Source organism: Nicotiana tabacum, chromosome 1 (genome assembly GCF_000715075.1).
Source record: "Nicotiana tabacum cultivar K326 chromosome 1, ASM71507v2, whole genome shotgun sequence".
Classification (NCBI taxonomy): domain Eukaryota; kingdom Viridiplantae; phylum Streptophyta; class Magnoliopsida; order Solanales; family Solanaceae; genus Nicotiana; species Nicotiana tabacum.
This window is the reverse complement of record NC_134080.1, coordinates 9,731,413-9,800,138: the sequence shown is the minus strand read 5'-3', so window position 1 is coordinate 9,800,138 and position 68,726 is coordinate 9,731,413. Positions and strand designations below refer to the sequence as shown.

The following is a 68,726-nucleotide window of genomic DNA, read 5'->3' as shown; positions in this document are numbered from 1 at the left end:
AATTCAATGAAATGAAATCAATATTTCATCGTTTATCTCTCTTCATTCTTTCTGATTTTTGTTATTTTTCTCTCTTATTCCTTCTTTTAGTTCTAATAATGCGGCTTTAAATAACATTACATGCTTGCAGACTTCATGCCCAGATCCAAACACACTGTCTAATTGTGAAATAATAAACCAAGAACCGGAATATGATGAAGAAGAGGCTTTTAGGGAAATAAATCAAGACTTGGAATAATTTGAGAATAAACCTAAGACAAACTTAATTGATACCGAGCCGATTAATTTGGGTAGTTCTGAAGAAGTCAAAGAAACCAAGATAAGCATTCACACAGATGAAAAAATCCGGGAAGCATTGATCCAACTTTTGTTTGAATTCAAAGATGTGTTTGCTTGGTCATACGATGACATGCCAGGACTAAGTGTCGATTTGGTGGTTCACAAGTTGCCAACCTACCCCGATTATCCCCCGTCCAGCAAAAGCAAAGAAAGTTCAAAACCGATATCAGTGATAAGATTAAAGAAGAAATCACAAAACAGTTGAAAGCGGAGGTGATCCGAGTGATTCGATACACCACATAGTTAGCCAATGTAGCTCTAGTGCCAAAGAAAGACGGGAAACTCGAGTGTATGTGGACTACAGAGATCTGAACAAAGCAAGCCCCAGGGATAATTTCCCTTTGCCGAGCATCCACATCCTTGTTGATAACTGCGCAAATCATGAAATAAAGTCCTTCGTGGATTGTTATGTCACACCTCCTTTTTTCACTACACCCCCAAGAAGGAGTGTAAGTGGAGTTTTTTCAATTAAAGGATAATCGAAACGGGATTCGTTTATTTAAAGATTCAGAATCGCCACTTGGGATAATTTATGGTGTCCCAAGTCACCGGTTCGAATCCCAAATCGAGGAAAAGATTGACTCTGTATTGTAGCCTGCGAACCGGAAATCCGGGTAAGGAATTTTGTTAACCCGGGAGAAGGTGTTAGGCACTCCCGAATTCTGTGGTTCTAGCACGGTCGCTTAACAATTTATACTTGGCCTAATTATCTGACTTATTACACGTTTTAAACTTGTTGTGTATTTTTAGCTTTTATCACCGCTTTTAGCTTAATTATTTGTAATTATAGAATTGTCTTGAAACGAATCACGCGTACGTATATTCGTTTTAGTTTTGCATTATACATTGTTAATAACACTTTTGGCGCGTTAAAATCATGTCATGCGAACGTGTCCTCGATTAATAACGCTTTTGTCGATTTATTAAGAAGTATTTTGTTGAAGTTGCGCGAACGCATCCCTCAAGTCACTTTTTAGAATCAAATTTTGCCATCATGTTACGCGAAACGTATACGTAATTACAATACTAGTCTAAATCGAGCCTAAAGCAAACTACGAGTGTTCATTTTTTAGAAATTGTAATCGTGTCGCGCGAATGTGTACACAATTGAATTAATAACATTTTTATTATAAAAATGAATTTGGCCAAAGTTGCGCGTGCTTAAAACAAACTACGAACATTTGTCATTTTTGTATGATTAAATGGTAGGCGGCGTGCCTCGGACTATATGAGCTAATTTAATTTAATAACCTTCGAAAACCCATTTTTATTGAGAAGATTTGTTCGAAGTTGCACGAACGCATACTCCGAATTGTCTTTAGAATTGTAATCATGTCACGCGAACGTGTCCACAACCATGACAGTATATTAAACGTGCCTAAAGCAACTAACGCGTTATCAACTTTGCGAGGGCCCTGAAAATTAGCTAAATGGCACGCCTCAAATTTTAAGTATTTTTTAAAAGAAATAATTATATGAGGGCCACGCATTTGTCATTTTTATTTGGCACGGCGCATCCCGACTTTAATTAAAAGGACGTGACTAGTTCATCAAAGAACGTAAGGGGATTCCTACTTATGTTATGCCAAAGCTTAAACTAATAATTTAATAAAAAATGAACTGGTAGCAGACCACCCACATTTGATTGTGGAAAGGCCGAGTTAGTCAAAAACCCACGTCTGGTTGCACATTACTGCAGGCTCAGAGTGTGAAATAACTGGGCTCAACTTGAAGCCCAGTTTGGCAGCCTGATTGTGGAAGGGGAAGACCATCGAAATTAGGCCAATGATGGCAACCCAATACACGACCCAACAAGTATGTTTGAAGCAAATTGCATCATTCAAGAAATTCTGGGATTGAACAAATACTGATAATCTCTGAATCAAATGCAAAGCACATTTTTATGCTAACATAGGTTCCAAAATAAAGATACAATCCTAGTTGCAACAACAGACCTTTACACAAATTATTCATCAATTAACAAAACTCAAAGGTCCCTTCCCCCTAATTTATATTAAATTCTGATTCAAGCATAACATATTTAAACATACCACATGTCATGGAAACTTGCCAAAGAAAAACTAAATATGAAAGGTTAATCTGAATCTGAAAATTTCAAGTCAAAAACCAAGCTCAAACCCCATTCAAAAACCATTTTAAGATAAAAAAAAGTGCTCATACATGAGCAACAACAGAACTGAAGGACAACTCTAAAACCATTGTGCTGTATTTCAAGCTATATAGGAACAAATCTAAAATGGACAGTAGGAAATAAATCCAAACCAAGCTTACTAGACCAACCACATGAAGGGTCTAAACTTGTAATTTGAACCACAGCCATGAAATGTACATCCAAATCATTCAATCTTAACTAATTAATTAAGGATCATAATCTTCAATTAACACATGATTATACGAGGTTTACAGCATTCCTGAATCACCTATATTCAAACAAAGTTCACCCAACATTTAAATCAAATATACATCTAGGAATGAAATATCCAAAATAAACTAGACTGAAAGCATGAACAATAAAATGACAGCATCGAGCAGAAATTACAACAAGAACTTAATGTTTTTCCTTTAAACTCCAGCTCGGTTCACAGATCTTTACACAAATTTAATCAGGCTTCATTTCCAACATAGTTTCAAGAGAATACCTGGTATGTAGAACAGAAAAATGGGGTAAGCAATCAGCAACAGCAAACAGCAAAATACAGCAACAGAAAGCTCAACACAGTAGCTTCAACACCTAAATCCAGAAATCCCAGCAACACGGAGAAAATCAGTAAAAATGGAGAAGAAAAATAGTCCGAAAATCTCTCTTTGTTTTCTCTTTCTAGCTTTGAACTCTCTGTGGTGTTCTTCCGATCTCAATATTTCAGAAAATTTGGTTCTATCTTTTTTACTCTCTCCAAAATGAATTCTGCCCCCGTATATCCAGTGTATTCAGAGTGTATATCGAGTGTATACCGCTCTCTCCGTCCCCTTGAATCTGATTTTCAGCCCTTAAATGGGCATTCAATTAGTGCATTTTCCACTACCAATTCAACTTTTCATTTCTTTAATCATCCACTTAATTGTCCACTCAATTAGTGCTTTTAGTTAATTTGATAATGCAAATACTACCCTACCACTATTAGGAGCTTCTCAATTAGTAACCACTTGCATAAAATTATACTAATCAGTGTATTATTATACACATTCAACCAAATTATTGAACTAATCCCAGTTATTCTGCCTAAGTGATTAAACGAGATACCATTTTAAAGTTTTCTGATATCCTAATTATTAATTAATTCCAAAAAATGTAAAATCAAATCTTAAATGCCAATGCTATATTTTTGTATTTTTAATGCATTAATAAAATTAAACATGCCCACAAATATAAGCAAACAATCAGAAAAATCACGCAATAATTCCTAAAAATAACAAATAATCAAGGCCAAAACCTAATTTTGGGAATTATTTTGGAGTAATTCGTATGAGGCAAAAATCACGTGCTCACATGTTACGAAGGATATCACCAAGTATTGATGGATGAAGAGAATGCAGAAAAGACAGCTTTCACCCCACCCTGGGGCACCTACTGTTACAGGGTCATGCCTTTTGGTCTGAAAAACGCCGTGGCAACCTATATGAGGGCCATGACTGCCATTTTTCATGACATGATGCACCAAGAGATAGAGGTGTATGTGGACGATGTGATCATCAAATCTAGGACCCAGGACGACCATGTCCGAGACTTGAGGAAATTATTTGAGCGGCTACGTAAATATGATCTGAAGCTAAACCCAGCCAAATGTGCATTTGGGGTTCCGTCTGGCAAACTTTTGGGATTTATAGTCAGTCAGAGGGGCATCGAGTTAGACCCAACAAAGATAAAGTCTATTCGAGATTTGCCTCCTCTAAGGACCAAGAAAGAGGTTATGAGCCTGCTGGGAAGGTTGAACTATATTAGCCGATTCATTACTCAGTTGACTTCTACATGTGAACCCATCTTCAAGCTGTTAAAGAAAGATGCAGCAATTAAATGGACAGATGAGTGCCAGGAGGCCTTTGAGAAAATCAAAGAATATCTGTCGAACCCACCAGTCTTGGTCCTACCTGAACCTGGGAGGCCTTTGTTTCTGTATTTGACAGTCTTGGAGAATTCTTTTGGATGTGTTCTCGGACAACATGACATGACCGGGAAAAGAGAGCAGGTGATCTACTATTTGAGCAAAAAGTTCACAAGTTATGAAGCTAAATATACCTTATTGGAAAGGACTTGATGCGCCCTGACTTGGGTCGCTCAGAAGCTTAGGCATTACTTGTTGGCCTACACTACTTACCTCATCACCATGATTCATACACCGCCTACAGAACTACATCCCATGTCAGCACCTTGGCCATTTGTTGCTTGGGGCATGGATGTTATTGGGCCGATCGAGCCTAAAGCTTCAAATTGGCATAGGTTTATACTGGTCGCTATCGACTACTTCACAAAGTGGGTTGAAGCAATTACTCTCAAATCTGTCACCAAGAAAGCTGTAGCAGACTTCGTGCACTCCAACCTCATCTGCCGTTTTGGTATTCCTGCAACTATCATTACGGATAATGCTGTAAATTTGAATAGTAATTTGATGAGGGAGATATGTGAACAATTCAAGATAACGCATCGGAACTCTATTCCTTATCATCCCAAAGCCAATGGTGTCGTCGAAGCAGCAAACAAGAACATCAAAAAGATTTTGAGAAAGATGATTCAAAGTTCCAGGCAGTGGCATGAAAAGTTGTCGTTTGCATTGTTGGGGCATCGCACTACTGTGCGCACATCGGTCGGAGCAACCCCGTACCTTTTGGTTTACGGCACTGAAGCCGTAATACCCACAAAAGTTGAAATACCTTCTCTCCGGATCATTGTTGAAGCTGAAATTGAAGACAGGTAGTGGGTCAAAACCCGTCTGGAACAGTTAACCTTGATCGATGAAAAGCGAATGGCCGTAGTCTGCCATAGGAAGTTGTATCAACAAAGAATGCCCGTGCCTACAACAGGAAAGTGCAGCCTAGAAACTTTGAAGTGGGGCAAATCGTTTTAAGGTGTATTCTCCCCCGTCATCAGGAAGCAAAAGGAAAGCTTGCTCCGAACTGGAAAGGCCCATACATTATCAGAAAATTGTTGCCAAAAGGGGCATTATATCTGGGAGACATTGAGGGAAACGACCCTGAAACAGTTGTAAATGCAGATGCAGTCAAAAGGTACTATGTCTAATCCTTCTGCAACAATAACATTATCCGATTGGGATGACGAAGGCTTTCATTCTCGCTACCCTAAACACTCCAATCCTTTGCTAAACCTTTGAGTCGGTTTACCCTCCTTTCACTACCCTCTTTGGAACTCGAAGATGTTTGCTAAAAAGAAAAAAAAAAGAAAAAAAAAACAACAAAAAAACAAAAAACAAAATGTTCCCCTGAACTACGTTCGACTTGATTCCGAAAGGATACGTAGGCAGCCTCTCTCTGGGGTTCAGTCACACCAAAACAAAAATCCAATTTCCCCCCCCAAAATGAAACTGGGGCAGATGTTATAATGGTTCGGCGATGATCCCGCCTGAACGGTTCCAAAGTTGTAATTCGATCCAATTTCTTTTTACCCAAACCTTGTTCAAGTACTTCTGATCAATCGGCGAAAGGTTTTCAAAATCGGAGAACGCAGTTGTTTGGATCCGATGCAATCAAAATGAGAGAAATAAAATGAGAGAGTCTTATTGGTGAAAACTCACGGGCACCATAAGTTGACGTTGAGCAGAGAAATTGAAAATGAGAGTCTTGTTAGTGAAAACTCGTAAAAGAGCACAATAAGGCGATGGTGAGAAGAGAAATGAGAGAGGTCAATTGGCAAAAACCCACAAAGGGCGTCGTTGATCGAAAAGAAGAAACCCCTCACCATCATTGGTATTGAAAGAGTCCTGGCAAGGTTTCTCGGTTTTTAAAACACGGGTCGCAATGGGTTTATGAGAAGTTGGATAGTTGTGCAGATCAGGTATCCAGTCCAAGAAGCATGTCATGTCTATTGAAGTCTGCATGCACCTCAGATAAATCCTTCTTTCATCCCCTAAAGGGACACTTCTCCTTAAATTCACGTTCTTGTCTTTTGTTTACAATTCTTTGAATCCCATTCGGTCTAATTCTGTTCCGAAACTAATGCAAAGAAAAGGTGGCAAGATTGGTTTTACAGGGTTCTGCTTAATAAAAGCCAAGTCCAAAGAAAAGTACTCAGCCTCAACGGATGCGTCAAGTCGATCCCGACTGGCTATGAGGGCCGATGCTCTGAAATCAAAGTAATTGAAAATAAATAAAATCCAAAGTCAAAAGTCCCTAGAGTCAGAATAAGGAGAAAGGACCAAATCCCTACACGGGTGAAATGTCATTTGGAAAGTTTGGAAAGTTGAGTTCCTCGAATTTAAGAGAGAGATCAATCTTCAAAAAAACTAGCAAGCAGCAGAGGTCCTCACCAAAAGAGTTGGGCCGAGATCAAACGATCAAAGACAATCAAGGCCATGAAACCAACCACCGTTTCAAACTAATAATTGTTTTTTGAAAATTTGAAACAGGTGCAATCTAAGGCCACCGTGCAAGAAGCAGGTGCAACCAAAAAGGAAAAGAAGTGCACAAGTGCTAGAAATAGCTTTGCAGCAACAATCCATAAAAAAGGAAGTCCCCTCCAAGTTTTTTCCCGCATTTACTCATTCCGTGAAATATAAAAAAGAAAGGAAAAGGAAATAAAAAAAAGAGAGATAAGAAGAAAATCCAAAAAATGGTAGTTCAGAATCCCCAATCTCAATCTTTTACGCTTTTCCAACATAGGGCTCCAATCCGTAGTTGAGAATTTTAGACATAGGGCCTCCATTCCCCAGTCGCCTTTTTGCAAACATAGGCTCCAATCCCTAGTTGAGAATTTTTAGACATAGGGCCTCTATTTCCTAGTCGCCTTTTGCCAACATAGGGCTCCAATTCCTAGTTGAGATTTTTAGACAAAAGGCCTCCATTCCCTAGACGCATTTTGCCAACATAGGGCTCCAATCCCTAGTTGAGATTTTTAGACATATGACCTCCATTCCCTAGTTGCCTTTTTGCCAATATAGGGCTCCAATCCCTAGTTGAGAATTTTAGACATAGGGCCTCCATTCCCTAGTCGCCTTTTTGCCAACATAGGGCTCTAATCCCTAGTTGAGAATTTTTAGACATAGGGCATCCATTACCTAGTTGCCTTTTGCCAACATAGGGCTTCAATTCCTAGTTGAGATTTTTAGACATAGGGCCTCCATTCCCTAGTCGCCTTTTTACCAACATAGGGCTCCAATCCCTAGTTGAGATTTTAAGACATAGGGTCTCCATTCCCCAGTCGCCTTTTTGCCAACATAGGGCTTCAATCCCTAGTTGAGAATTTTTAGACATAGGGCCTCCATTCCCTAGTCGCTTTTTGCCAACATGGGGCTCCAATCCCTAGTTGAAATTTTTCAGACATATGGCCTCCATTCCCTAGTCGCCTTTTGCCAACATAGAGCTCCAATCCCTAGTTGAGATTTTTAGACATAGGGCGTCTATTCCCTAGTCGCTTTTTTGCCAACATAGGGCTCCAATCCCTAGTTGAGATTTTTAGACATAGGGCCTCCATTCCCTATTCGCCTTTTTGCCAACATAGGGCTTGATCACGCACAACTATGCCTTATAAAAAGGACCCTGCGGACGTTGCAAATATAACCTGAGTATTCTGCCCAGAGTCGAATCCACAGAGAGTTAACCTATCAATCACTATCTTTAGACCCACTAAACTCTTGAGAGCCAATTTCCCCAAACGTTTGAATCGCAGTTGATGGTGTCTTTAATAACTAAAATTGCAAGTAAATAAACAGTTGTAAACTAAGGATGCTAAGGTTGTAAACAATAATGAGAAAACGCTAAGGTAATGACTTCCCCTATTGATGGAATCCCTTCTATTTATGCTTCATACAAATTGACCAACACCTCTCTATCAACCATGAACGCTCATCTTACCGTAAATCTCTCCCGAGTAATCACAGTAATATACTCAATGCACTCTCCCGAGATACACTAGCTAGCTCTAATTAACACGGTTCACTTTAGATTGCACTCAAGGCTTCGTTATCCCTAATCCCATCTTTAAACCCGCAGTTATAGATCTCTCTTATACTTTGGGAGTGGTGTTGTTCAACAATAACCTAAATATGCACTCTCTCCCGAGTTATGCACACTAAATAGGCACAGCTAATTGAGGATCCTGTCAATTACTACAACATACACAAAGTTGAACAAATAAAGATTGATACCAGCAATTTGTATTCACATAAACAAGAAGTTCATCCCCCAATAGGTTCCATCAAAACCTTAGACAAAGGATTTAGCTACTCATAACTATGGGTAAACAAACTAAAACAATATTCATCATAAAACTTGCAAGAAAAATAAATAAAAGAAGAAAGATGTTTTGGGTGATCTCTCACAATTGTTCTTCTTGCCAAAAGACTCTCTAAAATAATACATGCCTCTCTTGGGCAGAGTCTAGTGTTTAAAATAGGGTTTTGGGCTAAAATTCCCGTATTTTGCACTTTAGTCCCTGAAGTTCTTCGCCTCCGCCGCGGTTCTGCCGCGGTCGCGGTCAAACCACGGCCAAACATGCTCTCTGATTCTCACTTTGTCTGCAGCCTTCTTCTACCGCAGTTCTGCCGCAATCGCGGTGGAACCGCGGCAATCCTCTTTCGGTTCTGACTTGAGCTGTTTCGCGTGGTTTACTTGACGGAATTTTATGATCGGCCTATTTTTCTCCATATTTGATCCCAAAAGTACTCTATAGCCTTCTCTGGTCATATTATAACCTGCAAAGCATGAAAAACACTAATAAGAGCATTTTGTTATCACTTTTATCATCCAAACTATACAAGACAGTGGTTATTTAGGGCCTAATTATAGTTAAATTCATCTATTATCAACACCCCACACTTAAACCTTTGCTCGTCCTTCTAGGCCTAATCGTTCGATGCATTACCCAATTTTTTTATGCCATACCCGCCATTATGAAGGAACAACCTAAGCAGTGCAACAGTCACGCCTCAGATGAAGACTCTAATACCATGACACACTCATGCTCACTCTAGTTACTCTAACAGAGGTGAAAACTCACTTTTTCTTCCTGAGTCACATGCCCTCACATCATAATTCTAAGAGAAGTTCCACACACATAAAATTTAAGCAACAAGGAACCAAAGATAGCCAGAATTCACTCACTCTCAGCAAAGAACATTCACATGCCACACAGACACACCATAAGCTTGCCCCTAGTGTAGTACTCTACTAATCGAACTATTCAGTCAAAGATCAAGAGGTCTTTATTTGGTTGTAATGTAGGCTAAGGGCCGGGTAGGATATATTTGGATATAGTGACTAGCCTCCCTAAGCACTTTTAATACACACTTCCTTTTATTTCAATTTCCATGCTTAGTCCACTCGTTCTTCCACATTTTAGTTCATAGGTGACCCTCACTTTTCTTTAGGTGCAACTATTTTTTTTTTTTTACAAATCCATTGCACCATTCAAGTATTTCTTTCCTGATTCCCCTTTTTCCTACTTCCTTACCACCCCACACTTTGACTTTTGTATGTTCTTTAGTAATTCAAGTTCTTCTAGGAGGTACAGGTTCAAACAGTCAAACTATTCAAACACAGGGATATAGGTCATTTTAGGGTTATCAAAGAACAGGCTTCAGGCTCAAAGGGGTTAACTATGGCAATATATACAGGTGGATTCACAAATATACAGGCTACACAAAGAAATGCCTCAATCATCTCTAAAACCAAACAGCTTCTATTTCGATTTGCAAACACACAGGGAAAGTTCTAGGTATCACATACAAGCACAGAATACAAGTAATAGCTCACACACACTTGGCATGTAACTCATTCCGAATCAGTTTATCAACACACTCATACGAGCGTTCGAGTAAGACAGGATGTGCAAAATTAAGGCATAGATTTACGAGTCTACAAACGAGCCTAGACGTCGCACCCTCATGTTCGTTTTTGTTATTCTCAGGTGTGTACATCAAGGGTTGCATTCTAGACTTCACCCATTTTGGTCCTAAAACTACAAACGAAAAAATCTACCTAACCCAATTCAAGAAAAGCCCTTGGAAAAGAATCGTGGTCAAAAGAAAACCCAAGGAAAAATTACTACACTACCTAAAAAAGAAAAAAGAAAATAAAATAGAGAAACTATATGGACTACTTCCCTTAAGAGTACTGTCCAAGTGGTCCATCCTCAGGAAGAGTCCTCTACATTTTATTTTATTTTTAAATCCGACTTTGACCCTCAAGAGACCTGTCGACAAGTGTCCGTCGTTGGGCCAAGTCAGTTACTTCTAATGTGAGTACAGTCAATTATACACAACAACACCAATCAAATACTACAACATACACCATGTCTATATACACTACAATACATTACCCGAGCAAGTCTCCCACCCCACACTTAAAAATTATGGCATGTCCCAATGTCATATCAAAAATAACGAGCAGAAGGGTAAGAAGACTTCCCTGAGCCTCAATCAGAGTCGGAGATGGTGTCGGGTCCACATGGCAAGCTCTCCCCAAAGCACGGAACCGGGACATAAACCGGCTCTCAGACCTGGCCTGCCGCTAAGACATGGCATCCATACGCGTGTGTAGGCCCTCCACCGAGGTGCGAAGATCCCCGACCTCTTCTCCATAGTACGCAACATAGGCTAGGTGGATTGTGATCTGGATAAGCCTGCCCCAGCATGGGGGCACCGAGAGGGTCCGGCACTGTCATAGGATCTCCTGGATGGTGCCATGGGAACCGGGTCATCATGCTCATCATCGATCTGAATGGTGGTGCATGCACTCCTGCCCACTCTAATGCCCGAAGCTCTGAAAGCTGCTTTAGGGGGCAACTCTCCATCAGTAGGATGGGTGGGGACATTCTTCAGCAGGCACAATGTAGTCACCAGGGAGGGGAAGTAGAATCCCTTTGACCTCAGTGGGGACCGTATGATCATTTTATCACCAATAAGTCTTGCCGCATCAAAATCTTTCTTTGTGACGAAGCACTACGTCAAGAGGGCTCTTTGGAAATTCACGCCAGTCTTGTTGCCTGAGGGAACGAACCAGCTGCAAATGACCGTGAGCCAACACTTAGCCGAATGGGTGAATGAATTGGAGTTCAGGGTGATATGGTCACGTATCCAGATTGGTTGCCCCCCTGTGCAGAGTGCATCAGTCATAATATCCCAAGTGACTCCTGGTGCGTCCTAGTAATAGTTGACGTCACCAGTAAACTGGGGCAGCCGCAACACCTGTTGAATAGTTTCAACTGAGGCATCTACCCATTTGCCCTGCACAGTCACCTCCAACAACGTATGTGATGGGCAGTTCGCGTAGAACTCTCTTACAAGCATCCTGTTCACTGTTTCAGGTTCATCAAATAAGAACTCCATTTCCCTCCGCCGGATTTCCTTATACATCTCCTCCTTTTCTGCACGGAGGGCTTCCCTATCAATCAGAATCTCAGGGATGAAGCTCTTTGAGTCCTTGGCATGAAAGTCGTCCTCTGCCAATTCTGATTCGAACCTTGAGGCATTATATTTAGGCTGTTGGGACGTGCCTGCCGATCTCTTTTGCTTCTTATGAGCCATATGACCTGCAAAGAATACAAGAGAACCATCAAAGATATCCTACATAGGCCAGTCGGATGGTTACTCAGACTTCACCATCCGATGGCACCAAATAATAACCCCCATTTATTCCATTCATACACTATGCCAAACCCCCAACTAGTGAGGTGTTCCAGGTTACAACCTCCACAATGGCCCCACAACTTTCTTACAAATCCTGGCATACAACACCCCACACTTACTCCCTCAAGTGATTTACGTTAAATACAACACCACCATTCACCAAATACAACACCACCACAACCTAGGATAGGCACAAAATGCCTCAAAATAGCACCACAAGCCCCAAATTTTCGGCCAAAAAGGGCACTCCACCAAACTACACCGCAAAAATTATTTCTAGGCCTCCAAATCATCTAAACAACCCCCACAATCGAAGTATAAGAAAGACCCAACCGTTTTAGCACCAAACAAATCCACAAGAAGCAAATACAACAATAAAAACAGAGAAGAAGCAAAAATTGAAAGAAAATCTACATTATTCCTACCTAGGGTTTAACTAAACTAGTTTAGACTAGATTACACTAATTAGAAGAGGAAATAGAATCAAAAAGAAGAGAACACTTACTTGATAAAGGTTGGAAGGGGTGGGTGGTGGTGAGAGTAGGCGTGGAGAAGATAACAATGGCTATTTTTGGGAGGGAGGGAGGGATTTGAGAGAGAAAGAGAAGAGAGGATTTGGGTTTTATTTTTATTTTTTTTTGGGGGGTGAAGGGTCGTTTTGTTTCTGAATAGGGAGGGGGAATAATTGTTTTGGGATGGGTGAAGGATTAGGTGAATTAGAAAAAAGGAGGGGTGAATTAAAAAAAATCTGCATACTTAGGCCCGACGGGGTCTGCCGCGGTTCTGCCGCGGTCGCGGTTGAACCGCGGTAGATGAAGTTCAGAGAGGGGTTCCCACCGCGGTTTGACCGCGGTCGGGGTGGAAACGCGGTGAACGAAGTTCAGAGGGGGTCTCTGACCGTGGTTTGACCGCGGTAGCGGTGGAACCGCGGTCTGGGCAGTTGTCTGATTTTATTATTTTTTTTATATATAATGTGTTACACTTACAACAATTTTGTGGGTTGCCTCCCACGCAGCGCCTGATTTAACATTGCGGCACGATGCAGGATGAGCGCATTTAAGGCTCGCTCGACCTCTGTGGGTCAGTCAGGTGCAGCTCAGACACTTCATTTTTCTCGCCCATGCCCACATATGGCTTCAATCTCTGACCATTGACTCTGAATGTACGAGAGTCATTCTCTGTGGCAATCTCAACAGCTCCTGAAAGGAAAACTTCAACTACTCAAAATGGTTCAGACCATCGTGACTTAAGTTTACCTGGGAACAGACGTAGTCTTGAGTTGTATAGCAATACCATGTCCTCGGGTTTGAAATTTCTCTCAACAATGTTCTGGTCGTGCAGCCTCTTCATTCTCTCCTTGTACAATTTTGTGCTCTCAAAAGCAAGATATTTGAACTCCTCAAGCTCATGCAATTCAGTGACTCTTGACGTGCCCGCAGCTTCCATGTCTAAGTTTAGCTGTTTCAATGCCCACCACGCTTTATTTTCAAGTTCCACTGGCAGGTGGCAGGCCTTCCCAAACACCAACTTGTATGGTGACATACCAATTGGAGTTTTGAAGGCAGTTCTATAAGCCTAGAGTGCATCATCTAGCTTCCTCGCCCAATCAGTTCTTGTGGCGTTCACAGTTTTGGTTAATACACTCTTGATTTCTCTATCGGACACTTCAACCTGTCCACTAGTTTGCGGGTGGTAAGGAGTATCCACCTTGTGGCGCATATCGTGCTTAGCAAGCAACTTTTCAAAGGCCCTGTTGTAGAAATGAGTGCCTCCATCACTGATAATTGCTTGTGGTGTCCCAAAACGGGTGAATATGTTCTTCTTTAGAAATCCCACCACCACTTTTGCATCATTAGTGGGTAACGCCGCAGCTTCCACCCATATGGACACATAGTCTACAACAACAATAATGTACTTATTGCCATAGGAGCTGACGAAAGGACCCATGAAGTCAATCCCCCAGACGTCAAACACTTCCACCTCTTGAATTGGGTTCATGGGCATCTCGTGGCATCGGGAAATGTTCCCGGTCCGTTGACATTCATTGCAGCCCTTCACCTATAGGTGTGCATCTTTAAACACTGTCGGCCAGAAGAATCCAGCCTCTAGAACCTTTGCCGCTGTCCTAACCCCTCCAAAGTGTCCACCATACGCCGATGCGTGACAAGCCTGCAAAACAGAAAATTGCTCTATCTCGGGGATGCATCTCCAGATCATATTATCAAGGCATATTCTAAACAGATAAGGTTCATCCCAGTAATACTGGCGGCTTTCACAAAAAAATCTTTTCCTTTGGACCGATGAAAGGTCATGAGGAACTATACCACTGGCCAGGTAATTAGCAAAGTCTGCATACCATGGCGCTTCCTGATGAGTGGTGGCGAGCAACTGCTCGTCTAGAAAAGTTTCCAGTATTTCCTCAACCTCAACTACATTTTCAACTCCCTCAAGTCGTGATAGATGATCAGCGACTTGATTCTCAGTGCCCTTACGGTCACGAATCTCAAGATCGAACTCTTGCAACACCCAACGAATCAGGCGTGGCTTAGATTCTTTCTTTTCTATTAAGTACCTGAGAGCTGCATGGTCAGTATATACAATTACCTTGGACCCTATCAGGTAGGATCTGAACTTGTCAAACGCGAACACTACAACCAACATCTCCTTTTCAGTCACAGTGTAATTCAACTGGGCTCCACTCAGCGTTCTACTAGCATAGTAGATTGGGTGCATTAGTTTGTCTTTCCGCTGGCCCAGCACTGCTCCCACTGCATAGTCACTGGCATCACACATTAGTTCGAACGGTTACTCCCAGTTGGGGGCAACAATGATGGGTGTTGTGACCAGTCTCTTTTTCAACTCCTCAAATGCTACCCTGCAATCATCAGAAAACAAAAACGGGTGATCTTTTTCTAACAACTTACAGAGGGGGTTGGCAATTTTGGAGAAGTCTTTTATGAACCTCCAGTAAAAACCAGCATGTCCAAGGAAGCTTCTGGTGGTTTTGACTGAAGTTGGTGGAGGCAGCTTTGCTATTACATCAACTTTCACGCGATCCACCTCTATTCCCTTGCTTGACACCCGGTGCCCCAAGACTATGCCTTCTTGTACCATAAAATGGCACTTCTCCCAGTTCAGAACCAAGTTAGTCTCGATGCACCGTTTCAGCACATGCGTCAGATTTATCAGGCACTCATCAAATGAATTCCCCACCACTGAGAAGTCATCCATGAACACCTCCATTATGTCCTCAACCATGTCAGTGAATATGGCCATCATGCACCGTTGGAATGTGGCAGGTGCGTTGCATAGGCCAAAGGGCATCCGTCTAAAGGCATAAATGCCATACGGGCATGTGAATGAGGTCTTCTCTCTGTCCTACGGTGCAATGGAGATCTGATTGTACCCTGAGTACCCATCCAAAAAACAGAAGTGTGACCTCCCTGCCAATCTGTCCAACATCTGATCAATGAAGGGAAGTGGGAAGTGGTCTTTCCGGGTGGCTAGATTCAACTTTCGATAGTCCATACAAATTCTCCAGCTTGTGACGGTTCTTGTTGAGATCAATTCATTGTTGTCATTTATCACAACCGTCATGCCACCCTTTTTAGGAACACATTGCACTGGGCTCACCCAGCTGCTGTCGGAGATTGGAAAAATAATTCCCGCATCCAACCACTTTATCACCTCCTTCTTCACCACTTCCTTCATGTTGGGGTTCAGCCTCCTCTGATGTTCCCTGGAAGGTTTTTGCCCCTCTTCCAGCAGAATCTTGTGCATGAAATAGGCGGGGCTGATCCCCCTGATGTCTGCCATGGTCCTCCCTATGGCAGTTTTGCACTCCTTTAGTACCTGTAAAAGTTTTTGAACCTGCACATCTAACAAACTAGATGAGGTAATAACAGGTAATGTGGAGTCAGGTCCCAGAAATTCATACCTGAGGTGGGCTGGCAATGGCTTTAACTCCAGCTTTGGTGGCTCTTCAATGGATGGCTTAGCTGGAGGAGTTTCTCTCTTTTCTAAGTGCAAGGGCTCAAACTCTAGATTTCTCTCCCAGAACCCTCTACCTTCCAGTACCAACACCCATTCCGCCAAATCCTCACCATTCACTTTATCTAAGTTCATCAAACATGCAGCAAGGGGGTCCTCAATTTTCAACACCTCATCATTAGACTCTACAATTACATCCATGGCATCAATAAGAGAGCAATTGGCGAACTCGCTTGGTCGCCTCATAGACTTCTGCACATTGAACGTTATTTCCTCATCATTGAGTCTCATTTTGAGCTCCCCAGTCTCACAGTCAATTAGAGCTCTCCCCGTGGCCAAGAATGGTCTTCCTAAGATTATAGGAATCTCTTCATCCACTTTGAAATCCAAGATCACAAAATCTGCAGGGAACACAAATTTCCCCACCTGAATAAGCACATCATCAAGGATACCGAATGGACGTTTCACAGTCCTGTCGGCCAGTTGCAGCAACATGGAGGTGGGTCTAGCTCTCCCAATGCCCAACCTCTTATAGATAGCCATGGGCATAAGATTAATGCTAGCCCCTAAATCATAGAGCGCCTTAGCAAAGGCGAAATTCCCAATAGTGCATGCAATTGTAAAGCTACCTGGATCAGATAGCTTTTCAGCAATAGGTCTCGTCACCACTGCACTACAGGTCTGAGTAAGTGTAACCGTAGCCAAGTCTTGAAAATCAAATTTCCGGGACATCAAGTCCTTCATCATTTTTGCGTACCCAAGCATCTCCTTTAAAGCTTCAATCAGTGGAATATTTACCTGGATTTGTTTGAACATTTCAAAGAACTTTTTATACTACTCCTCCTTTTGATGCTTGGCCAGCCTCTGTGGAAATGGTGCAGGAGGTCTCTTCTTCCCAATCACTTGGGACTTCTCTTTATCAGATTCTATTTCAACTACTGGCTCAGCTACTTTCTCGGTCTCCTGCTGAATGTTCTTTTCTTCCTGAGCAGGCTGGACTGTCACTTCTGTCAGTATCGTAGACTCATCCAGCTCAATGGGCACTGGAATGAATGTCTCAGCCTATATATTTTCTCGAGCTCTCTCTTGTTCTATATCTAGATCCCTGCCATTACGGAGACTCACCGCCATCAGCTGCTTTGGGCCTTGATCTTTTGGATTAATCTGGGTGTCTGCAGGTAATGTCCCCTGAGGACGATTATTTAGAGACATTGAAATTTGGCCCAATTGCACTTCAATATTTTTGATTGTTGCGTCATGTGCATCTACTCTTTCATTTATTTTTGCATTGGACCCAATAACCTGTTGCATCATTTCTTCAAGTCTCGTGAACCTATCTTCTTGCCTTCCACCATGCTGTTGCTGAGGTGGGGGATACCCTTGCTGCTGATTGTTGTACCTTTGTGGCCTTTGATAAGGTGCCATATTGTTGGGAGGTCTCATACCTCCCATGTTTCCAGCATTGTACTGTGGCTGAGGTGGTCTGTATGGCTGTTGAGTTTGCTGACCCCAGTTCTGATTGCCCTGTCTCTGACCTCCATAGTTTGACACATAGTTTATGTCTTCAGGGTGCTGATGATGATGATCATGTTCTGCATTCCAAGGATTACCAACTGGGTGACTAATGCAAGATGTGCACAAGCCCCCATTGGTAGTATCTACAATGTGCACTTGCTGTTTCTACCCTGATTCCTCCACCTTTTTGGTGAGTATGCTCATCTGTGTCAAAAAGGTCGCCACATTTTCAGCCATGGAATTTGATGGGTCAAAAGGCACTGAGTGTACCACTGGAGTGATAGGTGCATTCCTCGTCGTCCACCCCGAATTCTGAGCCATTTTGTCAAGCAGACTCTGACCTTCTCTCCAAGTTTTGCTCAAAAATGCCCCATCAGCTGAGGCATCTACAATGTTCTTCATGTTATCTGACAGTCCCATGTAAAACTGTTGTCCCAACATCTGATCTGGAATACCATGGTGTGGACATATAACCAACATTCCTTTAAACCGGCTCCATGTCTCATGCAGTGTCTCCATTGGTTTCTGTTTAAAGCTTACGATCTCATCAATTTGTTGAGCTGTTTTGTTGGGTGGGTGGAACTTGATGTGAAATTGCTTGACTAACTTATCCCAAGTTTCTATAGAGTTTATGGGGAGTGAGTTTAGCCAAACCTGAGCAGCTCCTGTCACCGAGAATGGAAATAATAACAGCCTGATTGCTTCCGGAGTTACGTTGGGTTGCCTTTGAGTTTTGCAAATCGACAGGAAGTTCTTCAAGTGCTGCTGAGGATCTTCGGCTGGTGTCCCAGAAAATAGTCTCTTGTTTTGCAGCAAGTGCAGCATGTTGTTCGTAATCTGGAACGATTCAGCTTGTATCGCGGGCACAACAATGGCAGTGGCCAGATTGTCAGTTGTGGGTTATGCCCAGTCATATAGTGCAGCCTCAGGCACAGGAGGTGCCATATCTCTGACGTTTTCGTTGACGTTGTCTACGTCACCCATGTCAATTTCGAGTTTGTATGTTTGATGAGGCTGTTGAAGTCTTTTGTTGGCACGGTTCAATATCCGGAATGTTTTCTCGGGGTCTGAGAGTCCTTCAAGTAATTCTCCAGTCCTCGTAGAGTTTCTAGGCATACACCTGTGCAACCACGTCAACAACCGTCAAAATTTTCCATCAAAACTTGGTGTAGAGAAAACTAACTACACTAAGAATTTTTGTATTTCTATCAAAATTTGATCACGCCCAACTATGCCTTATAAAAAGGACCCTGTGGACGTTGCAAATATAACCTGAGTATTCTGCCCAGAGTCGAATCCACAGAGAGTTAACCTATCAATCCTCTTTCGGTTCTGACTTGAGCTGTTTCGCGTGGTTTACTTGACGGAATTTTACGATCGGCCTCTTTTTCTCCATATTTGATCCCAAAAGTACTCCATAGCCTTCTCTGGTCATATATAACCTGCAAAGCATGAAAAACACTAATAAGAGCATTTTGTTATCACTTTTATCATCCAAACTATACAAGAAGGTGGTTATTTAGGGCCTAATTATAGTTAAATTCACCTATTATCAATACCGAATTTAATGAAAGAAAAACCTTTAAACTTGTGGTAAACACTCCCTAGTCGCCTTTTTGCCAACATAAGGCTCCAATCCCTACTTGAGATTTTTAGACATAGGGCCTCCATTCCCTGGTCGTTTTTTGCCAACATAGGGCTCCAATCCCTAGTTGAGGTTATTTTAGATATAGGGCTCCACTCCCTAATCTCTTTCTCCTAAAGACACAATCTTTATTTTATCGCTTTCAAAAAAAATAGTTTAGATTTAGTTACAAATAACTCATGAAATTTATCTAGTGAAAACTGGGGCAGAAAAATTTCGTTCGTTTGTTTGTTTTGGTGTCTGAGCAGGTTTGGCCTAGAGGCACAAGGTCCGAGATGACCAAAAAAATGAGTTTCAATCCAAAATAAAGGAAAGAAGAAAAGAGCAAAAAGAAATGAACTCAAAGTGTTGAAGTGGAAAATGATGCGAACTCATAAGATATGATTGAAATCACAAGCTTCGCATGTCCCGCCTTGATCCAAAGCTCAAGAATGAACCAACGGTTTACAGCTAACGAGCATCAAGATTCAGATCGGAGTCTACAGCAAGAACCAGCTAAGACTCAAGATCAAGCTTCAAGAGATTTATAGATATGAATCTTGTAACTCGTAGTTGATAGGTTTAGCTAGTTTAGCTTTTTACTTTTCCGTTTTTTGGTGTAATAAGGAGTTCAGCAAGTAGTAGCACTAGCAGCAACAGCAACAGTGAAATCACAGCTTCCCGGTAGTCCCAGCTACCAAAACTTCCAGAACTACACTGACCTGATTCATTTATAGCTAAGGATATGTAGGAAACCTCTGAAGCAAGGTTCGGTCACGTTTTTTCAAAATACTTCTCATGGAGTTTCAAATGGGCAAATATCCCTCATAAATTGCTCATTTTATCTTTGCTCGAAAACCTTTCGTATCTCCGAGCAAAAAGGGGCAGCTGTGAGCACATGATTTTTGCCTCACATGAATTACTCCTACAGAATTCCAAAAATTAGATTTTTCTTTTAATTATTGGTTATTATAGGAATTATTGTAGAATTTTCTGATTATTTGCATGCATGTTTAATTTTATTTAATTCATAAAACAAATTCAAAAATACATTGCATTTGCATTTAGGATTTAATTTTATATTTTTAAATTAATTACTAAATTAATTTGTTTTACAAAAATGGAAAAATCACAAAAAATTAATTCATTTTTGCATTTTTAATTTTTAATTTCGAATTTTGTAGTTTTCTTTTAATTTGATAATTAATTAGTTGTTGTAAATTTTATTTTTAGTAATTAATCTAATTTGGTAGGATAATTTGGTTTTAAGATTTAATTTAGGTTTTATTTTAGTTTTAAAAAAAAATACAAGAATTTTGAAATTGAAAAAGAAAAGAAAAAGAAACAAAAGGATTGAAAAAAGTCTGGTTTTGGGCCAAATCCATTTAAATTCCCCAGGACCAAACATCTTGCTCAAATACCCGTCAAAATCAGGCCCAAACCTGCATTTTACCCGGTCCCCCCCCCCCAGCTTGACCAAAACAACCCCGTTTGCAGCATCTCAATCTGAGTCATTTGATCTCATTAAATCCAACAGTTGGGAACTGGTTTGCTCGACAGTATAAAACTGGCCGAATGTTGACCCCCCTCCCCAACTCATATCTCTCATTCCCTCACCATCAGAGACCCTTCATGGAACCCTAGCGCTGCCCCCAAATCCTCCACCCTCTCCGGTGGCGGCGCCGCCTCTAAACCGTCCCAAATCCACACCATATAACCCCCAACCCTTCTTCTTCCTAAATCCTGGAACATTTGCCCTCGAATCACCCTAGGATTCTTCGAATCTTGAATCAAAGTGTCGAACCCTAAATTCCCAAAACCTCCAAATCGAGATTTCAGTGAAGGATTAGGGTCTAGGTTGATTTTATTCATGTGTTCTTAATAAGAACACACGATTAATGTCAAACTCAGCCGAAATTCAAAGATTTGAAGATTTTTCAATTTCTACTGTCCAAGCCATCTTTTAGGTATTTTTCATTGTTTTCTGTTCTTCACTTGTCATTGTTAGTTCTCCTCCTATCTTCTTCTTCTTCTTTCTTATTATTTTTTAATTTTCTAGTTCTTCAAGTTACCTTGTATGCATGTTAATTTTAGGTCTTTTTCTTTAATTAGTGCGCTTTGTTTGTTGTGCGAATGTGTTCAAATGTAGTTCTGTTTCTATTTTCTCTTTAGGACCAAGATTTCACGAGTCCTTAGGACTCTGTAAGTGAAAATTTGAGGGTTTTGAGCTTTTAATTTTGAATTGAGGCTCTGTTAGAGCAGAAGCCCAAGGAAAAGGGGTTCAATCCGATTTGTCTAGCCCAGTTTTAGAGTTTGAACCTTGGGTCAATTTGACCCATTTGGTTTCTGAAGTAAATACAAGGGGTTTAAGGGTTAGTTTAGGAAATTTAGGCTAGAGAATCTATTATAACTGATTGGGGAAACTTCTAGGAAGGTGGGTTTGGGGCTTTCTGAAAAGCTGATTTTTAAACCAAGGACATAAGAGCAAAAATGAAAATTTGAAAAGGGTAAAAGGGCAATAAATTAACTCATTTCTGTTGCCCTAAGGCTTGCCTATAAAAGCATTGTTTCTTCACACACAAGGGAGATTTTTTAGAAATTCAGAGACTGAAAATACTAAAAAAAAAAACTCTAGGAACAACTAAGCTTTTTCTAGACTCAAAAATACTGAAATTAGTTGAAGAATTGGTTGGTTTTTGCTCCTCAAGTTCCTTGTTAGTCAAATTTTTCGAAAGCTTTAAAAGTTGTATTGATTCTGGGTTCGAAGCTGTTTTAAAAGGCTGAGTAGTTGCTGATTGCTTGGTTGCTTTTGTTGCTGATACTCTGCTGCTGACCTCTTCTTAATCTTGAGCTCATTTCACTGAACTCCATTGACATATTGAATTGAAAGGGTTGAGGCTGTTTGATTGAGCTGAAAATCAATGATGTTTTGTTCATTAGATTTTTTTTCTGCATTACATTGGTTATGTAATTAACTAGTTATCCTCATGTGTATGTTTGTTCTTGTCTATTATAGTTTTAAGTTCTGTTTATAGTGTTGGACAAATGCTTTCTTTTATTTGTTTAGTTTAAATGAGTTGAAGTTTCTGATCATATGTGTGGATGGTAGAGAATCAGTGCAGTAGAAATTTCAGCAGAATTAAGCATGTTTCAGATCTGTTTTAGCCTACCGAAATTAGTGTTATGTGAATTTGTTTAAGTTGATATTCATAGGTTTGAAACCAGAAATTTTCAATTGGGGTTTATCTCAGTGTTGTATTCTGCTATTTGGAAACCATGTAGTACTTTACTTCATGAAATTATTAATTGAATGGCTTCCAAGTTAGTAGTTAGCTTATAGTCATTTTGGATAAGAAAAATGGTCTGGTTGATTACTTTAAGGGTCTAGCCCTGTGCAGAATTGCTCCTGGTTAATTTATAAGCACGTTTAAGCTTAAATTCTGATTTATTTACTTAACAAGCTTATGAGTTTTTTGATTTGCTATTATATGTATTGAAAAGAGGTTTAATTAGATTTGAAATCTCGCACAATTGTCTTTTTGAATTAGCTGAGGATTGATTTAAATATGATTCCTATACAGTCGTGCATTATGGAAAATCAATCACTCGATCTCGAGTCCTATTTTTACCTTGCATCATCTTAAGAGATTTTGTTTTGCCTTGGGGTCAGGATTCTGAGGAGCTTGCATTTACAGCCCTTTTGGGCCTGCGATTCGAGCCCATTTGCTTATCCTCAACTTTGATACGGGTGCTCAAAATAGCGATTGGGCCTGCTGTTAGTTTAGGCCCTTCCAATAATTGAATGCTTGTTATTTTAATATCAGCATTTTAAATGAACAAGTTTGGATTGAACCATTCGCTCGAAATAAGAGTTCAAATTCCATTAGTGTTTAATTAATTAGATTCCATTAAATAGATTTGAGGTATTCCATATTAAGTAAGATCTAATTTATGTCCCTCAAAAGCTTAGTTTGAGTTTCCTTTAAAACCGGAATCGAGGTGTGCCATTTAGTTGAATTTTCCATGGCCCTCGCAAACTTGAAAGTGCGTAGTCGCTTTAGGCGCGTAATTTAAATTAACTTCCTTAAACTCGGGTGTGCATTTCATGTGACCCAAATCCAAATCTCAACAACGTTAAATAAAATGTGTCAGGGACCGCGGGTGCATTTCATGTAGCGTGGCTCAAGACGTGTTTTAGATAACGTTGAATCTTCCTAAAATCAATTAAAAGCGGCTAATAAGTTAAAAAAGTACCATAGGCTAAAACTTGTATTAAAATCGGATAATAGGCCAATTTTAATAGTTTAAGCGACCGTGCTAGAACCACGGAACCCGGGAATGCCTAACATCTTCTCCCGGGTTAACAGAATTCCTTACTTAGAATTTCTGGTTCGCAGACTTCAAAAGGAAAGTCGATTTTCCTCGATTTGGGATTTTAAAATAAACCGGTGACTTGGGACACCAATTAAAATATTCCAAATGACGACTCTGAAGAATTAAAGTAAATAATCTCATTTCGATTAATATCACTTTAATTGGAAAAACTCTCCATATACCCCCTCGGGTGGTAAAAAAGGAGGTGTGACATCAGTCGTGTATTTTCGTATTCCATAGTTATTGTTGCTTTCGTTTTGGTTTTCTAATTGCATTACTTAGTGTTAGTTTATATTTTCGCTCCAGTTTTCCGATTGGCTTGCTTGTTGTTGCCTTTTCCATTTATCTTTCTTAAGTCGAGGTCTATCTACTTAGATGTAGAGATAATGTATGCATACACACTACCCTCCCAGACTCTACTTGTGGGATTATACTGGGTTTGTTGCTGTGTGTTATATTAACAATCAGATTCATATTTTGATAACTATAATGCCTAAATCAATAACTCTGGTAACAACACTGATGATCTGTTTCAGTTTCTTTCAGGGAAAAAGAAAGGTGTGGACTAGGCTTTTGATGCCTAGCCACATGTTACTATACATAGACAAGAAAAATGTACTACCAAAGATCCGAGTAAAAGTTGATATCATCATACCCATAAACGTACAAAATTGTTGAGAGCATTGCACATAATTACCCAAGAACCAGTTCTACCACATAACAAAAGGACCTAAATTTCTATCATGATTTTCTTCCTTTTTGTTATGCACCAAAAATCACAAAAGAATCCTACTTTGGTCACCAAATATAGCATTCTTTATAACAAATTATTCCCACTCGATTGTTGATGGAGGCTTTGATGTAATATCTAGAAGAACTCGATTTACACCACGAACACTATTGCAGATCTTTCTTGATACGTCGTCAAGAAACTTGAAATCAAAGTAGTACCTATAAAGAAATTACAATTTCAAATAAAGAAACAGATTTAGCACAGCTTATAAATATAACAGCATACAGAGGGGGGGTATTCTATTGACTCTTTCACAAGCAGAGAAGTTCCAAGAACAATACACAAAGGTTTTCATTGTTGGACTGTAGAAGATGGAATTGCTTCGACGGTTTGTTAAGTCTTGTCTTTTTATTTCGCCAATTACTACTATTTCAGATATGTCATGGTATAGGATTATTTGGACTATAAGCAGTGTTTGATTGGTACGTATTAATCAATACATGATTGATTGATATGAGAATATCGGCAAACAAGATTTGTCTAAGCCACTTTTTTTTTCTTTTTGCCCAAGTCACTAATGTAGATTTTTACTTATTCTGCGATGTAGGACAAACGGAGCTCTACTTGTTTTCTAACTAAAGGCAAACAGCCGGCATGACAAGCAAAGAGAAAGGACAAGTGTTTGAAACACATCATACATCCTTGATATCCATTAAAGTGCAAAACCGAAACAGCAAAAACTTGTAGGTCAATGATGTCTAAGCGTAAAACTTGTACTTATAATTAAACAACATGGAAAATATGAGCATAGAAAAATGGGCAGTAACTAGCAAATTATAGAAAACCAAAAATATGTGGGAACGAATAAGTACCAGTCTGCAGTCATTCCATCTTGACTTGTGACTGCTCTAAGTGCAACAGCATGGGAATGTGTTCTTTGGTCTCCTTGTACTCCAACAGTTTTCACTGGTAAGAAGACAGCAAAAGCTTGCCATATTTCATCATAGATTTTAGCATCTCTGATTGATTGAATGAAGATCTCATCAACCTAAACAACAAAATTCTTTAGACAAGGAACCAAAACTGTAAGAATTGAGAAATTTGCAACTAAATACTGGAGAACTCAATACCTGACGAAGAATATCCAAGGAATTCCCCGCTGTGACATCACCTGGAATTCGTACAGCGAGCCCGGGCCCAGGGAACGGGTGGCGTTTAAGAAAGTCCTCAGATATATCCAAAATCTTTCCCAATTCACGAACCTGTGAGATAAGTGGAGTACAAGAGAGGTCAACATATAATCCAATTTGCAATGGGAGGAAAAAATAGTGTAGAGATGCATGCAAAAGTTTTAGAAGACAAAACGAAACCTCATCCTTGAATAGAAGTTTCAGTGGCTCTATGAGCTTCAGCTTCATGTCCTTAGGAAGACCTCCAACATTATGATGACTCTTGATTGTATGAGAATGTGTTCTTCCACTTCCAGGCGGAGGACAAGACTCTATTACATCAGGATACAAGGTTCCTTGGACTAGGTAAGTAGGTTTTTTCCCTACTTTTTTCTCCACATCATGGGCAAAAAGATCAAATATGTTGATGAACTCCTTCCCAATTATTTTCCTCTTCATTTCAGGTTCTGTTACGCCTTTTAGTTTGCTGAGAAATTCTTCTGTAGCATCGACACAGGTAACAGGCAAATGGAGGCGCTTCTCAAAGAGGTCCATCACCCTTTCTCTCTCCTTATACCTAAAAAGATGATGCAAAACCAATTTCAAGCTGTCAAGGATATGAAGCAAGTGCTAATGGATTAACGGAAAACTCTAGCGTATTTTTACAAGGAGATTTGCTGATTTTTTTAGTTTGAATTAGTTGGTGTTACTATTATTTGATGCGATAGTTGAAAGCTTGTAGGAAAATTGCTAGACTAGAGACTTGCCTTAATAGACCATTATCAACAAAAACACAGTGAAGCCTGTCCCCGATAGCCTTGTGTACCAATTTAGCTGCAACTGTGGAATCAACACCACCAGATAAAGCACAAATCACGTGATCTTCAGGTCCAACCATGCCTTTGATAACTTTTATTTCTTCCTCCAGAACATCTTCCATCTTCCAGCCAGCTGTAATCCCACATACATCAAACAGGAAGTGTCTTAATGTTTTCATCCCTTCAGTCGAGTGTGTTACCTGTACAGCATTCATGTGGTCAGTGCAGATGAAATATTTTCCAATTAAACTCAAAAGATTCCATAAATAGACAATTAGAAACACATCCAGTAAGAAATTAATGCTCCAAATAATATGGTAATGACAGAAATAACAAACAGAAAGATCTAAGATGAGGGTCCTATCCTATGTACCAATGAAGACCAAATAACCATCATTTTTCATGTTCACTAGTGTCGAGGCACGTTCTTATGAGTATTCTTCATTCCATCTTTTCCCCTGTTCTGTATTCTCCAGATATTACTTGAAGGTACCAACATCTGTATCTTTAGCAAGTTATATAAAGTGAATCTGATGCATCGGTCAATCAAACTCAATCAATTGTGCCTCAATCCTAAACTGCAAAGCTCCTATCATGTTAATCGCAAAATATCTATGCAAAGCACTCATCCAAGCATTTTGGCACCTTAAAAGGGGGAAAACACAAACAGCCAAATTATGCATATCAAGGGTAGGTCGAAAACAGCATCTAGACATCATGATTTGGTTATAACACTTCTGTTGAGTAGTTCTCCAACTGATACAGCTCCTTAAAATATGAAACACAGCAGAATGACAAGCAGAGAGGATAGAGTCCAGTAGCCAAACTACTGCATATTAAGGAAGGATCAAACATATGTTGAATTTATTTCACTAGATGTGTTCCATAGAGCAAAATAAACTAAAAATATGGTAATTTTATCAAGTTGTATGCACCATGAAGAAGCAGTTAGAAATTACGATAGAAAGATAAAATGAGGGATATGTTTAACTGTTGTGTAAGAGATGCAAGAGAACTATGGCTACACAGACTTCATAAAAAGTCCAAAACGTTTATGGACAATTTGTTGGAAATCTAAGGACCATATCAAGGACAAGCAATGGCAAACTCAATAATTTTCTCAGTCACAATTCTACGGTACAACAATTAGCACCTAGTCACAGTCGTCAACTTGAATTGACAAAATCCAATGAAGACTTCAATGTCCTAGAAACACGTAGCTCTAATATGAGGCGAAGCAAATAAAATCTGACACCGAAAGATTATTTTTCCCTTTTAATAAGTTAGAACCTTTACCTACATAATCTGGATTAGACGGGCCACTAGATATGAAATGATACCTTTACCTACAAAATGCTTTATAGAATTCATCAAAGAACAAAATAAAAGAGAACTACAGAACATATAATCCAGCTTACGCCTCAAAGAAACAGTCCAGCAGTGATGTTAGCTGCAAGACGGCCTAAGTAGCAAGCAATAATAATTCATTTCCTACTCAATATTACTTGTTTCAACTAACGTTAAGACATTGTTCCAAACCTTTAGTACTCAAAACTATCATCTAGATACTATCCTCTATTTATAAAAAAGAACTATCTTTATACTCTATCATCCAAATAATTTTCCAAAGCAAAAACTTTTCCATGGAAAACATATTCCTACATTCTAAAAGCACCCAAAGCCACAAACATTTTACCTCAGGACAAGCAATGCAGACTATTTGCACAAAGTGGGTGATATAGTACACAGATAGAGTATAAAGATAGTATTTTGATGATATTTAAATGTACTAAAGGTTTGCAACAATGTCTAAATGATAGTTGAAACAAGTACATTGTTTAAAAATTCACTAAATAAGTACAAACAATCGACTTCAAACTCAAATGAGTTGTAGTAAAATCCCGAACTCCGAACAAATATTTTACCTCAGGATGATATTGCAGCCCATAAAACCTCCGTTCCCGATTCTCAATAGCAGCAACAGCACCCTGACTACTCCTCGCCACAACCTCAAACCCTTCCGGCAATTTCACAGCCTCGTCACCGTGGCTCATCCAAACCACCTGTTTATCACCAATTTCCGTATTCCCAAACAACCCCCCAATAACATTCTTTCCAACCTCAATTTCCATTCTCCCATACTCATGTTTCTCTCCAATTTTAACAACTCCACCAAGTTTCTGAACAATCAACTGCAGCCCATAACATATTCCAAGCACGTGAATCCCACGTGACTCGACGTATTCGATGAACCCAGGTGGGAAACACGGTGCACCTTCAGCGTGGACGCTGTGGGGTCCACCCGAGAGGATAATGACACGTGGGTCGAGTTCTTTTATGGTGTCTAACGAAGAGGTGCCGTTGATGGTGAGTGAGAAAATTGATAGGCTTCGGATACGGCGGGTGATGAGGTGGGTGTATTGAGAACCGTAGTCTAGGATTAGTACGACGTTTGATTTCTTCGCCTGTGTTTGAGGTTCCATTGCTAGGGTTGGGTGGGTGGTGGGGTGGGAGGAAGAAGGATATAGAGAAATGGTGGCTAGGGTTTATGGGAGGGTTTTTGGATGGCGGGAAGGTAATATATTTATGGACCAAAGATATGGTTTTGTGGGGTTAATATTCTTGATTACAAAATATTATTTGCAAATTACTCCTTCCGTTTGCTTTTAGAGATTCAATTTGATTAATACTTCCTTCTTAATTGAATTAGTTTAATTTAATATTTTAAATTAAAATTTAGATATTCAAAACTACATGAAAAGTACTACTATGAATTATAATTTTTCTCATAAAAATAATGAAAATGTGTATGTTAAAATATTAGTCAAAATTCATGTAGTTTGAATCTCAAGAACCGATATATGACAAGTATTTCGGGACTGCGGGAGTATTTGTGTAACAATTTGATTCATCGAAGGATGTAGTCTATTAATGCTAATGGAGAATCATGAGGTCTCAAATTTAAATCTCAATTGAGACAAACACACTAGGCTAGCATTTGGACATAAATTTGGTTGAAACTTGAAAAAAAAAGTTTTTGAAGTTGTATTGAAAATAATTTTTGGGAATTGAAGTTATATTTGGACATGTATTTTATTTGAAAAAAAATTAAAGTTTTATGAGTGGAAGCAAAATTTTCACCCAAAAACTGCCCTAAACTAGTTTTGAAGAATTTAAAGAAAAAAATCAATTTTTTTCTTCAAAAACTGATAATATTTTATTATAAAATATTATTTTTGAAAAAAATACCAAAACAAACCACTAAAATTTATGGTTAAACGGGTCATAGGTTATTTATTTCCATCTTTCAACAAAGGATAAATAGTGGAAAGGAACCAACATTTATAAGCAGAAGTGCAGAACTTTGGCCAATAATTACCAATATATATATATATATATGCACATGTAAGGGATTTGTTTTTCTCTATTCTTGATCATATATCCATTTCAGACATGTAGCATTCGTGCAATTAGGGGTGGCAAACAGACGGATTGGAACGGATATGTAGAGTAAAAAATGAATAATACAAAACAGTTAAATTATTCGATCAGAAGACACATATTTAATATGGATAAAACTATCTTTATACTATACCATCCAATTAACAACCACTACGTGCAATATTTAAAAATAATATTAGAGTTGAAAAGTATTTATTTTGTTCACATATCCATTTTGGACATGCAGCATGCTTGCAAGATTTAAAATCACATATTCATTTTGGACATGCAGCATGCTTGCAAGACTAAAGCATTGACCATAAAATATCTGGAAAATAATTTAGGAATCTTTTTTTCTAAGACAATGCAATTTTATATATCAACCACAAACTAGGATTAATTATATGAATTTCAATATTCATTTTGTTATTTTTAGACATGTATTAATATTAGTTTTATTACATATAGAATTAATGTTTTTACGAGTTGTTAACCACCACAAATTCTCATCCTTTCTCCGCATTAGAAATTAGCAATGTACGTTTAATACAGGATTGTAACGCTCAGAAGCGAAGTTATATTTTTTTGAACAATCTCAGGAAAATAACCAACTTTTTCACTATGTGAGACATTTCATCTCTAGTTTTATCTATGCAACATTTCATTTTGTTGGTCAAATATTTTTTTTTTATTCTTTCAAATTTTCCTTAGAAAAAGTTAGCCAAATAAGGTTTGGAAGATACTTTATGCAAATTGCCAACTTGCATCACAATAGAGTGAAAAACTGTCAATATCCAAATTGTCAACTTGCTTGTGAATAGAGGTTATCAAAAAATAAAAGCTACAAATTTAAGGCCTTTCTTTATGAAGATCCTGACTTCCACACAACCTACTCCAAAAGTAAAGGTCTCTCTATCTATTTCTCCATCTTGGAAAAAAAATCACCTAATTTAGTTTAATAGAGTCCTACTAACAAACTTAATTATTTCTTTTTAATATATTTTGGTAACATATTTCTTGAATTTTTTTTTATGGGTTTTCTACTCGGTATCTTATACATATACTGGGACCTAATTAAATTTGAATTCACCTTAGGAAGTCTAACATTGAAGGTATAGCGCTCCCCAACAAAAAATAAAAAATTATTGCGTCGACTATTTGACGAATGTACTAAAATTTCAGAGTGAAAAATCAGGACTTCAGTCCCAAACTCAAACTTTTTTTCCATTTTTCAACAGTTAAGCTTGCTTATTGTGACCACCACTTTTATTTTAACTGTTTTTAAAATGTCACAAGACATCTTTTGTACTTGTCATGTAATGTTAATATACGTAATAGTGTTGGAATTTTGGCCTCAAAATTTATTATGGCATTAAGCTAATACTGAAATATGATTTGTAGTTTACAATAAAGACAGTAAAAAATTGGTGAAAAATCTTTGTTCATTTAGTAAGGGATCGTTTGGCTGGAAAACAAGTTATCCCGGGATTAATTATCCCGTGATTAGTTATCTCACCCTCCCATGGGGATAAAAATAACGCTACAATCCCAGGATTAGTTATACCACGATTTTATCTCAACCATACGGATAAACTCATCACAAATTTAATCCCGGGATTAATATCCTTTATTCCTCGTACCACACGAGCCCTAAGAATTTTATTTCACTGTCTATAAAGCAAACTTTTGTACCTAATAAGTAATGTCCAATACCTGCATTCTAATTTGTTATTGCTTTTGATCTCAAGACAAAGGTATTTTAACTACATCAACTATAATCCTCAACACAACATTCTCATAAGAACTCTAGGTAATGTTCTGTATCAAAAAAACAAGCATATATTAGCTAAGGTGTACAAATGCTCATTGCAAACCAAAGGAAAAGAAGCAAAATTTAGCTGCACAAGAAAGAGGTATAAAGTTGGAGAACAATATCCATAATTGATTCTTCAAGAACATCATCTGTGACTTGAGTCAGAATATCTTCAGTATCATTTCTGATATCGAGCCATGAACCAGATTTCGCCAAATCATTCTCAACATGGTCATTCAGTGTAGTTTGTTCCATCACCGGAATGAGGTGTTGTCTCACTTCTTTCATTAGCTTTTCCACTAGATTTTTTTCCAGTGGAAAGAACCAAATTTTAGGTTGAAGGAACGATAGCCACGGAGGAAATCTGAAGCGAAAATCATATGCTTCTAGTAGGACTTCATCTGTGTAGTCCATCAGAAGTTTAGGTTCAGAATGACATTGCAGTGCTAATGTCTCCAGTTCATCAGATAACGTAGCATCGAACATTTCTTCTGAAAGAGGCTTATTTAACCATAGTTCTTCGCAATTCAAGTGAAGTGCTTGCAAACTTGACTGAATATAAATACGAAGGGCATCTGGTTCAGCGCGATTCAGTATGGTATTTTCAGGGAATTCCTTGTTCGAACATTCCTCAAAGTTGATACGACGTGGTTGTAATGCAGAGTCAGCTGCAAATATTCATGAATTACTTCAAACTACAGTCTAATGATAGAATGAGAAGATAAGAAGATTTTGGTGTTATAGTGGATAAAGTTCAGTGGCTATACGTGAAATTAACCTGAAGATTTTGTGTTACTTACATGATTGATTTCCAGAAGGGCTGGCTATATCATCAGCAAAAACTGGTTCCAGGACTGATACTGGACTTGAATAATCTCCTCTGTCCATATTGTTATCAACAACCCTTAGTTTGAAAATGCTAGATGGACTCGACGACGAAACATCTGTTGAAGAACTAGGAGACCAAACTTCTGAAGGTGAATCCTAAAGAGGTTGGTGCAACAGGATTAAGTCTTCTATAGTTAGCTAAGTGAAAACGCAGAAGTAAACAGAAAACAAGTAATACCAAAACATTCTTGCAATATTCCAACGACATGTTTTGTGGGAGAGGATGCAGTACTTACCACCATTGAGCTATTCAGATGCCAGTGACGCTTATCTCTTTGAGGACTTTGAACAACAGTAAGGGCTGGTTCAACGGGAAGTTCCACTATACTTGTATCTGCCGGAGGTGAATGTTAAGAACTTATAATTCTAAAGGACAATGTGCATAACAAGATCAAAGAACTCTCAAGTAAATGGAACAAAAACTTACCATTGGGCCTAATTTGTGCAGGATTACTTTTGCTGTCCTGTTTTGAGCTATAGTTGAACAAACGATCATGCTCAGGCGAGGAAAGAATCCTTTCCAATGTTCTTGTTGGTTGTCTGCTCATCACAACCTCACTTGTAGTATTGACATAATTTAATCTTTGAGAGAGATGTCTCTTTGCCTCCATAGATATATCCAGCTCCCGTTTCTTGGTGTAGTTTATGGTTGACACGTCCAACTTTTTACGCACTCTTTCAGTCATAAGGGAGACTTTAGCTGCGTCAGTCGATATGGATTCTTGTTTATTCTCTGCCTCATTCTTGATGTTTGATTCGGTGGAAGAGTTAATGGATCCTGCAATGGTAAGCCGTGAACTGCCCCCTTCATTATCAACTCCTAGGTTCTGCTTGTCACTAATGCTATGAAGCCTATGTAAAGTACTTCCTACTGAAACCAGCTGCTTCTCTTTCCATTTTTCTCCCATTGCATACTTCAGTTTCCTCTTAATATCTTTGAGAGAAAAGCTCGTGCGCTTGACATTTTCCCCTTTACCACTTGTGCTACGATGAGACTGCATAGACGAGCAATGGCAGGCAACATTTTCAGAACATCTAACAGTTCTAGGAATTGGCTTCAAAACAACTATTTTACTTGAAGGCCGGGGTTTGGAACTTTCTTTGGATGCGTCCCCAGATCGCTGATGCTTCTGTTCACTCTTCCAAATGTCATTATCACTACTCTGATCATCTGATAGTTTATTACTCATAAGGGACTTGACTGAATCTCTTGCCATTTGCACATTTTGCAAGCTTCGGATTTGCTTTGCTAAAAGTGAATTAGGATCTTGTAAGAGTTTCAGAAACAAATCTCCATTTGAATTTAACATCTCTAATGCGTCGGAGAACTGTTCAGGCTCATAACTCACACGACCTTTGCTGATACACTTCCTGTCTATGAACATCTTATCGATAAATGTTTTGGCACTCGTCTGAAGTACTTGCAAACTGATCTCATCAAGTTGATCATTATTTGCATGAATCTGACTGCAAATAGCTTCTAATATGGAAGTCAAGTTTAACTTATTGATCGACATTTCTGCTGAACCAGAAGCCTGCTGAAAATCCCCCGTCTCAGTATCCTTCCAACCGTATAAAGGTGACTGGTTCATACGGGTCTTCTTTGATGATGGCTTGTATTTACTTATCATATGATCAAATAGTCCATAATCTACTTCTTTATGTTGCTCATTTCTAGCTATGATTTGAGTGTTCTTTTGCATGCTACCGGAAATTTCTTCTTGAATGAAACTCTTCATCCTTTTATCACCCGTGCGAACTCCTAAAGCTTCCATTTCAGCTCCATCCTGAGGCAAACAACTCTCCAATTATAACTCTTACTCAAAAGTAGGAATCTTTTCTGAATTTAGGATAATATACTGTTCAGAATTTAAAGGGCAGCCCGATGCACTAAGCTCCCGCTATGCACGAGGTCCGCGGACTGTCCAGAACTAGAACAGCTACCTCGGCCTCACACCGAACAACACTCGACTTGATCCTTCTTTCTTTTCTCCTTCCACTCTTGCCTATCCTGACTTTCTTTTGACCCCCCTCCCTCCGATGTTGTCTTTAGGTTAAAATCCCCTATCACTTAAAGCCACTTCGTGAGCCAAGGAGATCTTCTCTACAATAGTGAGTCCTTTAACAAAAGCGCCCCTTTTTCCTTAACTATTTTTATAGGGAGAATCAAACTAATTCTTCGAGCTACCGGACCACAAGGGTCTATTGTCGGCAACCTTACCCTATATTTCTACAAGAGACTATTTCTACGGCTCGAACCCGTGACCTCCTGGTCACATGGCAACAACTTTACCAGATACGCCAAAGCTCCCCTTCATACTGTTCAAAATTTGAGGTATAAAATTCTATGGAGATGCCAATCAGAATAATTCCTAACCCTATCCATGCAAAAAAACAAGAACTATACTCCATAGTTACATTTTTTTATGCAGGAACATCACTAATAGAACTGCCTAAGTTCTGTCACCAAAATTTCTCTGACAGTTAGAAAAAAGATGTACTAGAGTCTATTCTCCAAATGGCTATGTTGCGCGGACTCTCCAAAATACTACCGTACCCATGTCGGATCCTCCAAAAATACACTATTTTTGGAGATATGCCACGCACCCGACGATATTTCGGAGAGTCCTAGCAATATAGCCAAATGGTGTCCAAAGAAACTTTGACATAAGAGCTGAGTCTAGAAAGTTGACTTATTCTATGCTAGAGACTTACCTCAAAGCCATGAATTTGGTCACTGAAGTAAGTTAAAGCATCAAGCTTTCTTGGATTCTTGCCTGCAGAAGCATAAAATCAAAGATCAAAACCTCCAAGATTGATTACTATGACTGTTGAATCTAATAACATAATTATATAGACCACATTACCCTAAGAAAAGTTTAATAATTTAGCTTCACTTTTGGATTTTCCACAAAGGCAATTAGGGAAAATTTAAGTTGTATGCGTTGACGATGTAAAATGTATTTACACAATCATAAACTTATAATGTAATCTATGTTGCTCGGATTCTTCGAAAATGTCAGTGGGTGCGTGTTGGACACAGGTGCGGCTGCATTTTGGAGAGTCCCGCAACATAAAATGTAATTATAAGCAAAATCTCTATGATAGACATTACATAGTAAGCCAATAAAAATGGTAACTAACATGCTATAAGAGGTTGAGCTACACTAAAAAATGGCAACCCGGTGCACTAAGCTCTCGCTATGCACGGGGTATGGGAAAGAGCAGGACCACAAGGGTCTATCGTACGCAGCCTTACCCTGCATTCTGCAAGATGCTGTTTCCACTGCCCGAACCCGTGATTCCTGCATTCTCAGCTGGTGATAGAAAAGAATGAGCAGTGGAATTAGGAAATTGAAGAATTGTTACCACACTTACCTATAACATGCTTAGCTGCAGTTTTCCCATTTGAAAGCAGCTTCTGTTTCCTATGATTTTGACCAATATAAAGGCTGCTGATCAATCCCCACATACAATTAAGCTGACTCTTCACTGTCTGTTGTTGATTTCTTGATGATCTCTTCTTCTCCATAACAAATGAACTTTACTCAATTATTAGCTATCTCACTAACACACAATAGTCTGAAATTTGGGAATGGAATCAAGAAACCATTTAGCTTCTATACTTCTTCATAAACATGAAACAAAACGAAAAATGCAATTCTTGGTGTGCAGAGTTATTCGATACCTGTACTGGTAGGAGATAACTGGTATCCTAATTAACTAGTCAGACTTGCAGGTAAGTTGGACCGGACACCACTAAAAAAATAGAACTGCAATTCATCCTATACTTACTCAAGTGTGATTAGAACAAACCATTCTTCTCAAATGTGTTCATTCTTCCTTTTAAAAATTCAAGAAAGTGTCTTGAAATGACATTAACATAAACCCCTTGAAAATTCTTGGATTAAATCTCACTAAAAACTGAGAATTTAGGAGCCAAAGTTGAATTCTTGGAGTTCTTTGGAGATGAAAAAAGGAGAGAAAAAACAAAGAGAGAGAGACAAAAGGAGCATCAAATGAGGAAGAAATGAGATTTTGTTTGCTTGTATTAAGCAAAATGTTGTTTGACTTATGTTACCTTACACAACTATATACTGTTTTGTCTCAACCACTACTACTCCCATGAATTCCTTTATAACAATATCTTGTATTTTTTATTTTTAAAATAAAAATTAATAGTGTTTATACTATTGTTTTAGTGTACAATTATTCTAATTACCTGTTCTTATTTTTTATTATTATGTGTCAGATATGAAGACAAAAATATGTGTCTGTTACTGTTGAAAACATTGAGTCAGAATTCAGAAACTGTGTTCCAAAATAAAATTAAAAATTCAGAAACTGTGTTTTAAAAAAGTATTTTTCAAAGATTCTTTTTCTTTTTTCGTTCTTCAGAATTTGGCAGAAAAACTTGGGCAAGTTACATATTTGGCTATTTGGCTTATCGAATCAAAAATAATTGCATCCACTAGCTAATATAAAAACTTGTACATTGATTATATATAAAATATGTTCATTTTTGTATATTATACATTAACATATAAAAAATATATATCTTGTCGGCTATTTGTTTTTAGAGCAGCTATACTGTGTAGTTTTCTCAAAAATTTTAACTCCGATAATAACTGGTGCTTACAATTTTTCTGATTCATCAATTTCTGATCCTGTTAAAATATTGTTTAAAAAGATTTATGCCCTGAGAGAAACAAAAAGAATTAATATAAACATAATTTTTCATAGCTTAAAATATTCAATAAAAGGAGGGGGCAAAAAAGATTGTCCAAATAAACATTGAATTAATATTCCTCCACCAACCAGCAATATAAAATTATTGAGTATCTAATCAATCTTCCTTAAAGAACTTTCTTTTTCACATAAATTCACATATTATTGCATGGCTTCCTCAATATTTTGTAGTTATAAAAAATATATAAAAATGGGTTTTTTGCATATTAATGTCGGTTTGTAGGGATTTTTAAAAGTTGTTCTGGTAACGTATTCTTCTTATTGTTTCTTATATGGTACAGGAATATTACTGTTCACTAATGTAGTCGATATGATTCTAATTAATTTCAATTACTATTAATTAAGCATTATTCATCGCGAATAAATACTTATATTTTGAGTAAAATTATAATCCATGCTCTCTCATAAGCAAATGAGGTAAGAGATTAACCTAATTTACATCAAGACACGATAGTTTATCATGATTAAGGGTGTGTTTGGTATAAAAGGGTACAGACTGAGCGTCGCACCATCACTCGACCATCGCCATACTCATCCCGCTGAACTTGGGCTCAGATATCAGTTGTTGGGATCAACCATCCGGTATTTTAATATTGTGTGATATTATCCGCTTTGGGCCAAGCCTGCTCGATTTTCTCTAAAAGACCTTTTACAGTCATTAAGAGATTCATACACCTTATAAGTATAGTCCCATTTTTTCAGCTATCAATGTGTGACTTTGTTCACTCACGCGGCATAATATGCAGTTACAGTCAAATCTCTCTATAACAACCTTATTTATTCCAATATTTTTTGGCTACTATAGTGAAGTGTTATTATAAAAAATTATAATATAATATAATATAAAAATTGGTTCTAAGAGAAACATGACTTTTATAGTAAATGAATATTATGTGATGATGCTGTTATAAAAAGGCGTGACCGTACATATTTTGTGCAAATATAGTAGTGAGGCATTCTTTATTATTTTTTTCCGTCGAGAAGACTAACTCAAGACGAGATATGATAAATTACTTAGATGTGAACATTTTCTTTTTTAATATTACACTGCAATATCACGGGCTGTAACAAGCTACTTATAATTTATACTCTTAACCAATTTTTGTTATAATAAAATGTTATGATAGTAAGTATAAAAGTATTTTACCGTGTTTGTGTATAGCAAATGTGAAAACATTTGAGAATAGACACATTCCATAAGATGCCATTGTTCCTGACGTTGTTGCTCTTAATGAAAAATGTTTGTATCTTAATGTGTTTTTTAGCAAAATGTGCTCAAATAACATAGATGGAGACACCATATAGGATTCCCAAAATCCTAAGGCAAATTGACACTAAAAATAATAGTGATATGCTATTTCCTAATTCTAGACAGTCCTTTAACTGCGTTGGTCGTGTAATTTTGGGCGAAAGCTAGAAGTCCGATTATAGGTTCCATCATATTCATTAACTTTTGATCAAACAGTATATTGTATTAAGAAATCCATTAAATACGGACAAATACTAAATTCAAAACCTATAATGTGATTGTCGGTCTAAAATTTAAAACCCATAAAGTTATAATCCTGGTTCCGCCTCAGCGTGCAATCTTAGAATCCCATATATTAGAGGTATTTTTTATTTTCATTTCAATTGTTAATATAGGGTACACATATTTTACTTAAATTCTTTTGTTTTATTGTGAAGCAAACAAAGAATTATAGGGACCACATCCTCCACTCTAATATACCAACTGCACCATTTATTACTGTTTTTGACTCTTCTTCTTATAGTCTATTCCATGTTTTAATGATTTTGCGCCTCTCCTGCAACCACTACCGTCATATATTCATATCTCATGAAAAGCAAACAGTAGTAATTTTGTAAAGTAATCGGCATTTTATTAGTTTACATTAGTGGCGGAGCCAGGATTTTCAATAAGGAGATTCAAAATATAAAAAAATAAACTCACCAAGAAGTCAAAAAATGTCATTATAATATATATATATATATATATATATATATATATATTTTTTTAAAATTACCAAGTTAAACAGTGTAATTTTTCGATAGGTGTCGGTTGACACCACTTAGATGCATGTGGCTCCGCCACTGGTTTACATATATTATAATTCTTAATAATCATCATTAATTAATTGTATTCCAGTAGCAGTGTAGTGTCTGCAAATTTTATAGGGAAATGTTACAATTGTTACATTTTATTGAAATTATGTGACTTTTGTACGTTGATAAGGTTGAAGAGAAAATTCTATAAGGAAATGTTACTGTTGTACCATAGTTGAAGGAATGAGTTGCTGTCTTTTTATACAATTTTGTGCAATTTTTATCTGATGAGTTAATTTTTAGGATTGAGTTAAGTTAAAAGTCTATATTATATTATTCACGCTCAAAATTAAATAATTATTTAAAGTTGAAGTGGAGCGTAGATAATCTAATATATGGGTCCAACATTGAGTAAACTAAGAATTTAGATGAGTTTGACTTAACTACAATTATAAAAAAATAAATTTGCATCTCACTCAACTTCAAAAGTTAGTTTCTAATGCGAGATTCGTCAAAGACATTGAATCACATTAGCGATCAATGTTGGACTTCTAACAATTTTAATTGAACTTATTCAAAAATTTAACTTTCACTAACAAATCTTCAACTTTAACGATTTTTTTTTTTTTAAAACTACATTATCTAAACTTAGCTACAACTTTGACAAACTTTTTTCAGTGTTCAACTTCAAATATTTTCGTTAACTTCAATTCAAATTTTGTTCAGACGGGTCTAGAAATTGATTTTTTAAGCTCATAGAGCCATGAACTTATCGTACATACTCACAGAAACACGAAGGGATCTTTACATAAATAGTCGATCATATTCATTATTTACTTTTTCTTGTCATATATATGAATTATACATTTATTATATATAATTATACACATATAATACATAAATTATACATATATTATAATTTCATCAGCTATTTTTAGTTTAAGCGGTTGGGTGAGCGGCTATTTGGATTAATTCTTCAAACATGAAATAGAAAATATTGGATTTGCTCTCTACTCTCTAACCATAGAAGGTCCACATAGAAGTTAAAGGGCCCCGATACTCAAAACCAAAGATAGATAGTGCAAAAAGTTACATTGTATAGCCGCTCCCACTTTTATTTTCTCTATGTTTTAAATTGTACCTTCTCTCTCTTTGATAGTCTTAAGTTTAACGGTAATCTCCACCGACAAATTTCTCCAGCGCCGACACCGGTAAACCAGGTAAGCACACACCCCTCTCTTTCTCTTTCTCTTTCCTCTCTCTCTCTCGATTTCCTTCTCCGTCTTTCTCTTTTTCTTCCCCCTTTCTTTCTTCCACCTCCCGTTCTTAACCCTAGCAGTAGCTAGGCCGGCGTCCGTCGCACCACTGGCGCCGCCCTGTCTTTCTTCTTCTTTTTCCAGCTCCAATCACAACGCCCTCCTCTATGCTTCCCTTTCTTCTTTATAATTTTTCCTGCCAATTGTTTCTCGGATTGTCACTATTTTCCGGCGACATCTGGTCGGGCGTTTCAGGCCAGCATCAGATCCGTGTGTCACCGATGGTGACGGTGACAGTCCTGCACCCGTCTCTTTTTCTTAGTCCAGTGGTGTGTTGTATGTGTTTCAGGTAGCACCTTTTTGGTGGCTCTTCGGTGAAGGGTGGGAGGTGAACGCGCAAACATAGCAGAGCATGCCGGTTGGTAGTCGCAAGGGCTGGACGTCGGGTTCCACAACATCGTGAGTATAGCAAGTCAAAAGTTCAGGTTCTATTCGCGGGAATTGGTACCTCCGGCCGCCTATTTCTCTTTCGCATGTGTTAGTTAATTTGTTGCTGTAATAGTGCGTAATATTTGTTACTTCCAAGTTTAGACATTGCTTGTCTATAGTTGCATTTTTTGTCTAGACCACCGTAGGTATATCGGTTGTGGTTTGTAATGGCAGAGTAGGGTCATGTCCTCGGGGTAGGCAGATGGAGTGGCGGGTAGGACACGGGTCAGGGGGTGGGACGGGGACCAGAGGCGGTAAAGGCAACAAGGGAGCATATAGGTTGAGGATTGGATAGTGGAATATAGGGACGTTGACGGGTAAGTCTATAGAGCTAGTGAAGATTCTCCAGAAGAAGAAGGTCAATATAGCTTGTGTTCAATAGACCGGGTGGATAGGATCGAAAGCGAGAAATGTGGACAGGTTTTAATTGTGGTACTCCGGACGCGTGAAAGGCAAGAATGGAGTGGGTATTTTGGTGGATAGGGAGCTCAAGGAGTCAGTGGTAGAGTTTAGGCAGGTGAATGACATATTGTTGATTGATTAAGTTAGTAGTTGGAAGGAGAACTCTAAATATCGTTAGCGCTATCACGGGCGGCTTTCCAGCCATGCCCCATGACCCCTTGGGCGCGCCTCGTGGTGTCCTAGCAAGCCTCCCAATGCCTAGCGCCACGGACGGCCCCGTGGTCTTGGCCACGCCAAGTGACAAGCACGCATGTGCCTCTGTCGCTCCACCGATATCCCTCGCCAGCGCCTAACCGCAGGCGGATGACAACAGCACCATGCACGCAGACAATGCTGTGCGCCAGACCCTGATGCCAAAGACTATGTTGCTGACAACGGACTTGTTTTTGCCTTATAGAAAACTAAGTCCTTTTCATTGTAAATATAGAGTAGTTTTATTCCATGTACTTCCATTATGTTTCTCTAGTTTAATCAAGTCTAGTCTTGTAGCTTTGGTTTATTTTTTTTAAGAATTATTGGGGGGATCAAGCAATCAAACTTTCTAGCAAGCAAACAATTCTCTGTATTGGTGTCTCTCCCCCTCGACACCGCGTTGCCTTCTTGTAATAGCTTTCATTAATGCAATCAAGCTTTCTTTCATTCTCAGTTCTCATTTCTGTTCTCTCAATTGCTCTTGACATTGGTTTTCCGTACGTCACTGACAATATAGTCTAGCGTACGGAGGGGACCTCAGTTGGCGGATAGTAACTGCACTGACATCAGTTGCTTAGCCTTACGTCGCCCTTCCAAGGAATTTCAGGAAGGCGTCGCGTAACACTTAGTATCAGAGCCTAGACTCGACATCGGACGAGGGAACACATTGTCATTACCACCATTTCTGACCATGGTGAATCATGGGGACCGCATTGCGACCCTTGAACAGATGGTTAACGGATTACTACCCATTGTGGATACGGTGCCTAAACTAAGAACCAGCCTAGGGCAAAGGTTGGATGACCTAGACTGCAGGGTGCTCTAGGCCAAAGTTGACATAGAAAACATCAGTCGCGACTCCGAGTGAGACCGGCAAACTGCAGCCACAGAGGCAGCCGAAATTTTTGGCAAATTCGAGGGACTCCAACAGGAGCGTGCCGAGGATTTAGCTTACAGAACACAAAAGGCAGACAGGGTGACTGCCATGCAACAAACTATTGACGACTTGACAGACAAATTCAATGTTGTCAATGCTGCTTTACAGGGCCTGCTTCGAGGTGGTGGAAACCAAATCGAGGGCTCTGCGAACCCCGCTTTCGTGACACAAAAACTAAAAATTCCTGAGCTAAAGCCATACAGTGGAGCTAGGAATGCCAAAGAAGTGGAAAACTTCATCTTTGACATCGAACAGTACTTTGATGTTGTTGGAGGCCTAGAAGAAGCTAAGAAGGTAACAACTGCTGCCATGTATCTTCAGGGTGATGTTAAACTCTGGTGGCAAGTGAAGTACGAAGCCATCAAGGCCGGTGAAGATGCTCTCGAGACATGGGCAGAACTAAAGGCAGCCATACGCCTACAGTTCTTCCCTGAAAATGTTGAATACAATGCAAGGAGAAAGCTACGGGAGCTCCGCCAGACCAAGTCAGCGCGGGACTACGTGCGGGAATTCTCTGCGCTCATGCTAAACATACGTGACATGGGGGACAAAGAAAAGCTCTTCACCTTCCTAGAAGGGTTAAAACCTTATGCCCCCATGGAACTGCAAAGACAAAGGGTAGATACCCTACCTAAGGCGATCCAAGCAGCTGAATGCCTTGGGGACTATCACGTGGAAGCTCGGAAGGATTGGCCTTAGCCGCCTGTCCGAGCGGGATTCAAAGGGGGCCAACCTAGCAATGGTGGCTCTAGCATAAGTGGGGGAGATCGGAGTACAACCAAATCTAAGGCTCCCTCCTCAGGCAGCAATAGTGCTACGTCAAATAACAATGATCGGGGGAGAAAGCCTCCTTCAGGATGCCGTCATTGTGGTGGACCACATTGGAATAATGAGTGTCCACATGCACAGATGAATGTCCATCAAGCCTTTGACGATGGGACAAATGACGACACAGACGATGCAGACCAGACCGAGCTTGTAGGTGCCTTCAATGCAATTGTTGGCTCCATTTCTGAGGCCTTAGCGGGAACCAGTGCTGGCATCCGTAAGAATAAGGACCCCTGCCCAAGCACCAAAAAAGGGAAAAAGAAGGCGGATGAGAGGAATCCTCCTAAACAAGATAGGACATTAATGTTCGTTGAGATGAAGGTAAATGGCAACCCCATTCAGGCGATGATAGACACGGGTGCTACCCACAACTACTTAGCATCGACTTAGGTGGAGCACCTTGGGCTAGTTGTAGGAAAGGGCAGAGGTAGTGTCAAGGCTATCAACTCACCTCTTCAGCTAGTAGGTGGGATAGCCAAAGAGGAACCAGTGAAGCTTGGCCCTTACTAAGGAAAATTCAACCTGTGCATGGTGATCATAGATGACTTCGAGTTGATTGTTGGATTAGAATTCCTGAGGCAAACCAACACCATGCATGTACCGTATGCTGACATGTTACTGATGATGGGAACAAACGGGACCAAACCCTATATTATCCCGTGCATGCCTATGAAGATATCCGTTGAAAACATCTCGGCCTTGCAGTTGAAGAAGGGGGTCAAAATACATGAACCTACGTTCCTGGCAACCCTCTGCATTGAAGATGTAGAACACTCCTCGGGTCCCATTCTTGAGCCCGTGAAGGAGCTACTACTAGAGTTTGAAGATGTCATGCCACAAGACATGCCAAAACGACTACCGCCTAGGCGCACTGTGGACCATGAAATTGAGCTGGTGCCGAGCGCGAAGCCACCCACTCAGGCACCTTATAGAATGTCACAACCCAAACTCACCAAGCTTCGGAGACAATTGACGGAAATTCTAGACACAGGGATCATTGTGCCCTCCAAATCCCCATACGGGTCCCCTTTGCTATTCCAAAAGAAACACGATGGAAGCCTATGACTCTGTGTGGATTATCGGGCTCTAAAATAAATTACTATGAAGAACAAGTACCCTTTTCCGCTAATGGCAGACTTGTTCGATAGACTGGGTGGTGCGACGGTGTTCACTAAAATAAACCTGAAGATAGGTTATTGGCAAGTTCGGATTGCAGAGGGTGATGAACATAAGACGAATTGTGTGACAAGATATGGGTCGTACGACTTCCTGGTTATGCTATTCGGCTTGACTAACGCCCCAGCTACGTTTTGCACTTTGATGAACCAAGTCTTCCGAGAGTACATTGATGAATTCGTGGTGGTCTACTTGGATGACATTGTGGTATATAGCCAAATATTGGAGGAACACCTAATGCACTTACGGAAGGTCCTACCTCGATTGCGGAAGCATGAACTATATGTGAAGCTATCTAAGTTCTCCTTTACTCAAAAGCAAATTGACTTCCTCGGATATGTCATCGAGGAAGGGCGGATCAAGATGGACCAGCAGAAGATTCAGGCAATCACAGATTGGCTGCCGTCTAAGGATATCCACACCTTGAGGGCGTTCCTTGGTCTATGCAATTTCTATCGGCGATTTGTGAAAAACTACTCCATCATTGCAGTACCATTGACAGAACTCCTCAAGAAGGTCACGCCTTGGGAATGGGGACCCAAGCGAGCGGAGGCCTTCAACGCATTGAAAGCGGCTATGTCTAGTAGCCCCGTCTTGGCCCTTCCTGATCTGGCCAAGCCATTCGAAGTACAAACAGATGCATCTGACTATGCCCCGGCAGAGTCTTGCTACAAGAAGGTCATCCTGTAGCGTATGAGAGTCGGAAGCTGAAAGATGTAGAGCGACCCTATGCCGCCTATGAGAAAGAATTATTGGTTGTCGTCCACTGCTTGCGCTTCTAAAGGCACTATATGCTGGGGACCCCATTCGTGGTCAAGACAGACAACACAGTTGTTAGCCATTTCATGACCCATCCGAAGTTGAATGGTCGAGAGGCTAGGTGGCAGGAACTCCTAGTTGAATTCCACTTCAACCTGGAGTACCGAAATGGGAAGACCAATCATGTTGTTGATGCACTCAGTCAGAGAGTTGATCTAGCATCAGTGTGCCTACTCGCCACCCTAAGTGGGAGCGAAGTAGCCACCTCCATCAAGGACCGGATACAGGATTTACTCATCAAGGATCCTGTTGCACAGTATTTGGTTGATTTGGTAGGACAGGGCAAGACTCCCCAGCTCTACATGGAAGATGGTTTTCTGAAAGTGAAAAGGAACCGGCTTTATGTTCCTAAAGGAGGAGATCTGCGAAGGACTCTTCTGGCTGAATGTCATGATACTCTATGGGTCGGCCATCCCGGTGAGGAACGCACTATGGCATTACTTCACTGTGCATATTATTGGCCTCAAATGGTCGATGACGTTGCTCGGTATATGAAGACTTGTCTAATATGCCAGAAGGACAAGTCGGACCGCTTAACACAAGCGTGACTCTTGGAACCACTAGCTGTCCTAAAGAGACCTTGGGAAAGTGTTTCCCTGGATTTCATCACCGGATTGCCCAAGGTCGGAAATCTCACAACTATCTTGGTTATGGTAGATCGGTTTTCCAAGTATGCTACCTTTATTGCTGCCCCACAATATATATCAGCAGAAGATACAGTTCGACTCTTCTTCTCTCATGTCGTCAAATATTGGGGCCTGCCCGAAGACATTGTTAGTGATCATGACTCACACTTCACTAGTAACTTTTGGACCCAACTCTTTAAGTGCCTTGGGTCAAGCTGAGTCACAGCTCAAGTTTTCATCCGCAATCTGATGGCCAGACTAAGCGGTTCAATGGTATGTTAGAGGAATATCTCCGTCACTTTGTAACCGGATCGTAGAAGAATTGGGTGAAGCTTCTGGATGATGCTCAACTGTATTTCAATTCACAAAAGAGCTCTAGTACAAACAAAAGCGCTTTTGAAATTGTTACCGGACATCAACCGCTACTCCCACACACAGTTAATGCACCAAATATGTCTAAATCTTCTCGAGCTGCTAGCTTCTCAAAAGAGTGGAAGCAAAATTTAGAGATAGTGTGAAGCTATCTTGTCAAGGCTTAAAAGCGGATGAAGAGGCATGGTGATCAGAATCATCGCTTTGTTGAATACCAAGTAGGAGACAAAATTATGGTCAAAATTCCAAAGTGGTACTTATTTGTGGGAGTCCATGACCCTCGCCTATTGCGAAAATACATTGGACCCTTGTCCATTAAAAGGCGCATTGGGAAAGTTGCATATCTGGTGGATACCCCAGCTTGGTGGAAAATTCATCCTGTCTTCCATGTCAGCTTCCTGAAACCTTTTCGGGAAGACATGCAGGATCCTTCACGGAGCCAGCTCATGATACCCAGTATTCGAGGGCCCAATTCAACCGGAGAAAGGCGTGTTGAAGCTATCCTTGATGATAGAGTGATTCATGCCACAAGGAAAGATCACTAAGAGTTCTTGGTGAAATGGCAGGGCTGTGATGCAGAGGAGAATGCTTGGGAGAGGGGAACAAACCTCAAAGCCTACAAGAGCCTAACTGAAGATTATCTTGCAAGTAAGGCACCGAGGACATCGCCAACTCAGGTGGGGGAGAATGTCATGGGTGGCTTTCCAGCCATGCCCCATGACCCCTTGGGCGCGCCCCATGGCATCCTAGCAAGCCTCCCAATGTCTAGCGCCACGGACGGCCCTGTGGTCTTGGCCGCATGTAACGACCCGAACCGTCGTTTCCTGTATTTTTGTCATGTATTCCCCATTAAATGCTTATTCATGTTTCAATATGTGTACTTGGTGAATTTGAGTCAATTCGGATCGAGTTTGGTATGAAATGGGACAATTAGTCTCTTTAAGGAAGAATTAGTTTGGAAAAGTCAACCGGACATTGACTTGTGAGTTGGAGGGCTCATAATTGAATTCCGATGATTCGGTTAGTTTCGGGGGATGATTTAAGGCCTAGGAGCGCAATCGGAATTAATTTTGGAGGTCCGGTGAAGAAATTAGCTCATTTTGGCGATTTCTGGTTGATAGGTGAAATTTTGATCCGACGATCGGAATGGAATTCCGAGAATTTCTGTAGCTTTGTTATGTCATTTTAGACTTGTGTGCAAAATTTGAAGTCAATCGGATGTGATTTGATAGGTTTCGGCATCAGAAATAGAAGTTGGAAATTCTAAAGTTCATAAAACTTGTATTGGAGGTTGATTCATGATTTTAGCGTTGTTTGATGTGATTTGAGGCATCGAGCAAGTCCGTAATGTATTTTGGGACTGGTTGGTATTATTGGTCGGGGTCCCGGGGGCCTCGGGTGTGTTTCGGATGCCCAACGGGTCATTTTTGGAAGATTTTTGCCGTTTTGAGCATAAATGTAATGATCTAAAGGTTCATTTTTAGTTTTAGAGATCCAAATTTGATTTTTGAGACTTCCAGAATTTAAATCATGAATTATAGGACTGATCTGGAAATTTTGGTTTAATTTCATCAAGTCGCGATTGAGTTTTTGACGTGAAATGTGAGTTAATTGTTTAACGAGCGAAATGGGTATTGAATTGGGAAAACGAGCTCCGAATTGAGTTTCGATTGAAGGTTTGTGTTCGTATTATTATTTGTGACTCATAGGAATAAGAATCATCTAATTCCAAGTTCGTATGATGGAGTTAGAGCCATTTTAGTGAAAAATGGTTGTGCTGCAAATTTCTTAAAAGCTGTTGTATTTTCTGCAGCAGTGAACAGTACCCGCGCGGGTGAACAGTGAACATTGACCTCATGGGTATGAACAGTGCACTGCGTGAACAGTACCGAAAATTGTTGGACAGATTTAATGTCCAGCAGTCCAAGTTTGGTCATTTTTTTTTACTTCCAAACTCGGATTTTGGGCGATTTTTAGCAAGAAATCTTGGGAAATCTTGAGGTAAGTCACTTGTGATTATTTATACTCCATAATATTGAATTATCATCGAATAATCCGACTAGATTACATGTTTTTGAGGAGTAAATTGAAGATTTAGACCTAGGGATTTGAAAATAAGATTTGAAGATTTGAGGGGTCATTTGAACTCCGATTTTGGTAAATTTTATATCTACGGACTCGTGGTGAGACGAGAAATCCGGTGATGTAACTTTAGTAATTTTTCGAGAAGTGGGCCCGGGGCTCGAGTTTTGCGAATTTCGTGAATTTCGATATTTTTCGAGTCTTTTCGATTGGGTTATATTACCTTAGCCTATTGTAATGTATTCATTGCAGTTTTGACCAGATTCGACGCGTGAAGAGGTAAATTCGAGAGGCAAAGGCATAGTAGCGTAGACATTGGACCGTCTTGAGGTGAGTAATGATTTTAAATGATGCACTGAGGGTTTGAAACCCCGGATTGCACAACATACTGCTATATTGAGATGAGACACGCATTGTATGACGAGCGCGGGGTCATTTACTATTAGGGATTGTGACTTGGTCCATCCCAGTTGATATTTTTACCGCGTAATTGATAAAGATTTATTGTTTTTCACTATGATTGGGCTTATTGCCATATTTGGGCTTCGTGCCAATTATCTGAAATCTTTTGTGAATTTACATTACTATTTTCCTCACGAATTGAAATATTATTTGAACTCAGTCCAATTGAATTATATTATTTTGTGAACTCAGCTACATTTATACTCAACTCGAGATTTAATGATATTTATAATGTTGTTGAGCTGAGCACTATTGTTTTACTGATGCCCAAGAGGCTTATGATTATTTTCTGGACTAATTGAGGCCGGGGGCCATACGTGAGGATATGTTGAGTGATGTGAGGAGGCTTTCAGGCCTCGAGTGTTATATGAGGAGGCTTTCAGGCCTCGAGTGTTATATGAGGAGGCTTTCAGGCCTCGTGTGTGATGTGTGAAGGCTTTCAGGCCTATTGATATTGCGTTTGGGCTGTAGGAGCCCCTACGGAGTCTGTACACACCCCCAGTGAGCGCCGGGTACCCAGGTGAGTTGGGAGTGGGCCCGAGAGGCTGTTGCTTGTGTGTGGTGAGTTGGGAGTGAGCCCGAGGGGCAGATGTTGTGTGCTGGTGAGTTGGGAGTGAGCCTGAGGGGTTGATACTATATTGAGATTTACATATTGAGCCCGAGGGGCAAGCTTTTGATTTATCCTTACTGTGGAAATTATTTGTCTTTACTATTTTAAAAGAAGAATTATCCGATACTTACTATTTTACTGTATAACTAATTTTACTGCTTGGGATAGTGCTATATTGTGCCGTTATGAGATTTCATGTTTTCAGTCGTTATTTATTTTTATTACTCACTGGGCCGGAGTACTCACATTACTCTCTGCACCATGTGTACAGATACAGGTAGAGCTGAGTTCGCTCCTGAGCGCTGATTCTTTCCAGACCAGGCGGTGACTAGGAGTAACGAGGTAGCTGTTAACGTCCGCAACCCCGTTTTCTCCCTTATCTTTGTTATTTATGATAATTCCAGACTTTGTAAAATATTAGTAAATTCTGTAGTAGCTCATGACTTGTGACACCCCGATTTCGGGCTGAGTTGGGAGAGTTTTCCTTGTTCTATCACGTTTATTTCGCATTTAAGATTATATTGCCCATGAGACTTATTCCTGCTAAGTAATTATAAAGAGATGTACTGTTTTGTTGATTGGTTGGCCTTGTCCTCACGAGAGGCGCCATCACGACCGGGTTGGGATTTTGGGTCGTGACAAGTTGGTCCTTATCGTGCGTCCTTGATTCAGCTTGAAAAGTAACTCTTGAAATTCCTTCCACGTGTTCGTATGCGCGTATGAGCGCTCAGTATCAGATGTGCATCAACGGCTTGTGATTCCCCGATCGAGGGGCAAGATGTGATCTCTTTGAGTTGATGTTGGGCCGGTCTGGAGGACTTGAGGTCGGATCTTTGCCTATGACTTGAGAACCGAGGTGTTGATTGTGTGAGCAAGTGTTTTGAACTTATATGTTCGGTATTGCCCCTATTGGTTTGAATGACGGTTGGATAGCTACGTGATGAGTATGTCAGTACTGCGAGATGTATCTATATGACTCGGAAGTGGTGAGGAAGGTCTGCTGGATGATAGATGAACCATTAAGTGTTTGATTTCCATTGTAATTGGATGTGTAGCCCCGAGTTATGGGTGCGTGAATAATCTTTTCATGTCTCCTATCTGGAGTGAAGTAAATTTCATGTTACGGTATGAGTTTGGACTCAGAAAGATTAAGTGACTGTGTAATGTGTATGGCAGTGGAAGATATACAAAATGTTAATTGGAGGCAAAACAGGTGGGTTATCTCCTGTGGAGTGTTCTAAGGTGGTGTGATCCTTATGTTGGCTATTAGAAGATCTCATTTACAAGTGAAAAATATGCGTTGAAATCTAAATTGTGCTGCCTAGAGAGTGGGCTTAACTGTTGTGTGAGTGAATACAAGAATTGCAGAAGAGTTAAAAATTCCAGATGATTTGTGTTTCCACAAGCTTATGAAGGAGTGAGTTCAATCTCACTATGGTATTACAGCAACAATAGAGTATGTGCGTTATGATTTATTGAGTGCGTTTTGTTATATGGATTTGATCAAAGTTGGGGAGTTTTCTATTAATTAAGTTGATTGCACGGTTAAGAGTTATATTGTTCCAGTTTGCCACAGAGATGCCTCGGTATTATTCGATCTCGGTTCCACCTATTCTTGTGTGTCCTCATATTTTGCTCATTATTTGGGGTACGCCCCGAGAGTTTATTTCTTTACCTATTCATGTATCTACCCCGGTGGGAGATACTGTTGTTGTGGACCGTGTGTACCAGTCATGTGTTGTGATTATTGGGGGTCTGGAGACCCGAGTTGATTTATTGCTATTGAGTATGTGGACTTTGATGTTATTTTGGGCATGGATTGGCTATTTCCGTGTCGTGCTATTCTAGACTGTCATGCTAAGACAGTCACTTTGGCTATGCCGGGTGTACCACGGATCGAGTGGCGTGGTGTGACTGATTATATCCCTGGTAGAGTGATCTCATTCTTGAAGGCCCAGCGTATGGTTGGGAAGGGTTGCCTTTCATATCTAGCATTTGTAAGGGATGTTGGAGCTGAGACTCTTAGTATTGATTCTGTCCCAGTTGTAAGGGATTTTCCCGATGTTTTTTCTGCAGACCTGTCGGGCATGCCACCGGATAGGGATATTGATTTTGGTATTGACTGGTGCCGGGCACTCCGCCCATTTCTATTCTGTCATATCGTATGGCACCAGCAGAGCTGAAAGAATTGAAGGAGCAGCTTCAGGAACTCCTAGATAAGGGGTTCATTCGTACTAGCGTGTCCCCGTGGGGTGCACCTGTTTTATTTGTAAAGAAGAAAGATGGTACAATGAGAATGTGCATTGATTATAGGCAGTTGAATAAGGTAACAGTGAAGAACAAGTATCTTTTGCCTCACATTGATGACTTATTTGATCAGCTTCAGGGAACGAGGGTATTTTCTAAGATTGATCTCTGTTTGGGCTATCACCAGTTGAAAATCAAGGAGTCGGATATTCCCAAGACTGCCTTCAGGACTAGATATGGTCACTATGAATTTTTGGTTATGTCTTTCGGGCTGACCAATGCCCCAGCAGCGTTCATGCATTTGATGAACAGTGTATTTCAGCCTTATCTGGATGCATTTGTTATTGTATTCATTGATGATATCCTGGTGTACTCGCGTAGCCAGGAGGAGCATGCCCAGCATTTGCGTGTAGTGTTGTAGAGATTGAGAGAGGAGAAGCTTTATGCAAAATTCTCCAAATGTGAATTTTGGCTAAGTTCTGTGGCATTTTTGGGACACATAGTGTCCAGCGAGGGTATACAGGTTGATCCAAGGAAGATATAAGCAGTGCAGAGTTGGTCTAGACCGTCCTCAGTCACAGAGATTCGGAGTTTTCTTGGGCTAGCAGGCTATTATCGCCGATTTGTTCAGGGGTTTTCTTCTATTGCATCGCCTTTGACCAAGTTGACTCAGAAAGGTGCCCCATTTGTATGGTCCGGCGAGTGTGAGGAGAGCTTTCAGAAGCTCAAGGAACTTCTGACCACAGCTCCAGTGTTGGTGTTACCATCAGCTACAGGTTCATACACGGTATATTGTGATGCTTCCAGAGTTGGGATTGGTTGTGTGCTAATGCAGGAGGGTAGAGTTATTGCTTATGCTTCTCGTCAGTTGAAGCCCCATGAGAAGAACTACCCTGTTCATGATTTGGAGTTGGCTGCTATAGTTCATGCCTTAAAAATTTGGAGGCACTATTTATATGGCGTATCTTGTGAGGTATTCACTGATCATCGCAGTCTTCAGCATTTATTTAAACAAAAAGATCTTAATTTGAGGCAGCGGAGATGGCTTGAGTTACTTAAAGACTCTGATATTACCATTCTATATCATCCGGGAAAGGCCAATATAGTGGCCGATGCGTTGAGCCGAAAGGCAGTCAGTATGGGGAGTTTGGCTTACATCCCAGTTGGGGAGAGGCCTCTTGCAGTTGATGTTCAGACCTTGGCCAATCAGTTGGTGCGGTTAGATATTTCTGAGCCTAGTCGGGTATTGGCTAGTGTGGGTTCTCGATCTTCCTTATATGATCGCATCAGAGAGCACCAGTATAATGATCCGCATTTGTTTGTCCTTAAGGACAGAGTTCAGCATGATAATGCCAAAGATGTGACTATAGGTGATGATGGCGTATTGAGGATGCAGGCCCGTATTTGTGTGCCCGATGTTGATGGGCTTAGAGATTTGATTCTTGAGGAGGCCCACAGTTCGCGGTATTCCATCCACCCGGGTGCTGCGAAGATGTATCAGGACTTGAGACAGCATTACTGGTGGAGGAGAATGAGGAAAGACATTGTGGGATATGTGGCTCGGTGTCTCAACTGTCAGCAGGTGAAATATGAGCATCAGAGACCGGGCGGTTTGCTTCAGCAGATGATTATTCCTGAGTGGAAATGGGAGAGAGTTACTATGGATTTCGTGAGTGGCCTTCCTCGGACTTTGAAGAATTTTGATTCGATTTGGGTCGTTGTGGATAGGCTGACCAAGTCAGCGCATTTCATTCCGGTGTGTACCGCATATTCTGCGGAGCGGCTGGCTAGGATCTTTATTCAGGAGATTGTGCGGTTGCATGGTGTTTCAGTTACTATTATTTCGGATAGAGGTACTCAGTTCACTTCTCAGTTTTGGAGGACTTTTCAGCACGAGTTGGGCACTCAGGTGGAGTTGAGTTCAGCATTTCATCCTCAGACGGACGGACAGTCCGAGCGTACTATTAAGATATTGGAGGATATGTTGCATACCTGCGTGATTGATTTTGGAGGTTCTTGGGTTGAATTTTTACCACTTGCAGAGTTTGCCTACAACAACAGCTATCAGTCCAGTATTCATATGGCACCGTATGAGGCCTTATATGGGAGGCGGTGTAGAACTCCAGTGGGTTGGTTTGAGCCCGGTGAGGCTAGGTTATTGGGGACAGATTCGGTCCAGGATGCCTTAGAAAAGGTGAAGGTGATTCAGGAAAGACTTCGCACAGCTCAGTCGCGTCAGAAGAGTTATGCGGACCGGAAGGTCCGAGATGTGTCATTTATGGAGGGCGAGAAGGTTTTGCTGAAGGTTTCGCCGATGAAGGGTGTTATGAGGTTCGGAAAGAAAGGGAGTTTGAGTCAGCTGTTTATTGGACCATTTGAGGTACTTAGGAGGATTGGAGAGGTGGCTTACGAGCTTGCTTTGCCACCTAGATTGTCGGGTGTTCATCTGGTATTCCATGTGTCCATGCTCCGGAAGTACATTGGGGATCCGTCTCATATTTTAGATTTCAGTACAGTACAGTTAGATGAAAATTTGACTTATAATGTGGAGCCAGTGGCTATTTTGAGTCGACAGGTTCAAAAATTGAGATCAAAAGATATAACATCAGTGAAAGTACAGTGGAGAGGTCGGCCCGTGGAGGAGGCTACTTGGGAGATCGAGCAGGAGATGCGGAGCAGGTACCCACACCTATTTGAAACTCCAGGTATGTTTCTTAACTCGCTCGAGGACGAGCGTTTGTTTTAGTTGGGGAGAACGTAACGACCCGAACCGTCGTTTCCTGTATTTTCGTCTCGTATTCCCCGTTAAATGCTTATTCATGTTTCAATATGTGTACTTGGTGAATTTGAGTCAATTCGGATTGAGTTTGGTATGAAATGAGACAATTAGTCTCTTTAAGGAAGAATTAGTTTGGAAAAGTCAACCGGACGTTGACTTGTGAGTTAGAGGGCTCGGAATTAAATTATGATGATTCGGTTAGTTTCAGCGGATGATTTAAGGCCTAGGAGCGCAATCGGAATTAAATTTGGAGGTCCGGTGAAGAAATTAGCTCATTTTGGCGAAGTTAGTATTTTGGCGATTTCTGGTTGATAGGTGAAATTTTGATCCAATGGTCGGAATGGAATTCCGAGAATTTCTGTAGCTTCGTTATGTCATTTTAGACTTGTGTGTAAAATTTGAAGTCAATCGGACGTGATTTGATAGGTTTCGGCATCGGAAATAAAAGTTTGAAATTCTAAAGTTCATAAAACTTGGATTGGAGGTTGATTCATGATTTTAGCGTTGTTTGATGTGATTTGAGGCCTCGAGCAAGTCCGTAATGTATTTTCGGACTGGTTGGTATTATTGGTCGAGGTCCCGGGGGCCTCGGGTGTGTTTCGGATGCCCAACGGGTCATTTTTGGAAGATTTTTGCCGTTTTGAGCATAAATATAATGATCTAAAGGTTGATTTTTAGTTCTAGAGATTCAAATTTGATTTCGAGACTTCCAGAATTTAAATCATGAATTATAGGAATGATCTAGAAATTTTGGTTTAATTTCATCAAGTTGCGATTGGGTTTTTGACGTGAAATGTGACTTAATTTTTTAACGAGCGAAATGGGTATTGAACTGGGCAAATGAGCTCCGAATTTAGTTTCGATTGAAAGTTTGTGTTTGTATTATTATTTGTGACTCATAGGAACAAGAATCGTCTAATTCCAAGTTCGTGTGATGGAGTTAGAGCCATTTTAGTGAAAAATGGTTGTGCTGCAAATTCTTAAAAGCTGTTGTATTTTCTGCAGCAGTGAACAGTACCCGCGCGTGAACAGTAACCACGCGGGTGAACAGTGAACAGTGACCTCACGCGCATGAACAGTGCCCCACGTGAACAGTACCGAAAAATTTCTGGACAGATTTAATGTCCAGCAGTCCGAGTTTGGTCATTTTTTTTGACTTCCAAACTCGGATTTTGGGCGAATTTTAGCAAGAAATCTTGGGAAATCTTGAGGTAATTCACTTGTGATTATTTCTACTCTATAATATTAAAATACATGGATTAGAGCTGAAAACTCAAGTAATTTATGGACAAAAATGGTGGTTTAGGGCTTGAAACTTAAGAGGATTAAATGAAGATTTGAGGGGTCATTTGAACTCCGATTTTGGTAAATTTAATATGTACGGACTCGTGGCGAGACGAGGAATCCGGTGATGTAAATTTCGTAATTTTTCGAGAAGTGGGTCCGGGGCTCGGGTTTTGCGAATTTCGTGAATTTCGATATTTTTCGAGTCTTTTCGATTGGGTTATATTCCCTTAGCCTATTGTAATGTATTCGTTGTGGTTTTGACCAGATTCGACGCGCGAAGAGGTAAATTCGAGAGGCAAGGGCATAGCGGAGTAGACATTGGACCGTCTTGAGGTGAGTAATGATTTTAAATGATGCACTGAGGGTTTGAAACCCCGGATTGCACAACATACTGCTATGTTGAGATGAGACACGCGTTGTATAACGAGCGTGGGGTCATTTACTATTGGGGATTGTGACTTTGTCCATCCCAGTTGATAATTTTACCACGTAATTGATAAAGATTTATTATTTTTCATTATGATTGGGCTTATTGCCATATTTGGGCTTCGTGCCAATTATCTGAAATCTTTTGTGAATTTACATCACTATTTTCCTCACGAATTGAAATATTATTTGAACTTAGTCCAATTGAATTATATTATTTTGTGAACTCAGCTACATTTATACTCAACTCGAGATTTAATGATATTTATAATGTTGTTGAGCTGAGCACTATTGTTTTACTGATGCCCAAGAGGCTTATGATTATTTTCTGGACTGATTGAGGCCGAGGGCCATACATGAGGATATGTTGAGTGATGTGAGGAGGCTTTCAGGCCTCGAGTGTTATATGAGGAGGCTTTCAGGTCTCGAGTGTTATATGAGGAGGCTTTCAGGCCTCGTGTGTGATGTGTGAAGGATTTCAGGCCTATTGATATTGCGCTTGGGCTGTAGGAGCCCCTCCGAAGTCTGTACACACCCCCAGTGAGTGCAGGGTACCCAGGTGAGTTGGGAGTGGGCCCGAGAGGCCGTTGCTTATGTGTGGTGAGTTGGGAGTGAGCCCGAGGGGCAGATGTTGTGTGCTGATGAGTTAGGAGTGAGCCCGAGAGGCTGATACTATACTGAAATTTACATATTGAGCCCGAGGGGCAAGCTTTTGATTTATCCTTACTGTGGAAATTATTTGTCTTTACTATTTTAAAAGAAGAATTATCTGATACTCACTATTTTACTGTATAACTGATTTTACTGCTTGGGATAGCGTTATATTGTGCCGTTATGAAATTTCATATTTTCAGTCGTTATTTATTTTTTTTACTCACTGGGTCGGAGTACTCACATTACTCCCTGCACCATGTGCGCAGATACAGGCAGAGCTGAGTTCGCTCCTGAGCGCTGATTCTTTCCAGACCAGGCGGTGACTAGGAGTAACGAGGTAGTTGTTGACATCTGCAGCCCCGTTTTCTCCCTTATCTTTGTTATTTATGATAATTTCAGACTCTGTAAAATATTAGTAAACTCTGTAGTAGCTCATGACTTGTGACGCCCCGATTTCGGGCTGAGTTGGGAGGGTTTTCCTTGTTCTATCACGTTTATTTCGCATTTAAGATTATATTTTTCATGATTTAGACTTATTCCTGCTAAGTAATTATAAAGAGATGTATTGTTTTGTTGATTAGCTGGCCTTGTCCTCACGAGAGGCGCCATCACGACCGGGTTGGGATTTTGGGTCGTGACACCGCGCCAAGTGACAAGCGCGCATGTGCCTCTGTCGCCCCACCAAAGTGACAAGCATGCATGTGCCTCTGTCGCCCCACCGATATCCCTCGCCAGCGCCCAACCGCAGGCGGATGACAACAGCGTCGCGCGCGCAGACAACGCCGCACGCACAGACCCTGATGCTGACAACGGACCTGTTTTTGCCTTGTAGAAAACTTAGTCCTTTTCATTGTAAATATAGAGTAGTTTTATTCCATGTACTTCCATTTTGTTTCTCTAGTTTAATCAAGTCTAGTCTTATAGCTTTGGTTTATTTTTTTTTAAGTATTATTAGGAGGGATCAAGCAAGCAAACAATTCTCTGTGCTGGTGTATCTCCCCCTCGATACCGCATTGCCTTTCTGTAATAGCTTTCATTAATGCAATCAAGCTTTCTTTCACTCTCAATTCTCATTTTTGTTCTCTCAATTGCTCTTGACTTTGGTTTTCCCGTACGACACTAACAATCTAGTCTAGCGTACGGAGGGGACCTCCGTTGGCGGACAGTAACTGCACTGACATTAATTGCTTAGTCTTACGTCGCCCTTCCAAGGAATCTCAGGAAGGCACCGCGTAACAACGCTTACGCGCCGCAAGCGGGCCTGGATGGGGAAGTTAAGAGGTGCTTCTAGGAGGTGTTGGATGAGGTGGTGCGGGGTATTCCGCCTACGGAGAAGTTATTTATATGAGGGAATTTCAATGGTCACATTGGGTCGTCTGTTTGGCGTTATGGCGAGGTGCACGGTGTCTTTGGCTTTGGGGATAGGAACAGATGAGGCATTTCACTGTTGGATTTCGCTAGGGCTTTTGAGTTGGTGATCACGAACTCTAGTTTTCTGAAGAAGGAGGAGCATTTGGTTACTTTTCGGAGTATGGTGGCTAAGACTCAAATTGATTATCTTCTCCTTAGGAGGTGTGGTAGGGGGTTGTGCAAGGATTGTAAAGTGATCCCGAGTGAGAACCTTGCGACTCAACATAGGCTCCTAGTGATGGACGTCGATATCGTGATAAAGAGGAAGAAGATGTTTGTACGGGGTCAACCGAGGATCGGGTGGGGTGCTTTGACTAAGGATAATCCGCAGGAGTTGGAGGGGCGGTTGATGGCTATGAGTGCCTGGAAGAGTGATGGGGATGCTAGCTTTATGTGGATGACGACGATAGAGTGTATAAGGGAGGAGGAGAGAGGTGTTAGGGGTCTCTAAAGGCTATTATGGCGGGCACCGAGGCTACTGGTAGTGTAATGATGTGGTCTAAGGTAAAGTGGAAGCAAAGAAAACGGCATACCTTACGTTAGTGGAGAGCACCAATGAGGAGCAGAAGAAAACAAAGTAAGGTTTAAGGAAGCTAAGAAGCAGGCGAAATTAGTGGTCACAGAGGCTAAGCATGCTACATTTGGTCGGTTGTATGAGGAACTGGGGGGGGGGGTAAAGGTGAGTACAAGTGTCACACCTCCTTTTTCACCCGCGCCGCCGCGAAGGGGCGCGGAAGGGAGTTTTTCCAATTAAAGGACAATCGAAACGGGATTTATTTACTTATTTCAGAGTCGCCACTTGGGAGATTTATGGTGTCTCAAGTCACCAGTTGAATCCCGAATCGAGGAAAAGAATGACTCTGTTTAACAGTCTGTGCACCAGAAATCCGGATAAGGAATTCTGTTAACCCGAGAGAAGGTATTAGGCATTCCCGAGATCCGTTGTTCTAGCACGGTCGCTCAACTGTTATATTCGGCTTAATTATCTAATTTTATACAAATACGAACTTATGTGCAAATTCTAACTCTTTACCGCTTTTATTTTTATTATTTTACAGAGAATTGCAACGTTGTGAAAATGTATCTCGAACCACGTCACAATCAATGTACCCGTGGTTGTCGACACATTTCGACTCCGTTGAGATTTGGACTTGGGTCACATCAATGTACACCCGCATTTAAGAAAGTAAATTATTAAAGACGCGCCTAAAGCGACTAGCGTATTATTATTTTTGAGAAGGTCGTGAAATCTTGCTAAAATGGCCCATCCGAAGTCTAATTAATTATTAACCATTTATTGAGGGCCCTGCATCTTGCGTTTTATTTTAGCAAAGCACGCCTCATTTATTTTAAGGATATCCTAAAGTGACTACATTTCTATTAAATTTGTCTCTAAAATAAAATAAAAAAATCCTAATTAATTACATGCTTGAAAAAAAAAGGCGTAACATATTAAATGCTAGATTAAGACAAATGTTAACGGAAAGGACTATTACTAAAATTGAAATTATAAATAAAATACGGAATCGACAAATAATATATTCAAAAGAAACTAATTATCCTATAACAAGATTAAACTCGCATTGTTAGATGACTTGAACCGTTGGAATTAATTATTTACAACTATTTGAAACTAGAATCAATCTTAATTACTAATGCATATTCGAAAGTTTATTAAATTTAAACGTTAACTCGTCTTGTTTGAACTCAAATCATGCCATAATGCCTAATTCACGAAATTAATTTAAATTCATGATTTAACTAAATTTAGCTACATGTTCACGATTAACCTATACTGTTGACAATATTAAAACCTTCATAGCTAGTTAACTAATCAGTTTTGCCAAGCCGATTCACTAAAGACCAACTTATGTTATTTTCCTCTTATTCCAATTATTAAACAGTTTGACAGTAATGAGCATGCTTAAATATATACTATCTAATAATCAAACTAAACCAGAGTATTATTTAATACATCACTACAAGATGCCTAGTTATGCAAAGCAACAGAAATTTACAGAATAATTAACACATAATTAACAAAGAAAATGTTAAATTAAAACTTCAAAGTTCCATTCTTCATATGTATTCATGCTTTCACATTTCAGTTTACAATATCGACAAGGTACAGCCGTGTACCTGGTATTGGAAGTAAAAGAAAAGGAAGATCAGCAGAAATGCAGTAGCATATAACAACAACAACACCCCGCAACCAGTAACAACCAGCAACGAGAAACCAGTGACAGATTTTAAAATCAAAATAACAATCCAGCAATAACCAGTGAAGTAGTAGCAAATAACCAACCAAACTCAAGGAACAAACCACATGAAAATTCAGAAACACCAACAATAATCAACGGGCAAAAACAAAATGAACCTTTTTTTTAGATTGAAAGACCAGTTAATGTTTAACCCTTAATTCTCTCTTAATGTTCAGAAAATTCTTTCTTTTAAACTCTCTTCAAATTCGAATCCTCAAAAATCTTTTTATCTTTCCGAATTCTTCTCCTACTCTTTTTTATTTGTGTCCAGCTCCCCCCTATTTATTTACAAACTTGAAGCATTTAAACTAAATCCCACCATCTTCTACCCATCCCCCCTTTTGAATCCCATTACCTAATGTTTTATCCCCCACTACATTAAACAAATATATTAATTCCCACTAACACATACCTTTTCCTTATTTAATTCCATTATTTCCCACTATCGCATGCTTTGTCCCCTACTATATTAAACAATGTATTAATTTTCCACCATTATGTCTTGTCCCCCACTACGTATTATTTTATGTATTATTTTAATATTATTGGTACCTAGTAGACGGAGCACTCATTAATTATTTTTAAGACTCATTTAAAATCCCGAAAATGCCCTTGAAAATACTGTAATTTACCATTCTACCCCTGAAAATACTGCAATTTACCATTCTACCCCCATCAGCTATAACCAATTCACCTAATCAATCTAACCAAAATACAGCAGCTATAACCAATTCCTAATCAAATTTTATCAACAAATTTATGCTAGAAACTCAATATTTTTGACTGAACAATATTTTTAACAACAAACATACTTTCAGATTCAATAACAGTAACAAATTGAACATAACAAACAAGTAGATTCAAATCACTAAACTCAATAATCAATTGAACTTTAAATTAAATCTAACAATATGATTAAACTAAACACTTCTATATTAAAACTAAACAAGAACATAAAATAAACTGAAGAAATAATCAAGAAATGATAAACAACGAACAAGAAAAGAATCAAACATATACTGATTTCAGATCCGACAATATCAAACAAAATACGGACAGAAATGAAACTTAAACAAACTAACCGGAAATTAACAACGACGAACTCGAACGGAAACGGAAAACTCGGACAGCAACCTCAACGTACCGGATCTCGACTCAACGAAAACCCACCTTCTCTTTTAACCTCGACGAACTCAGACTGGACCTCACCGAACAACGAACAACGACGGACTCAAACAAAACCAAACGAGACCTTGACAGAACTTCGCCGGACTTTAACCGGACTGCTTCGCTTTTCCTCCGTCTATCTCTCACTTTGTTTCAATGACCTCTTGTTGCTGCTCTATCCGTGTGTGTGTGTGTGGTCGTGGAAGCAGCAGCAGTGATAGTGGTTTGGGTTTGACGATGGTTCGACGCTCGTCAAAGAAGATGAAGACGGGGCAGAAGAAACAACAGACATGGGAGGTTGGAGCTCGACGGACTATGGTTGTTTAGCAGATAGTCGTTTGGGACCTATGGGGACGAAGAAGAAGAAGCAGCAGCGATGGTTGTTTCACTGGTCGTTCATGGCTGCTGGACGAAGAAGAAGAAGACAAGGGTGGTCGACGCAGCAGCGCTGCTGCTCGTCAATGGAGGACAGGAGGGGTCGACTGGGGGGTGGGGGGTGGGGAGGGGTCGACTGGTTTTTTCCGCGACTGGAGGGGTCGTTTGGACGTGAGGATGGAGATGACGACGTGAAGGGGAAGGGGCAGCCATGGGAGGGGGCGTTGGACGTGAGGGAGCTGGTTGCTGTTGGTTGGGCGACGAAGCAGCGGCCATGATGACGACGTGAAGGGGAAGGGGCAGCCATGGGAGGGGAGGTCGCTGGACGTGAGGGAGCAGAAGCAGCGAGAAAGGCAGCCATGGGAGGGAGCTTGGTTTGGAGAAGGAGAAGAAGAGAGGGGGGGGGGATAGCTTTAGGTTTTTTAGGGTTGGGAAAAATGAAAAAATGAAAATGGGGGGTGGGGGATTAGTTTGGGTTATGGGGCGGACTGGGTCGGGTCGACCCGGTGGGGTTATTTGGTTTGGGCCTGGTTGATTTAAATTAAAAGGTGGCCCAATCCGATTTTCTTCTTCTTTTATTGCTTCTTTTTTTCTTCTTTTATGTTTTCTTAAACTAAAACTAATTTCTAAAAATCCTAAATTATCCTATAAAACTAAATTAATTTATAAAAGTGCAAATTAACTCTCAATAACAATTAACACATAATTAAATAGCAATTACGATAAAATCACACAATTTGGACATTAAATGCTAAAAATGCAACGTACAATATTTTTTATGATTTTTTGTTCTTGTAAAAACAAACTTAATTGCTCCTAATTGTAGAATTAAATCCTAAATGCAAATGCAACATATTTTTGTATTCTTTATTAATTTAACAAATAAATATGCATAGACAAATACAAATAATTATCAAAAATGCCACGAAAATTCTCAAAATTGCACACAAAGGAAAATTGTTTTATTTTGAATTTTTGGGAGTAATTCTCATATAGGGCAAAAATCACGTGCTTACAGCTGCCCCTCTTTGTCCGAAGACACGAAGAGTTTTCGTGCAAAGATAAAGTGAGCGATTTTTTCCCATACGAGTACTCCGTGTGAAGCATTTTTTTTTGAAAAAGATTTAACTGAACCTTTGCTTCAAAGGTTTCCTACATATCCCTGGCTAGAAGGGAATCAGGTTAATGTAGTTCGGGAAGTTTTTGGTAGCTGGGACTACCATGGGACTGAAATGTTACTGATGTTGCATGTTGTTATTACTGCTTGTCGACCTCCTTATTACACCATGTTGAAAGAAAACAAGAAGCTAAACTAAAATATAGTTTATGAATTACAAAATATTATCTAGATCTTCAGTCGTACTCTTGTGTCTCTTGTTGCTTTGATGTCTTGGTGACTCCTCTGGCATTTCTTTACCTCTGATTTGTCTTGTATTCTTCCTTGAATGCCGATCTCAAACTGCTTATGTCCTTCTCGGGAGCTTCGCATTATTTTTCCATCGAGTCTTGAACTGCCTTCCTCTGCTGGGGATTTTTGCTGTTTCCCGCTGGGGATTTTGCTTGTATTCCTCTGCTTTACTGACTTTGACACCAATTACTTCTTAAAATATAACATCTTTGCCGTTTCTTTACTTCTGGCTTGACTTGTGGTCTTCCTTCTGATTTCTGCTGGGGTTTTTTGTTGTAACCCTCCCCTTTACTGACTTCAAACTTCCATGTATTCCTCTGTTATATGGGCGGGCTCCCAACTTCAAAACTTGAAATTTAAAGACTGAAATGTATTCCTCTGTTATATGGGCGGGCTCTCAACTTCAAAACTTGAAATTTAAAGACTGAAATGTATTCCTCTATTATATGGGCGGGCTCCCAACTTCAAAACTTGAAATTTAAAGACTGAAATGTATTCCTCTGTTATATGGGCGGGCTCCCAACTTCAAAACTTGAAATTTAAAGACTGAAATGTATTCCTCTGGTATATGGGCGGGCTCCCAACTTCAAAACTTGAAATTTAAAGACTGGAATGTATTCCTCTGTTATATGGGTGGGCTCCCAACTTCAAAACTTGAAATATAAAGACTGAAATGTATTCCTCTGTTATATGGGCGGGCTCCCAACCTCAACCAACAACTTCGAAAAATAAATCGTCATTCCTTTCTTCAGGCGGGCGAGATTTCAAAAACAACTTCGAAAAATAAATCGCCATTCTGTTCTTCGGAGGGGGGGGGCTCCTGACCTCAACAACAACTTCGAAAATAAAATCGTCATTCTGTTCTTCAGGGGGGGCTCCTGACCTCAACAACAACTTCGAAAATAAAAATCGTCATTCCTTTCTTCAGGCGGGCGAGATTTCAACAACTTCAAAAATAAATCGCCATTCTGTTCTTCAGGGGGGCTCTTGACCTCAACAACAACTTCGAAAATAAAATCGCCATTCTGTTCTTCAGGCGAGCGAGATTTCAACAACTTTGAAAATAAATCGCCATTCTGTTCTTCAGGGGGGCTCCTGACCTCGACAACAACTTTGAAAATAAAACTCCATTCTGTTCTTCAGGGAGGCTCCCAACTTCAACCAACAACTTTGAAAATAAAACATCATTCTGTTCTTCAGGGGGGGCTCCTGACCTCAACAACAACTTTGAAAATAAAACGTCATTCTGTTCTTCAGGGGGGGCTCCTGACTATAGGAACTGAACATTGATAATCTTAAGAAAACTAAAAGATGACTCCCTTTTTTCAAATTCAAACTTCTTCTTTTTTCAAATTATCCTAGGAGAAAATTCATCAGACTAGGTTTTAGGAGAAAAATTCATCCGACTAAGATTTTGATCCTAGGAAAAGATTCATCCGACTAGGTTTCGATTTGTTACCTTAGGAGAAGATTCATCCGACTAAGATTGTGATCCTAGGAGAAAATTCATCAGACTAGGATTTTGATCCTAGGAGAAGATTCATCCGACTAAGATTTTGATCCTAGGAGAAGATTCATCAGACTAAGACGTTTAACCTAGGAGAAAATTCATCAGACTAAGATTTTGATCCTAGGAGAAAATTCATCCGACTAAGACTTTGTTATATTATCTTGGGAGAAAATTCCATCGGACCAAGATTTTGACTCTAGGAGATAAATCGTCAAACTAGGTCCATTTTATTGTGATCTTAGGAGAAAGATTCATCGGACTAAGATTTGATATTTCAGGAGAAAATTTCATCGGAATAAGATTTGATATCTTATCTTGGGAGAAAAAAAATTCCATCGGACCAAGATTTTGACCATAGGAGATAAATCGTCAAACTAGGTCCATTTTGTTGTGATCTTAGGAGAAAGATTCATCGGACTAAGATTTGATATCTCAGGAGAAAATTTTATCGGACTAAGATTTGATATCTTATCTTGGGAGGAAAAAAAAATCCATCGGACCAAGATTTTGACTCTAGGAGATAAATCATCAAACTAGGTCCATTTTGTTGTGATCTTAGGAGAAAGATTCATCGGACTAAGATTTGATATCTTAGGAGAAAATTTCATCGGACTAAGATTTGATATCTTATCTTGGGAGAAAAAAAAATTCCATCGAACCAAGATTTTGACTCTAGGAGATAAATCGTCAAACTAGGTCCATTTTGTTGTGATCTTAGGAGAAAGATTCATCGGACTAAGATTTTATATCTTAGGAGAAAATTTCATCGGACTAAAATTTGATATCTTATCTTGGGAGAAAAAAAATTCCATCGGACCAAGATTGTATCGGGAGGGAAATCTATAAGACTAGGACTTTTTATCCTAGGAGGAAAATGTAAAGATCAAAGATTTGAGAAACTTACCTTTGTAATTTCTTCTTTTCTTTTTCCCTTGCGCTGCTTTGTTCCTGTTTCAACTCTCAAACAAAGAAAAAATTATCAGTTTTAAAATGGTGGCCGATTTGTGGCCTTGCTGGGGATGGCTTCCTCCTTTAAAAGCTCGTGTTGTCTTCACACGAGACTGCTGGGGATAATGTTGTTGGGGAATTACTTACTTACCTGCTGGGGATAATACCACTGGGGGAGTCTCCTTTCTTCCCCTCCTAAATTTTTTTTTTTTTATTTTTTTTCTCTCAACTCTGCTGGGGATAAAAGTGTTATCATCTTGGGATAACGTTGTTGAGGATAACGCTGCTGGGGAATTTTATTCCTTCAAATCGGTGCTTCATTCTTCTGGAAGATGCTGGGGATGATAATGTCTTTTGCTTTTTCTAAACACCAGTTTCATCTCTTTGTTCTGTCCGCTGGGGATACGACTCCTTTCATTAAAACTCGTTATTTTCTTTCTTTCAACACTGCTGGGGATAATACTAGTTCAAAACCCATTTCCCTTAAGACTGGTGTTATCTTTCTTCTTCCGCATGTGGATACCTGACTTCCAGAAAATTTTCAAAATGAAAAGAAAATTTTCTGCCCCAGTTTGATAATCTTCTTTATGGCCTGCCTTTCCGCCATCAATGCCATTTCCTTCAAGATTCGACTGTGGTGGTTGGTTGTGATACTCCTACTGGGGATGGCTTTTCCCTTTCTCCTTCCCTGCTCTGCGTTCCATTACACTATCAAAACTTGCTGGGGATGATATTATTTGCTGGGGATGATATTCCTGCTGGTCTTAGAACGACTTGACCTGCTTTGCGTCGTTCGGCTATCTTGAAACTTGGGCGATAACTTCCGACCTTATTGTCGATTCCTTATTCACCAACCTCTCAACGTTGTTTTCCATCTGACCATGTATCTTTTCCATGATAGCTGATTCCCCTTAAGGATTTTGCAATGTTTTGCTGATAAACCACTTTCTTTGTTTATACGTGTCACTAAAAACAACCTTTTCTGCTGGGGATATCCCTATTATTTTGTGGCATAGCTCGGAAACTGGCATATCCCGACCTTTTAGTCTCATATGAATTTCCCAAATCATGCTCATTGCTCTCCGCGTTGTTCTTTCTTGATTTGTCCACGGGCCTTGGCCTTGAGGTCTACAACCTTTGATTTCGGCGAGGATATCCCTCTTGACATTCGTCCATCCTTTTGTCAATTCCCTCTTGCTGGGGATATCTTTCTTGACACTGGCCTCGCGCTTGTTCCATGCTGACTATACCACTTGGATGTACTAGTCAGATCTCGTCTTGCATAATTGGAAAGCTAATGGCAGATTTTGAAGTCATTTCTCACTTGTTCTGACCAAACAGACTCTACTGGGGAATTTTTCTATGAAAGGAGAAAGATAAAAAGGAACAGAATAAAAGACAAAGGAAAGAGATGACTCTCTAATGAGGAAACTATAAAATAAAAACCTATCAAATGCGGATACCAACTCTAATGGTCATGACATGCACATATGGCCTGTCCTCCATCATTAATCGCCTTTCACAACTTTCGTCTGGTGATTTCCATCTGATTCTCAATCTTTATTCAACTTGTAGTGCCTGAAGGGTTTTCACTGTCAAGCCTCTCTCATTTTGGTTTTTTTCTCTCAGCTTTCATTGCCTTATGGTGCCTGTGAAGATTTTCACCGATAAGACTCTCTCATTTGTATCATTTTCCAGCTGGAGATTGGGGTGTTACCGCTAGACTCTCTCATATTTCTTTTCTGCCGGGATCAGAGTCTTTTCTGCTGGAGATCAAAGTGTTCACCGGTAAGACTCTCTCATTTGTCTAACTTGGAATTTTTTGAAAACTGATCAGAAGGTCTTTCTTTGGTCTTTCTTTGGGTTCAAAATTTACAACCTTCGGAACCAGATTTCTTTACATCAAACACAACTTCTGCCCCAGTTTCTGCATGGGGATTTTTGATTTTTTGTTACACTAGGCACACTATGCACACTATGACCGAGCCGTGAGGCGCCTACGTATCCTTCTTTGAGGAATCAGGTCAAACGTAGTTCCCAATTCCTTTTTTGTTTTACTTTCCATTTATTTATTTATTTTTCTTTTCTTTTCTTTCTCTTCTCATTTCTCATTTCTCCTTTCTCCTTTCTCTTTTGTTGTTTTGTTGTTTCTGCTATTTTCATTTCTTTTCTCTTTTTTTTTTTTATCTTTCATGCTTGTGTTTTCTAGTCTTTGCTACTGATTCCGAACGAGGGGTAAGAAAGAAAACCAATAAGGCTCAAAAGGTTTAACGAAGGATAAAGTGTTTAGATAGCAGAATAAAATGTCTTAGTCATTCCAATCTTCAAAACATGCCAAGCACAAACAACACAATTAAAATATTCGCTACATCTTCTGATTGTGCCGGACTTGATAACCATATCCACACATTCGCCTTGTCATTTGTCATTTTTTTTAAAGCGTCGTTGGGCAATACTCTCACTTTCGTTACTGTGAACGGCCCCCTTGTCAATATGGCTAACTTGCTTTTATGGTTTTTCCTTATGTTTTACTTGCCCTAGTTTCACGTGGCTCAGGCTTCAAATGATCTCAAGTTGTTCTTATTTCCCTTAAGTGTCTCGATCATCTCCCAATGGCTTTATAATTAACTTTTG

The 68,726-nt window shown here is 39.8% G+C and overlaps 2 protein-coding genes across 5 annotated transcripts; both read right to left on the bottom strand.

Annotated features, from left to right (window-relative positions):
• Positions 1-24,285: 24,285 nt before the first annotated feature.
• Positions 24,286-28,958, bottom strand: LOC107818590 (uncharacterized). The gene is made up of 6 exons (XM_016644934.2): positions 28,301-28,958; positions 26,325-26,575; positions 25,759-26,134; positions 25,519-25,650; positions 25,261-25,436; positions 24,286-24,606 (listed from the first exon to the last, which is right to left on the bottom strand). The coding sequence occupies exons 1-6, from the start codon at positions 28,856-28,858 to the stop codon at positions 24,483-24,485; spliced, it is 1,617 nt and encodes a 538-aa protein (XP_016500420.1). The 5' UTR covers positions 28,859-28,958; the 3' UTR covers positions 24,286-24,482.
• A 2,636-nt stretch (positions 28,959-31,594) lies between these two features.
• On the bottom strand, positions 31,595-36,640 carry LOC107816098 (uncharacterized). 4 transcript variants are annotated; one of them, XM_075234750.1, is made up of 8 exons: positions 36,206-36,541; positions 35,896-36,099; positions 35,777-35,822; positions 35,233-35,294; positions 32,945-34,304; positions 32,754-32,851; positions 32,430-32,613; positions 31,595-32,297 (listed from the first exon to the last, which is right to left on the bottom strand). In XM_075234750.1, the coding sequence occupies exons 3-8, from the start codon at positions 35,781-35,783 to the stop codon at positions 31,711-31,713; spliced, it is 2,298 nt and encodes a 765-aa protein (XP_075090851.1). In that variant the 5' UTR covers positions 35,784-35,822; positions 35,896-36,099; positions 36,206-36,541; the 3' UTR covers positions 31,595-31,710. The 4 variants fall into 4 exon arrangements, with proteins under 4 accessions (XP_075090851.1, XP_016497562.2, XP_016498827.2 ...); XM_016642076.2 differs by lacking the exon at positions 35,777-35,822 and having other exon boundaries at positions 36,206-36,640; XM_016643341.2 differs by having other exon boundaries at positions 35,777-36,099; positions 36,206-36,626.
• Between the last annotated feature and the right edge of the window lie 32,086 nt (positions 36,641-68,726).

Coding starts and splice junctions, on each gene's coding strand:
- LOC107818590 (XM_016644934.2), bottom strand. CDS start 28,858: ATGGAACCTCAAACACAGGCGAAGAAATCAAACGTCGTACTAATCCTA. Junction 26,576..28,300: donor GGCTGCAATATCATCCTGAG/GTAAAATATTTG, acceptor AATGCTGTACAG/GTAACACACTCGACTGAAGG. Junction 25,437..25,518: donor CCTTGGATATTCTTCGTCAG/GTATTGAGTTCT, acceptor TTTGTTGTTTAG/GTTGATGAGATCTTCATTCA.
- LOC107816098 (XM_016642076.2), bottom strand. CDS start 36,049: ATGGAGAAGAAGAGATCATCAAGAAATCAACAACAGACAGTGAAGAGT. Junction 34,305..35,232: donor ACCAAATTCATGGCTTTGAG/GTAAGTCTCTAG, acceptor TGTTTGCCTCAG/GATGGAGCTGAAATGGAAGC. Junction 32,852..32,944: donor TGCACAAATTAGGCCCAATG/GTAAGTTTTTGT, acceptor CACCTCCGGCAG/ATACAAGTATAGTGGAACTT.